The sequence below is a fragment of the Phyllostomus hastatus genome, unplaced genomic scaffold (assembly GCF_019186645.2).
Source record: "Phyllostomus hastatus isolate PE091 unplaced genomic scaffold, TTU_PhHast_1.1 phas_scaffold_193, whole genome shotgun sequence".
NCBI classification, from domain to species: domain Eukaryota; kingdom Metazoa; phylum Chordata; class Mammalia; order Chiroptera; family Phyllostomidae; genus Phyllostomus; species Phyllostomus hastatus.
The window spans coordinates 5,937,060-6,009,148 of record NW_025334015.1 but is presented as its reverse complement, the minus strand read 5'-3'; positions in this window follow the sequence as shown (position 1 = coordinate 6,009,148).

Here is a 72,089-nt window from a genome sequence, read left to right as displayed (position 1 = left end):
GCTCATAGGAGCTTAGATATTTTCACACATTATGCCCTAATATGGGGCTGCAGATCAGTAAAGGCTTTCTGGAGAAGCAACATCTAAGCTAAAGCCTAATATAAGAATTAACAATCAAAGGAAAACTCGGGGGTAGGAGTGAGGTAGGGAGAGTCAGGACAGGAGTCAGGCCAAGGAACCTGTAAGCAAGCTGCAGAAATTGACCAGAAGATGGACAAAGGGGCTGACAGGGAAGAGGAGAGAAAAAACATGCTCTTGAGATTTCATGAGCTGATTGTCCCTTATACCCAGCTCCCATGCTTTGTTCCTGCCCTGGCTCCTAAGCCCCTTTCTTCTTCCACCTCCATCTCAGACTCCCAACACACTCATGGCCTCCTCACTTGCCTCAGCTCTGACCCAGGGCCTTGTGTCTGCCTCCCACAGATCCTGCAACTGCTCCCCAGTTCTAGCTTGATAGTGTCTTGGTGCCATTTGCTCTCCTCTGTCAGCTCACTGTTTTTGATGGCTCCAATGGCCCTTAAACACCTTTCCCAGAGTCACCCTGGGAATGGGCCAGCCGTGGGGAGTTCTGCATTTTTTATGCAGAAGTGCATAAAAAATTATCTCCCTTTGGTCATGGTCTCTTTGGTGTGAGGCACAGAGGAAAAGCTGGCTCTTCCACGAGAGTTTCTGAGATGTTTCAAAGTCATTGTCATGATTTCCCCCAAGCCTCCTTTTCTCCAAATTCAGCACTCCTGTTCCCTAGTTACAAATCTACCTTTCTTTGTTATGATTACTAGTCTCTGGATGAGATTTCAAAATTATAGCAACAATTTTTACAAGCAAAATGTTGTATAGCCACAAAGTAAAAAATTATTCAGCCATAAAAGGAATGAAGCACTGATTCATACTATAATATGGATGGACCTTGAAAACATTATACTAAGTGAAAGAAGCCAGATACAAAAAGCCACAAATTATATTATTACATTTATATGGAATATCCAGAATTAGCAAACCCATGGAGACAGAAGGTAGATCGGTGGTTGCCAGGGACTGGGATCAGGGAGGGGTCAAGAAATAGGGAGTGACTACTAATCAATATGCATTTTAGTTTGGGGTGATACAAATGTTCTGGGACTAGACTGTGGTTATGGTTGAACAACATTATAAATGCACTTAGTGCCATTAAATTGAACACTTTATTATGGTAAAATGGTAAATTTTATGCTATATGTATTTTGCCACAGTTTTTAAAAAACCCTACTATTCGTATAATATTGGGTGGGCCCAAAAGTCCATATGGTTCTTCTGTAAAATAAAAAACACACTTTTTGTTTTCACCAACAACTTTATTGATTTAGGTATTTTCAGTATGTCGTCTATCTCCCACGTGATAGAGCACTGATCATTCTCAATTAATATCTTGGACCTGAGGATAAGGCCAGGTCTCCCATCCAGAGTCCACATTCTCACCTCCACATGTCCATCCTGAGGCCAGGACCGGGACTGCTTGACCAGCACGTGAGGAACAAAGCTCCTGACACAGTTCCCTGGATAACAAAGGCTCGAGTGGGATGAACAGTGTGGCATGCTGGTGACGAATTGTATTTTGCACACTTCACAATGGTAGTGTGCCAGTGTGACATTTAGAATGGAAAAGGAAACATCCTTATTTGAAAAACAACAACAAACCCATCATGTTACCTTCTCCCTAGCTTGACATCCAGGCCTAGAGCCCATGGAGGGGAGGGTGTAGAGGGAATGTGAAACCTCTTGCCTGTCTCTCTCCCACAGTCAGGCACATCTCATTAGGGAGGACAGGTACAGAAGATCATGTGGTTGAGGAAGGGGAAGGAGGTGATTCCTTAGGATTCTGGTTAGGACCCTTGGAAGAGATTGGGAGGAGGGAATTGGAGGCATGTGGAAAAGCATGAGGAGGCATAAAGCAGGAGGGGAAGGAAAGGAAGAAGTGCCAGTCATGGGGAAAGTGAACTGAATGACACTGAACCCCTACAAGATGGACCAGCTGGAAAAGAATGTGGCCTGGTCACAGATTTCTCTTTTCCCAAAGTCCCCTGGAATGGAGGGATGGAGCTGCCTTCTATGGAACTGTGAACTCACTCTCATGAGGGTCTTTTATTACCTGACAGGCTACAAATAGCTCTCAGTATCAGCCAGAAGAGACACAGGTAAGGGGACAGGGAGAGAATAAGTGAAGAATGACAGTAAGGGCAGGACTGACAGGTTGGAGAGGGGGTGAGAGGTGATGGATACAGGCATGTGAGGGGGAGCCCTGGGGAGCTGGGGTGGAGCCCAGCTGCACAGAAACTGACCCACACTCAGGCCTGGAGGGGCCACCTGTCAGTGCCCCTCAAAGACATGCAGGGTGGGTTCCCCTGGGTCTTTCAGGGGGGAAATGACATGGAGTCCTCAAGTCCTCATGAGTCACACTATCAGTCTCCAAGTAATATGACAAAACAATCAGCTAAGGACTTCCAAATGTACCTGCTTTATCCTTTATAAGGATAAAGGATCTGTTCTTTATAAGAACAGATCAGAAAACTGAGATTTAGAATGGGAAGAGATCTGCTCATCAGTACATAGCTTGGAACTAGGGTCATTCATATCAGAATCCCTGCCCTATAGTTGTGGTTTGAGTTCAAGTCTTTGGGTGAAAGGCCAGGAGGGCAGAGGTGAGCTACAGGCCAGCTTATACTCACTGGAATACTGAACAAAGGACCTTAAGACATAGGGCTGGGAGGTGGGATAGTCGAGGAGAGTGTTTGCCTACCACTTCTAGGAATAGTCATGTGCATCATGGTCATGAAGGAGACCCAGAAGCCAGCTATCTGAGCATACTTTCTTCAGGACTATTACTTAGAACTGGAGGCTTGTGCACTGGACACCCTGCCATCAAAGATGGGGGCTTTCCATAACTGTGGCCCAGCCTCAGTCTTAGGATACCTGTCCCCTGCCTAAGGAAGCAGGCCATACAAGGCCATCTACAGATGAGGAAAGGGCCTCAGAGGAGTTAACTTAATAGACCCAAGGCCACACAGCTGATAATGACAGAATTAATACAGATACACCTCGTTTTATTGTGCTTCACTTTATTATGCTTCCCAGATGTTGCAATTTTTACAAGAGGAAGGTAAGACCCTCCACTGGCCTAAAGGTTACAACTCGTTTAATCGCAGTGGTCTGGAACTTGAAACTGCAATATCGCCAAGGTCTGCATGTGTTCAGAAACAGGGCAGTCAGAATCCTCCATCCACACTTTTACTCCATGCAACACTGCCTGCAGACTTCTCACTGAGATTGTTCCTGAACACTGATCCCTGACCAGGTTAGCTTCTTCCCATGGAGCAGACATAAAGATAGAGGGCTATGCACCACCCACAGGGCAGAGCCCTCCAGCTGGCTGCCTGTGTGTTGCGGTGGTGGGGACGGTCCACCAACAAGTCTGCTGCCACTAACTCACAAAGTCCCAGGTTCCTAGGCCCAGTGCCACTACCTGCACCATGTTTTGAGAACCAAATTGTGAAAGAAGCCATCCAACAGGAACTACTCATGTCTCTACTCCAAGTGTAGGGATCGTGTAGGTTTTCAACCAGAAGCTTAGCCAAGTCACAGGTTGTGATAAAGGATGAAAGGCCCATTATCCAGATTTTGTACCCTGTAAAACTTCCCCAGGACAGTGGAGATGTCTGTCTCAGGACTGTCTTTGTCAGTTGCCCTGCTCTGAATCCTAGAACGCCTCCCTTTCTCTAGATGTATCAGTAAGGCACTCGACCAGTCTATGCCCCACTGCTTGCATCTGTAAGAGAACCAGGCATTCCTCTCTCAGACTCTGCTCTGCTATTTTTTGGGTGGGTGACCTTGGTCAAAACACTCCGTCACAGAAACTGGTTCCCCATCCATAGGATGTATACTGGTTTTTGTCACTTCTGTGACTGCCCAGCATCCACCCTCCCCTATACTAGAAATATCACGTTCACTTTCTCTGATTTCTGATGGGTCGACTCCTTCCAGAAGGGGAAGGGCTTATCTTGTGATCCAGGTCTAACCAATCAACATATTTCAACCCTCTAGCCACAGTGAGCAGCTTAGGGATAGGCCCCACGAGTGGAGCTCATTCCAGGATGTTTGTTGGAAGTGCTGAGGACAAGTCCTCCCTTCTGGGATTATTTGCAATAAGGATAACATAAGGCTAGGGCTGCCTGGGGCCATGCTGAGGAAAGAGCTCATCCAAAAATAAAGCAGAGCCATGATAGGAAGGGAGAGGGATAGAGGAGAGAAGAGAAGGAGACACAAACCAAGTCCCAGCCACACTGTTTGAGTCCCTGGAACCAGCTGTGCTTGGAGCCAGTCTAAACTCCTCCACTTTTCGTTTATGTGAACTCATCGAATTGGGTTTTTGACACTAAAATAGAAGTGGTGCCTGTGTAATAGTTTTGCTGTGAGGCTCAGTTGAGATGATATAAGCAAAGCACTTAGCCCAGTGCATGGCACATAGTAAGCCCTCAATAAGTAATGATGGCTGTTATGGAGAATAAATGAGATGATGAATGTAAAAGCACTCAGAAAGGCATAAAGTGTTATATAAAAGTAAGGTACCTATTATATACTTTCCTGTTCTCCAGTGATCTATACCTCCCATTGCGGCTTTATTGCCTACTTTCTCATTCTCTAAATATTTCATGTGCCCAATTAGACTGTGAGAAGCTATGGTAGGGACTGAGGTTCATATTGTGTTTTAGCCATCATAGAGTACAATGTGGTCATGAAGCAAACCACAGCCCTGCTGGGTGGTTAACATCACAGGCTTTAGTGCCTGGACACCTGGCTTCAAATGCTGGCTCTGCCCTTACTTGCTGGGTAACCGCAGGGAGCTGATTTCAGCCTTCTCGGTCCCACTCTTCTGTTATGTACATGGGCCAAAGCTGGTACATACATCATTTAGTTGTTATGAAAAGTAAAGTTATTAATAGTTGTCAGGCATGTAAAACAGTGCCTCTCATATAGTGATCCCTAAGAAAGTGTCTGTTAAGTAAACTCTTCCCAGTTCTTTTATCATTGTAATTCAAAAGCATTTACTGAATACTTAAAAAATGTGTATCCCTTTCTTTAACATTATAATGAAGAAGACAAGCTCCCACCTTTATAATAAGAACAGCTACCACTTTTAGGGGCATTCTCTCTGCTTTTATCTATTCTTCATGCTCTAATCATGCACTTGAAAGCTGGAAGGAACCAAAAGAGGTTTCTCACTTTGCAGATGAGAAAAGAGAGGCCCAGAAGGCCTACCTGATTTATCCCAGTTGGCACAGCTTGCTAGAAACAGGGTAAGAAAGAGAATCTGGGTGCCCTGCCTGCGGCCCCATCATGCTCACCTCGCTGCACCACACTGACTGAGGAGATGGTGCTCAGCATATGGCCAAAATGCATAAACACGAACAGCTGCAGCTACACACGCACTCCTTCCTTCCTTGAACAAATATTTATTTAGCGCCAGAATATGTGCAACTGCCAAGAAATTAGGAAAATGGACGAGAGTGAGCAGAATAAATCCCCACCCTGTTTTTCTCCTAAAATAGGTAGTACAGTTACCTTTGTCATTTATTTGGCAAATATTTAAGCACTTACAATTTTCCAAGCACTATGGGAATAGATACAGCATCAACATAAAGAATAGAGTCTTTGCCCCCACAGAGCTTAAAACACCATAAGTTTGGCTATTTCATAAGTGCTCAAGAACGTTTATTGAATCAATGAATGAATCATTGAAAGCAACAATGAACCAATGGATGGACAGATGGGCTTTGCCAGGGATGCACATCTTTGGGCTTTGTGCACAAGGTATTGCACAATCATCTTACCTTAATTATTTTTCCCCCAGAGGATTTGACACATAGCATAAGAAATTGAATCTGGTCATTTAGGAGGTGGAAGGTAACTCAGAAATCAGGAAACCCAGCTCCCTAACTTTATTGATAAGAAAAGTGGCACACGGAGAATTGAAGGTCACATATATATCCAATTCTGTGAGACTGTGCTTAGTCAAAACAGCTGATCAGGCCTTTGTCCCATCAGGAGAGAGTGAATCCTAGATAAAGACTCAAAGATCGTCAGATGGACCTTGGAGCACCAATTTGTACGGCTGCTAATAAATTCCATCTGCTTGCAACCGGAGTCTGTCTCTTTCTGTGATTACTGCTTAATAATTCTTCCTGAGGGAAAACATCTGTTGTTCCAATCCCATTGTTGGTTGTCTTCTCCTATTTGTCTCACCCCTAATGCTGGTCCAATCACAGCTGGGGTGGTGCTCTGTGGCTCATCAATATGTGACTCTGGTTGCCTCATTTTTACCATTGTGCTCTGCACCTTTACTACTCCTGCACCTCTCTAGCCCAGCTGTATTCTGTGTTGCTTCTTGTAACTTGAATCCAGTTAGTGTCTGGATTCAAGAAGCATCTGTTATAACTCAAAGCAATGAGCCTTCTCACCTCATCTCCCAGGCTATCTCAAAACCTCAGTACCTGTGGTTCATGCCTGGGCCTACCACTAAAGCATACCTTCACTGCTCTGGAAAATGATATTAGTCCTTTTGTCTTTCCATGAGATTACCTTATGACCAAAAGAATTCCAAACTGAGACTGAGAAGTTAACCACAGTAGTTACTACTAAATATGAGGCAGAGCATCTACACCAGGGGTGTCAAACTCATTTTCACCAGGGACCACATCAGCCTCACAGTTGCCTTCAAAGGGCCAAATGTAATTTTAGGATTGTATAAATGTAACTACTCCTTAACAGTTAAGGAAGAGCTTGACACTTCTGCCAGTTAGAAACAAGGTGCCAGGCCAGATAAACAAGGTGGAGGTCTGGATTTGGTCCATGGGCCTTGTGTTTGCCACCTGTGATCTACAACATGAAAGTTCATGGTATAGCAAACCACTTAGTAGCAAACCGCCTAGCAGCAAACCACTAAGGCTATTGTAGGGTTCCTGAATGCAATTTACCTACCAGAAGGCAATGAAATCCCTCACATCATCCCTGTGGGAGCAAAACCTCAAATGGCACAGGTAAAGGAATGCAAATCTATCTAGCTGCTGTGCTCTTCAAACATTTCTGACAATTTTTCTGATGCTTCAAATTGATTTAACCCAAAGTGCATTTGGCCCCTAAATATGCATCCTTTTGATGTTTAAACTGGTGCAAACTGGGGCACACTTTAATCACAGAGGTCTGACTTTGGGGTACTTTCTTATACAAGGATAGAAGCCACAAACCTCTGAATCTAGTGAAACTTTTTTCCTTCAAACAAACAATGATGGTTTATTCCTGTCCAATGGTTGTGACCCAAGTCATGAAGTAAATGAGCAAAACTTCAAAGTCCCCAAAACAGAAAGCAATTATGTCAAACCTGAAGAAACCAGGTACTGGGGTGTGGAAGAATTTGAAAGCCAACTAGGAAATGTGTCCTAGTCTAAACCCCTGGTCTTGCCTTCTTCAAAATACCCCTGTCCCCTGGCAGTGGGTAGCCTTAGAGACACTGAGAACAGTAACAAGACCTGGAGATCACTGAGGAGGACAAAAAAATTAGCCTATCCTTTGGAAGGCCTTTTAATCTCTGAACCAGAAGATAGGCCGCCATAACCTGATTTGAGGCATGCTACATCTCATGAGGCAGGACCCCAAAATAATCATCTCTCTAAGGGCAAGGTGAGCAGAGGCCAGGCAGGAAGCACACCTTGAAATGAATGGAAGCAAATACCGAAAATGGAAGGGGCTGCCAAGTGGAATTTGTAATGCTCATCCTCTTGTGTGATCATCATTCTCCTAATGCCATTTGTTTGTACTGAGGAGCCAGAGTTACTCGTTCTCAAAGAACTTCCACACTGCCACACTCAGAACCATTTGCAGAGCCTGTGTCCTTAAATGTTCACAGTATTTTTATCAAACATTAGGAAAGCCCTTGGTAATTTGCAGCAATTTAGTATGCTTGCTTTGCTTTTAGAAAATCCACAGCAATTCAATAAACACCCCGTCACTGTGGCTGTTAACACGCACACAGTGTCTCTCCACAGCTGCCTGCCAGCTGTCACTCCAGAGAAGCGAGCCATCCACAACTTCCCACAGCCTCTCCTTCCTCTGTGACCCTCACCTGAGCCTCTTTTCCATCCAAGAAGAAGATCAGCCCCTCAAAGCTTGCGTTCCCCTCCCCTAGGGTCCCTGGGAAACTCAGGGCACACGGACAAGTGGGACAGGCCCATTGTGCACCCCAACTTGGCCTCATTTGGCTGTTAGGGGCCATCTGTTGCATTGTCAGGGCTGAGCAGGACCCAAGAAGGACCTCCTCTCCATCTGCTCCCTTCACCATAGGCCAGTTAGGACCCATTCCGCCCAGTCCCTGATGCACACTCACGAAGGCCGTCATCAGGACTCAGCCACCACAGTCCGCTCTCCTGCTAGTGCCTGAGTTTAATTGCCACTCTTCAGATTCTGAATAGTCTCTCCTTATCTACTTTTCCCACTGGCTCTGAAGTTCTGGAGATAGCCTCAGAGATTCTGTCTGAATAAATGTTCTATTCTTTACTCTTTACCAAATAATGTACTTCTGCAAACTACCCAGGAAGGGCCACAGGTGCAGTCCGGTTCATGAGGTCACAGCTCTGGTAGAGACCATCCACTTTGGGGGGCCAAGGCCACATCTTTAAGGCCTTATCATGTCATTAATACAAGGCCTGATATAATAAATGCTTAACAAATGTGTATTGACTTTAAGAAATGAAATTATTCATTACCAAGACCATTGTCTAATCACTTAGTGGAGCATAAAAGGGCTCAGTGAACTTGCATCTTGTCCCTTCAGTGAATCAAAACCAAACACCTTCCTAGCACTCTCTGTCAGGAGCCTTTCATACCTCTGAATTCAGTTAAACTCAGTAGTGTCTCCCAAAGACTGAAAAGTTTTTACATCCTCTAAGTTGATGGGACATGTCCGTTTGATACCATGTGTCCCACTGGGCAATGGACAGTTATCACCTGACACTTGTTACTCACCCATAGGCAGCAGGTGACTAGGAGCAGGGCTCTGGCAGGAACAGCCTCTTTGCAGCCTCCACCCACTCCCTCCTCTTACAAGTTCACTATAACTAAGGCCTATGCATACCTGGCTGTGCCCCCACCATCACCACCCTCTCAGAACCCCGAGGCAGTTGCTGGTCCCCATACACAATGCAGACCTGTCACTGCTTTCACAACTGGTGCCCTCTAGCACCAAAGGTTGGGTAACACCCTCTAATGGAGCCACCACCTCCTATGGGGAATGTTAGGAACAACAAAGGCTGGGGGCTGAAAACCCTCACAGCCACAAAGCCCTCTGCAAGAAACAGATACTTGTCTGAGCCATATAGTGTTCTGGGTTGGATGTGCTGCCTCCCAGCTGCAGATGCACTCTGTGACTGACACCTGAGAGGTGCGCAGTGTTCCAGAGAGCCCACCCCCGACTTCGGTCCTCCCCAAGCACAGCTTCTCACTGAGCACTGTGCCAACAAAGGGATAAGACAAGAATTTTAAATGGTGCCTCCTGCATCCATGGCCTACATCAGAAGTCTCTAAAGAGGCGTGTTGGATACATTCATCCAAAACTCCCAGGCAACCAGGAACAGGGTGATGGGAACAAATCCTCCACACACATATGGATTTATTAAATATTTAAAGTTACTACATAGATCTAAAGCACCAAGTTATTTATTTTTGCAAGGTGATCAATCATTTGCTTCCTGAAAGAATGCCAGACCTTTAACTACTCATCTGATTATGTCTGCCATAACCACATTGCTGCTACCCCAGCATTCGGTATTTTACCCCCTCAGCTCCTGGGCAGGCCCGTGCCTGGTGGCAGCATGAGCCAGATCCTCCACTGGGATGCCATCATTTTGTTCACTGCCAATGCACTCTACTCCCCCTCCCCAAAATTAAAAGGAATTTCTCTTAAAGGAGAAAAAATGCTTCTTTCTTTCCTTCTCATTTCAAACAGGAGATTTACTTTCAAAGCCCCATTAAGAGTTTGATGTGTTTCCTGAGAAACCACTGCCAAGTTAAAAAGCACCCACAAATGACACTGGCCTGCAGCTCCCATAGCTGTGAGGTGTCAAGATGAGGCAGAGTTCCCATCACGTCACGGTTGCAGTGGTGTGGTTCCCAGCCCAGGCAGCAATTCCCTTGTTGCATGTTGACTGGCAGGAGGGGTTCCATTGTTTGTCAGTCTCCATGATAATGATAAACAGGTGTTAAGTGCCTGCAGGTAAGCTAGACCTGGTACTACATACAGAAATGAGGACACTGCCCTCAAGTTGCTCCAGCCTGGAGAGACACGGTAACGCATCTGTCACTGATTTGGACTCCAGCCTTATCAGATGTGGCTTCCACTTGGCAGCCAGTTACTTTCTACAATGTCACAGCAAAACCTCACTTGCTATTACTGATTATTTGGTCTAGGCTAAAGCCTACCTTTCCATTTATCTGGGGAAGCAAATTGATGGAGAGAGGTATTTAGGGCAAATTAATGTTAGAAATTAGTTATGAAAAAGATTTGCACTGTCATGGGAGAACCAGGCTGATGTAGATATCAAGCACAGGCCCTAGCAGCAGCACAGCAATGTCCTCATCCCATGGGTCAGGGAGAATTATTAGCATGTCCAAGTGCAAAAGCCAGGATCTTTGTTCACATTCAAGCTGGAAGCTGCATTTCAGACCTAATTCGGTCACTTTACAGGTAAGGAAATTTAGGCCCAGTGAGTAAAAAGACTTTCCCAGAATGTCTGAGTGTTTCCATGATGCTCATTACCATTGCTTAGTGTCCCAATCACAGGAATAAAGGAAACTGAGTCCATGGAAGCCAGTTTAAGATAGGTCTGGCACACACAGACACACACACTTATTCCCACACTAACCACACTTTTTCCTGGACCTATAATTTAAGAAAGCATTTCCAGCTATGAGCATGATTCTGCCCTAGACACACTCACAATCTAATTAAGAAAATCTGTTTTAGCAAAACAATTACAGAACAGAAATTCATTTAGCTACCTGTTAAAGTGCATAGTGTGGACGCTAAGTGACTTGGTATGAAATAAGGTGTGGAGGTCTAGTGCAGGTGACCAATAACTGTGATGGTGGGGAGACGTCCCAGCGGGCCTAGATTTGAACAGAACCCTTGACCCTGACCACACCACCTTAACCTCACCCCTGGACAGTAGAGATTGCCCTGAACTTGCCTCTTACCCTCCCCTGCTAATTCATTCTTGGAAAAGGCGTCAGAGAACCTTTAAAACATAAATCAGATCACAGCACTCTCCTACTTAAAGCTTTCCAGGGAGCTTGCCCTTGGGCTTGGAATAGCTCCTTACATGGCCTCCAAGGCTCTTCATGATCGGGTCCCTGGGAGCACCACTAAGATCACCAGCCCCCTTGCTTATCCACTCCTCTGGCTCCATTCCCTCTCTTCTCCATAGGCACCCCAGGGTGGCTTGTGTCACAGGGCTGTGGCATGGGCTGTTTCTTCTGCACAGAATAGTTTCTTATAAGAACTACCTCTGACCACCCTCTGTCATACTACCTGTCCCATTTTCCTGGATATGGCATATCACTTGAAATCACCTGATTTACTTACATGTTTATTGTTCCGTCCCCTGTAAAGTGCTTCTGATGGCCCATGAATTGGCAGGGAGTGGACACACATGCACAGTCAAGTCGGGTGAAGTTCCAAATTCCATCTTCTCAGAACAGAACTGGCCACCCAGAGGTGAAAGTTGCAGAGCAGTATTCCACTCTAAGTGTGCACCCCCCACCCCCATGCCAGCTGGGGCTCAGTGCTCGCTGCTGTCCCACTCCCTCACACTCAGAGCCTCTCACCATTCAAGAGGCACCTGCGACTCAAGGGACAGTTTACAAAACCACGTTTTTCTGATTCTTCAGACAGGCTCATTTAGAGGCAGAACCACTTCCTCACTGGGGTAGAGAGAGTAGACTCAGTATCCAGGAGTTTCTATCTCAACTCCCAGCTCAGTTCCCTCACCTCCTCCACCTGAAACACACAAGGACTCTCTAGGTCATTATTCTCAGTACTTCTAGAAGATCCTCCCCAAACCAAAGACATGCACTAAATATGTGTGTAGTCAATTCTTACAAAATGAATTGGAGGTTGATAAAGTTATTTGCAAATGAAGTCCTCTAAACAGACAATTTGTTCTGTCCTTCCCTTTGGTTAGGTTAATTTAGTAAGATTTATAATAAGTAGTTTCTTGTATCCTCTGAGTAAACCGCATAATTTCTAACTCACTGATTTACTTTGTGCCTCATCACCACAGTTTTGCAGGAACCTTCAAATAATTGAGAAATTGAGGGTGAAGAGAAATGATAGATAAGGAAATAATGAAGCTCAGAGAAGCTTAATTAGTTCATAGAAATGCATGTAAAATTAGTTCCGGCCAAGATGAAGGTGTAGGTAGAGATCCTTCACTTCCTCACCCTACCAAAAGGAGGATAACAACCAATCTGAAATCAATAAAGAACCAAAAGCACCAGAAAATCAAACTGCGTGGAACTCCAACAACCAAGTAATTAAAGAAAAAATCAACCAGAACAACCAGACCAGTAAGGTGGCAGACAACTCGGGCTGGGTAAAAAGACCAAGGCAACATGACAGACAGAGGAGGGGGAGGGGGGCAGAGCTGGTTGCCAAGCTCAGTGGGCTGCGAGAGAGGGCCTGACTTAAGAGGACTCGGAGGTGGCTGTGGGCTACAGCAGTTGTGGTGGTAGGAAAAGCTCCCAGTCTCACACAAGAGTCCATTGATAGTGCGCTAGAGACGAGCTGGCCAGCCACACTGTTCCTTCTCTGGCCCCTCCCCAAAAGGCAGCACTGCAGCACAGCAAAGAAGTGAATACCTGTGGTGAATACCTAAGGCCCTGCCCCCTTACAACCTATCAGCTGCACCAAGACAAAGAAATATGGCCCAAATGAAAGAACAGAGCAAAGCTTCAGAAAGAGAGCTAAGTGATGAGGAGATCACCAACCTATCTGATGGAGAATTTAAAGCCCTGGTAATCAAAACGCTCACAGAACTGATTGAGCTTGGTCGAAAAATGAAAAAACAAATGAAGGATACCCAGAGTGAAATAAAGCAAAATGTTCAAGGAACCAACAGTGACAGGAGAGAAACCAGGACTCAGAGCAACAATTTGGGAAAAAATGAAAAAATAAACATCCATCAAATGAAGAAATAATTCAAAAAAGTGAAGAGACTCTTACAAACCTCTGGGACAACCTGAAACATTCTAATATCCTAATTATAGGGATACCAGAAGGAGAAGAACAACAGCAAGAAATTGAAAACTTAATTGAACAAATAGTGAAGGAAAATTTCCCCAAACTCCAGAAGGAAATAGACTTCCAGGAAGTCCAGGAAGCCCAGAAAGTCCCAAAGAAGTTACACCCAAAGAGGAACACACCAAGACACATCATCATTAAGTTACCCAAGATTAAAGATAAAGAGAGAATACTAAAAGAAGCAAGAGGAAAGGAGAGAATTACCTACAAAGGAGTTCCCTTTAGACTATCAGCTGATTTCTCAAAAGAAACTACAGAGGCTGCAAAGAAGTATTTGAAGTCATGAAAGGCAAGGACCTACATCCAAGATTACTCTACCCAGCAAAGCTATCATTTAGAATGGAAGAGTAGATAAAGTGCTTCCCAGATAAGGTCAGGTTAAAGGAGTTCATCATCACCAAGCCATTATTATATGAAATGTTAAAGGGACTTATCTGAGAAAAAGAAGATAAAAAATATGAACAGTAAAATGACAGCAAACTCACAACTATCGACAAATGAACCTAAAAGAAAAGAAAAACAACGAAATCAAAAACTAAGCAAACAATCAGAACAGGAACAGAATCAGAGAAATGAATATCACACAGAGGGATTTCAGTGGGGGGGGAGGGAGGAATGGGGGGGAAGGTACAGGGAAGAAGAAACATGGTTAGTAGGCATAAGCTAGACAGGGAGAGATAAAAAATGGTAGGGAAACAGAGAACTCAAAGAACTTATATGTACAACCCATGGACATGAACTAAGTGGAGGAATGCTGGAGGACTGGGTGGGGGGGCAAGGAGGAGGGGAGATAGAGGGGGGAAATTTGAAAAACTGTAATAGCATAATCAAAAAAAATTTTAAAAAAAGGAAATGCATGTCAAATGGATCCACCCAGGTGCTGGAGGTCAGCTGCAAACTTGACCCCAGGTTTCCTAGTTGCAGAAGCAAATACCACTCACATCCCAACAACACCAGCTGCCTCTGCATCTGCAGAGGGCCCAGGATTACCAAGGACTGCCCTGCCCTATGTGTTCGTAGGTATCACCATTTGTATTTCACTTAGCCAGCCATTGTGACACACTTTTTTAAAATGGCGGGGTTGGGGGACGGAGATAGAGGCTACTATTTTTTTTTTTTATCATTCCTCTTCACCCTAAATTGCTCAAAGTCAAACCTGCTGCCTTTCATGTATATTTGGAAGCTCCTGCAAGTCTTTAGCAACACACAGCACAGGGTGAAGCAGTCAATGATTTCTCTTTTTGTTCATTTTGTCTTTTTTATAGTAACACTAACTTTATTACCAAAGATTATAGCTTAACCTTTTCTCCTGCACTTTTTAAAAGGAATTTTTTTTAATGAATTGGTCCACTCATTTATCCTTCAGTCATTGATTCACCATGATCCCCTGAGCACTCTCGGGGTGGTTTTCCTTGGATCTGCTCTCAGAGGGACATACAAGTGGACAACTCTGGGTGAACCAGAGCCGCAGGACTGCGGGGCTGTGGAGCAGCAGCAGGCCCTTCCACTGGAGCAGCAGGGATATTAAATAAGGACTGTGAGCCCCAGCCTAATAGCCGAGTGATGGCTCTGCTCAGTAGGCCCAGGGTCTGAAACAGGACTCAGTGCAATCTTGAAATCATGTAATTTTTCGCCTCAGTGAGCATGCAAATGTATTAGGGGGAGAAAAGAAGAAAGGGGTCTTGATTCAAAGACTTCTGAAAATGACAACAAGGATGAATGATAAAGGGACTTAGATTACAGACACAATGAGGGATCCCCATCCCCCCTTCCCTTGCTTACTTAGCACAGTGAAGACAGAGCAGTGTGAGCCTGGCCTAACAAAGCCAAGGATACCTAGGGATACTGGACGCACTGGGGAGTAGCCTACTAAAGCCACTCATCACCCTCTTCCTTCATGAGGCACTGCTCTGGGACAGACAGGGGGCCAGTGGAGTGGCAATGAGGAAACGGAAGGGCAACAGGAGGACAAAGACCAGCCCCCTGCCCTGAAGGAGGCAAGACAGAGAAGGAGGAGGAGCATTTGGAGTGGAGCCCTTGAGGGAGTGCATAGCCGCCATCACACCATCTTGGAGAATCAGCAGGCTGCATCTTCACCTGGGAATGTCCCAGAGCCTTGGACACTCACTAGGCACACCTCCTAACCTTAGCCAAATGAGGCAGTGGTCTAAACACGAACAGGAAAAATAATTAAAGAATTTTCTGACAATGTCACAGGAGTCAGCAAAGTAATTCTCTGATTTTCTAGAATATGCTATTTGGATCAGTGGAAGGATGGGGAATTGCCCTTGTTTCTCAGCAGCATCTGCCCCAATCCTTGCACACTCCTGATAAGCCAGAAATTGCCTTCTGTATGCAGGCCACCCACTGAAAAAGCAACACGCTCAGCTGAGGGATGAAGTTAAGAGGCTTCTGGCCTGGCTCTTGCATATGGGGGTATCCACAGTACTTGTTTCCTGAATTCCAGAAACAAGTACTCTGGATCTCCTCCATAATGTCACTAAGGTGAATTAACATTCTCAGGACTAATGAGTCTTAAAATGACAACTGTACAATGTGCATCCACCAACATTCTGTGGAAAGAAGACCCCCAGGTTTTCAACCTGATGAAACAAGGCAAGGTAGGGTGGTGTCAAATGTAGTGAGGACATCTCTGCATTCCGGCATGGAGAGTCATAGCACACTATTCTACAGGAGTTAAGACTTTGATGAAAACATACTCATCAAAAATTCAGATTATAGGAAGGGGAAAAAAAGCAATATATCCCCAAGAAAGAGCATGTATCTTTTCCTCCCTATATTCTTTAATTCCAAAGTAATCCCATTTTAATTACATTTATAAATTTAAAATGGTTATGTGCTATGTTAGACACTTACACCCACCTTAAAACTGCACTTTAATTTCCAACTCAATTGCACATATAAATTTGAAAACTGAATACTGGGCAGATGAGAACAGTTTTACAGCCTCCCTCACATGAGCTGCTTTGAAAACCACAGATGCACTTTAATTCCTTCAATTGCATGTATAAATTTTTTAAAAACTTAATGCCATACTGGAAAGAAGTGCTTTAATTGAGTGTTAACGAGCTGCCAGATCAGCCTCTAGCTAGCCCCATTCCACAGTGGGGAGCCTCAGAGGGGTCCCCAGGATACAGAACTAGAAGTGTCTAAATAAGCCATGGGCACCAGCTACCTTCCCATGCAACCCAACCACCCTCAAACCTGGTCTTTCCTCTGAAAGAAGGTTTAGGCAGATACACACAAGAGTACATTCACCTTGAAGAGGAGGGCCACTCCTAGGGGATCCAAGGCCATTCTGTTTCAGGTGACTATGACATCTGTTTCCTTTAATTCTAGAATGTAAAGGCCAGAGAAAACCTAAAATGCCATCCGAAGACTAAAGATATAAAGAAGAAACTACACTGAGACTGCTAGAAAGGGCAGAGATGCCAAACAGGCTTGTCCCACACCCACATGTGGCAGTTAAAAAGAGGGAGGGGAGTCTTAGCTTAAGAGGTCCCCCCTGAGGAGCCAGGGGTCCTAGCCCTACACCTGGCAGTCCCAGGTCTCACCACCAGTGCCAGGAAGAGGAGCCCCCACAACATCTGGCTGTGAAAATCAGAAGGGATTCAGTCTGGGTGGGACAAAGGCCTGCTGTAGACCTAGGAATCCTAGTAAAGGGCTCATGAATAGACCCACTTGATCACAAACACACTCCCCAAGCTCCAGTGAAGAGACAGCAGCTGGAAAAGCAAAAAGCACCAGGACCTTACAGGGAAAGAACTACATTGTCTGGCTTTAGGGTGAGAGCTGGAGGGGAGCTCTGTCCAGGAGGCACCATTGTTTCTTTGTGGAGCCCTTCCCTTGTACAGCAAGGAAGCTATGATCAAAAATATAGTAATAACTATATGTGATGTCTGGTAGGTGCAAGACTTGTCAGGGGAAGCACTTCATAAATTATAGTGGATTGGCCTAAAAGTCCATTTAGTTTTTTCCATCAAAAAAAAAGATATATTTTTCATTTTCACCAATAACTGTATTGATTTGGATATTCTGAGTATGTCTGCTCTCTCCCTCATGGTATAGTGTTGATTGTTCTCAATTAATGACTCGATTTGACCACTATCAACTTCAACTGGTCTACCTGACCATGGAGCATCATCCAATGAGAAACCTCCAGCACAAAACTTTGCAAACCACTTTTGACACGTTCGATCAGCCACTGTACCTTCTCCATACACTGCCCAAATCTTTTGTGTGTATGTGTGTGTATTTCAGTTGTGTTTTTACCTTTCTTGAAATAATAAAGCATAATATGCTAAGAATGTTGTATATTTTCTTCCCATCTTCAATGTTAAAATGGCTATACAAAAATTCACCAATTTTGATAGGTTTTTTTAAATTACACTGACATGACAGCTGTCACAATACAATCTAACAAAATCTTTTTTGAATGAAGTGAAAGACACCTACGTGCTAACTAGAGCCATCTCATGAAAAAAAAAAAATATTGACCAACCTAATATAATGTCTAATCACTATGTAGTGTACCTGCAATATTGAATGTCAACTCTAATTATTATTTTTCTTTTTTCAAAAGAATTTGATTAAGTCCTGGCTGGTGTAGCTCAGTGGATTGAGCGTGGGCTGTGAACCAAAGCATTGCAGGTTCAATTTCCAGTCAGGACACATGCCTCGGTTGCAGGCCACAGCCCCCAGCAATCGCACATTGATGTTTCTCTCTCTCTCTCTTTCTCCCTCCCTTCACTCTCTAAAAATAAACAATAAATAAAATCTTTAAAATTTTTTTCTAAAACAACGAATTTGATTAAAAGTAAAATAAATAAATAATATAAAATTTTTAAAAGATAAAAAGGCCCATGACATAAATATGCAAGACTCTGCCCACCTCCCCCCTCCTCATTACTGATTCCCAGTCTCCAGCTACCGCTCTACACACTGCAGGCCTCCATCCTGCATTCCAGGGGGACCACTTGCTTCCCAGAATACAGAGCTGTGCTTCCTTCTACTTCCTTCCCAGGAACGTCTTTCACTTCCATCCATCAGTTTCCTGGTCTTTCTCTTTGGATAAGATTCCAGCTTCCAATTTTCTGTTGACAGGTCTGGCATCATTCTGGCCCTTAACAGTGAGTTTGTCATCCTGTCCACTACAACTGCCCCTTTCCCAGGAAGATTTTAGGGGCTTGCTCTTGTCACCAGTGCTCAGAACATTGACAAGAACAGGCTTTGGAGGAGAGGTTTCTGCTTGCATTGCATCGGGACCCGTTTAGCGCTCCTATTATCTGTGGACAGGAAACAAAATGAAAAGCCTATTTGATCCCAAAGGAAGAAATATTCCAAAACATACGCTTCAAATGAGGCAAAGGAAGAAAATAAAAGAGAAAGAATATTGAAAAAGGTAAAGCAAGAAACCACAGAAAATAGTGGGCAAGGGAATGGGTGTGAGAAGAGGAATCAAGGTATAATCAAGGAACATTTTCTTCTCTCAGCCCAGGGGACCCTGCACACAACTGCCCAGTGGGATTTGCCACATCTGCTGCATGGCTCCCTCCCTCGCCTTCCCAATTAAGAGTATTTATTGCAGTTGTTCTGTCCTATCCAATAGCATATTTTTAGAGGGTAGAGGGGACGTAGATAATGTATTTTTTTATTATTTGGCTTCAATGTGTATGTTTCACATTCAATGTGTATGTTTCATTCCTGGATAGTCAGATTGCTAGGAACCACTTTTGGACCTAAAATAGACTCCTGAGCATTAGTCTTTGAGGAGATTGACAGTATACACCATTATTCCAGAAGTTGAGTTAGATGACATTATTAGATGAGACAATAGAGCAATTAGCTGCAAGGAAAAACAAGTATACTCTGCTTGTGAGAAGAATATAGATATTGGGGGCCAAATGAGAAGACTGCTAACCAAGTTGTTCACAAATATTCCAGTTTTTCTTCTGCCAGGTACATGGTAAAGTTTTACTTTCTTACCAACTTTAAAGTTAGACATCACCATATGACTTGCTCTGGCCAATAAAAAGTATGTGGAAATGATAATGTGTCACTGCCATGGGGAACTGCAGAAATTGGTGTGGAATCCGCACTCGATTTCCTTCTGCCAAGGTGATGGCCAAGTACCTGATAACAGGTGTTCCACTGAGTCCCAGGATGAAGACAACATGGACCAGAATCCCTCACCAACCCATGATGGACATATAACACAAATGGGCTTGACTTTGACTGGGCTATGCTCGACACCCACAAATATTTTACTCAAGGCCAGTCAGTTTTCCCAGACAGGAGTTATCCCATTTTCTCTGTGAGGATTGGTGGCCTGGTTTGGGGAAGAGGGTGAGAGAAAAAGCTAGAACTCTTATGTTGAGTAAGTAGACTTTCATTTAGTTCTGCTTTATTTTACAACGTCTCACCTCTTCCTCCTCTGTGCAAGCCTCCAGGTTTCTGCTGGGGGAGGGGCCGAGCAGTCACAGAGCTGCACAGGCTGGGGAAGATCATCTGGGGCTTTGCAGCAATCCAACCTCTTCCTTCTAGCCACAGACATAACTCGTGCATCCAAAGCTAAGGCTCAAGGCTTTCAAGTTTGATTTCTGTTTGCTTCATGATACACACATGCACAGAAGCTTAAGTTTCAGTGTGCCTTCCCAGCTCCTAATATTGATGGCCAACTATGCTGTTGTCTCTTAATCTCTTTTTATTTATTGATGTGTTTTTAAATCCTTTACTCCCATTTTAGTGGACTTTGGGGGAGGAGTCAACTTCACACCACCAAGTTTAACCAAAAAATCCACTATCAGTTGCTAATTCCACTTAAAATTCAAAACATTCCTTGCTGCCATGAGGAAATTAAGCTTATTTGTCACTCGATTTATAAGTATTTATCAAGAAATTTACATACCATATGGAAGATTCTGTCATAAGAACAAGAAAAAATAGAAGCCAATTTCTTTTATTTAGGAGTTTCTCAGTTCTACCTCTATCTCTTCATCTCTTTTTCCCTCTGTTTCCTGAGTTTCTAGAGTGTAGAAATCATATATCATTCAACTTTTTAGTTCCAAAACCATCTCAAAGGTGATTATTTAATAATCAAAAACGTGTAATATCTTTGACACAGCTTCAGCCCTCAAAGAACTCAAGTTCATCAAAAAATAGATATGTTGATAGATAATAAATAGATAAATAAGCACAGATAGATAAGTCAGTAGTTTTAAAAGGATAAATTCTAATGAAGTCAAGCTTTTTTTCACAGTAAAAGTTCTTCAAAACAAAACCAGAGGCTTTGTGAAATTAAACAAATTGTTCAGCATCATGAAGTATTATACTTACTATCCACTTGTGTATTTATACCCAAACTTGATCTACAAAAGGGTTTAAATTGGCCAAACCCCAGTTAGCTAATGACATAAACAGGGCTTTTAGCACCCAGGACAGTATCTTCACTTTTGCACAGCACTTCACAGAGCCCAAGACTGGTCTTGGCCAAGGAGCTCTTGAAAACTTCGGAAAAAAGGTGGGGCTTCACAGAAACCTAATTGGCCAGGAGACTACATCATTACTCCCAGTGAAACCAAAGGAGAAGTCTCAATATTAAGTAATTTCAGGAGAATGTTAGAAAGAGTATGGCCCTAGTAATTCTATGAAAGTCATTATGCCCATTAACCCAATGTAGCCCTTCCTCCTGAATTCCCAAAAATGGACATAAAAGTGAAGTCCTCAAGAGAGTGGGAAAATCTGAAGCATTTTATCTGAGGCAGGTTTGCCATTTCTGAGTGCCCTCTCCAGGCTACCATTCCCACACATTTTGACTTATAAAGTCCAAGCCTTCTGGCAACCCAGCTTAATGGATGAAGAGCCTGAGACTTGCCCAAGATCAGGCATCCCAAATTCCAACCCAGACACTCAATTCCATGTTCACTATTTCTCTCACTAATTTATGTTTCCTCCATGTACTTTATTTTAAATTATGGTACTGCTTCCTCTGGCATCATTTTCTTTCTTATTGTCCCCCTCCCCTCACCCTACCAGGGGGAAGCACCAAGGTAGCCCAAAGGCCAACAGAAAAGGGTTGGAATCAGCGTGGCTCCTGAATGACTGAGACATGCTTAACCTTAAAGCCCAGAAGAGCTCATGAACAAAGTCAAAACAACTCATCAGATTCAAGAGATGCTCTGAACTTTCCCATAGCTGACCACTCAGGTGACACCAGGAAGATGGCACACCCCCTGAAGATGCTTGTTGTTTGAGATGAAATGGAAGAATTTATGAGGTATGGCAGAGCCCCACATGGAGGCTTGTAGAGGAAAGGGAAGGAAAGAGGACAGATGATGGACAGACAGAGGGGAAGTATGACAGTTACCCTGCTCTGCAGAAGAGAAATGGCTTCTGCATTGGAGAGCATCCGAGGGTTTGCACAGTGGCTGGCCTGTGAACTCCCACTCAGATGGCTCCAGCGTATGTAGACAGGAAGCAGCCTTTAAGTGTGCCTGATCTCACAGATGGGAGTGGGAGGGTTAAGTTAGACAGGCTGGCAAGGAGCCTCGGTGCACCAAAATCTTACAGTCTTCAAATTTGATTGAAAAGCTTGACTCCAGCAGTCCAATTACCAGGACTTTGAGGGCTCATCTACTAGTTTTTAAAGTCACAAGAGTTTTAGGCTTCCACCTCCAAACCTGGTTGGAATTAGCCATCAAAGCAGATGTGTGAATCAGCTAGGGATACCGAAGTAAACTTGACAAAAAGGAGAATTGAAGGAACTAGAAGGTAAGTATCCCATCCTCTCTCCATTGTCACTCAGAAGTTCTTGAGGTTTCATTTTTTTAAGTCTCTAATTAAATGGCCAATTTTTTTTCTCAGAGAGTCTTGAATACCCTGATTCTTCTAAAGCAATGAGTGAGGTCAGATAGCTTCAGCTAATAATGCACAGATGAGAAGAGAGCCTGTGGAGGAAGATCATCAAACAGTGGCCAAATACTTACCCTACTCCAGACATGTGAGATGCTTTATAAGCTTTAACCTATTTGATTCCCATGAGAAAACTCTGAATAAATTATTTACAGATGAGAAAAGTGAGGCTCAGAGTAGTTCAGTGGCTAAGCAAGAAAACAGTTTTAGCAAAACTGGCATTTGAGCCCAATTTTCTCTGATTCCACAGCTTATATCATCTCCCTTATACTGTGCAGGAAGGAAAGCACCACATTCTATAACTCCAACCACATCCATGATCAGCAAGCTACTTCTTCACTGTTTCCAATGATAAGAGTTTAAAATGAAGGAAGTCGGAGATAGTACCCCAGGATAATACTCTGTCAATTTGTTTTTGCTATTTCATAGTAGTTATAAATAAGGATGGGCAAAGAATCAGGGAAGACTCTCTCTCTCTCTCTCTCTCTCTCTCTCTCTCTCTCTCTCTCTCTCTCTCTCTCATAGGTCAAGTCATTCAGTTCTGGCCAACTCATTTCCCCCACCCCATGGCCAGCTCTGACAGCCCCTCTTGCTTCTGATCTTCAGCAATGTATTCATGTATTCATTTTAAACTTCTGTCTGTACTGAAGTTGCTGCTGCTTGTAATTGCTGGCGGCCAAAAACTGTTCTGTTTTTTCTGGCTGAGTGTACCAGGCAATCATCAGCTGTAATTATTTCGAGTCGTGTTACAGATGGAACTTCGAGGTTTTCAGTCTTAAACAGAATTCATTATTCAAATGCCTCCAGAGTCGACAGGAAGGGGCAGGGGCAAGCCTCTTACTGAACTCAGGAAGCGACTGAAGGTTCAAAAGGAGAGGACAGCCAGGTCACCGGAGACCATGGTGGCTGAATGTGTCTTTTAGCCCCACATCTGGAAACCTAAGCCTCAGTGTGCTCATGCCACCACCTTCCCCTTGGGACTCCAGTTCTATTCTGTTAACTCTTCAGTTTCCTCCCCTCCACCTTCCCCAGGACACAAGTGTGCATCACAATCTGCCTCCTCCTCACCCAGAAGAAGAGTGTGTGAGGGGCATCTTTAGCTCCCTGAAGTGCAAGCACAGATCTCTCCCTCACAACTTTCTTTGGATAAATAATGAGTTCCCCAGGATAAAGTCCTTTTGAGAAATGGGGTGATTTCAAAGCTCTGAGGGAGAGAAGCAGTTCTCATGGCATCGTACCAGGCTCCAGTCCAGCTTCAGAAATGTAAGTAGTGGGCTCCTAGCCATGGGGGCTTCACGAACAGGGAGGTGAGGGGCTGCTCCAACTGTTCACCTAGCTGCCTCATCCCTAGAGGACAGAGAGTGGTAGGTAGAGAGACCAAGTTTCCATGTCTTAGGACTCCTCTGGGGACAGGATTTGCATAAACAGCAACTTTAGAGCTGGACTCTAGAGGAAAATTTAGGCTTACAGTTATCATGAGACTGGGCCCTTTGTCATAAAACACCCCTCGGACAAGACTCCATCAATGATTACATGACATGCCTCCACTCCCATTCCCAAATGACAGAAACTTTGCACGCAGTCTCTCTCCATCTCTGATCCCAGAGGGAAGGGCAAAGTGCCCAATGTCAGTCCAAAGGATAAGAAGCCCAGTGCTCCTGGGGAGGATAACATCTCTGATTCAAGAGATAGCAGCACCAAAGACACTTCTCCCACTGCTCCGGGCAATTTCAAACCAATCTTCAGTTTGCTGTTCAGCTCCTGCTGCGCCCTGGTTACCATCTCCTGCTCCTTGGTCCTGTGATTCCAATTGCAGGATGGAGATATTTGCTCATACAATTAAAATTCTCTCTCTCTATCATATTTCCCACCCACTTTCTTCTCACCCAGCACCCCCTTCTGACTCCATTTCCCTTAAGTTTCCCCCTTCTTTCTCCTGTCTTCCTTACCCTCTCAGCCTCATTTCCTTTCTAACTCCTGTTTCCTTACTCTCACGCTACTTATCTCTCTTACACATACATGTACAACCCTCTATCTGGCCACTTCCTCAGTGAGAGTCACCTAACATCCTGCAAATGGCACTCTGCAGACCAAGGCCTCTAGGCTGGGGCTGAGAGCCAAGTGCCAGGCAGCACAGGACTAAGGCAGGGAGGAAGAAACAGCAGGGAGATGCAAAACAGATGGCAAGTCGCTCTGGCGGCATAGAAGCAGAGGCATCCCCCACCCCTGAAGTTACCTCCCTTTGGGGGATATCTGTGCCAGCCATCACAATCCACTCCTTCAATCTGCCACAACAAGCCTCCATCTAGTCAACCTGGCACGTATTCACGAGGAACCTTTTATGTGCTTAGTGCTGGCCACAGGAGCAAGGGGGGAAAAAAGTAATGGAAAGGTCAAAAGCTCATCCAGGTGGTTGATCCATGGCCTACCTGGGAAATCTACAATTATAAAGACTGCTCCCTGGCAGGTTTTATGTTCTTTGTGGTTCACCCAAGGCATAAGGCCCACAGAAGCTCATCATCTCAGTTCTAAGTAAAACTAGAAGCCTAGAACTTGCAGTTTCTCTGGTCTCTTGTTTTATTACATGATCCTGTGTATGTAGTTAGTAGGAAACATCTGACAGTGGAAGTCACCTATATGAATAGCTCTGTTGTCATCAGAGGGGAGAACTAATATGTATTAATAACGTATGTGTCAAGCACCATGTGATCTATTTAATCTTTATAAAAACCTTATTATACAAATATCCCTATTTAATCTATGAAGAACTGAGTCTGAGAGTTGCTGCATAACTTGCTGGCAAATAGTAGAGTAGAACTTAACCTTAGGTCTTACTGAGGCCAAAATCTAGACCACTGAGTGAATCAGACTGCTAGATGAATCTAGACTACTGAATAGGTCTATGCTCACTCCCATCTGTACCCAACACCTAACATACTGCCTGGCCATAGGGAGAACTTATTAAATGGTATTGAAAGGCTGTTGTACAAAATGACTTGGTCCCTGCTCATTAGAGGTGCACAGTTGTGTCCAAATGATAGAAAATACATGAAAGAACTCAGCACCTGTGCATGAGCATATATGATTAGATCCCAAAAAGAATAGTACATGCCATAGAGATCGGAGAATACTGCATCCTAGAATGGCTGACAAGGCTTTGTGGATGAGAAAGGACATTGGCTGAGCCCTGCATATGGGTAGAAGGAAGGGAAGGTATGGAATAACCTTGCCAGGGAAGAGACATAAGCCAATGTTGAGCGAGAATAGCATGGTGTACTTGGCAGAAAGTGAGCCCACACATCACTAGAAAAGATGGGCTACACATTAGGAAAAGTGGAGGGCACAATGCCACAGATGTCAGGGATAGCCCGGTTCTGGACTACCAGACCAGTGACAGAAACTGGATTTATTTATAAACAACAAGGGACTGTTTCTAAGTAGAGCAATAAACTTCTTGTCAGAAAGATTAAATGGGTAATGGATAGAAAGAATAGCAAAAAAAAGAGAAATGTAAAGACACAATTTCAATAAGTGATGAGAGGCAGAAATTTTTAAAAATGTAGTGGATATAAAACACTCTTTAAAAAACTACAGGACTTGAGAACTTTAAGCAATGCAGAAGCAAGAGGAAAGAGTCAGAAAAAATATGACTTTAGGCAGTAAGGCAAGTAAGGGGAGTTGCTAGTGGAGTGAGGTGTCTGTCAGTGAGAACAAAGCTGGTAGACAAAAGGAAAGTGGGGAACTCAGACATCTGTTTGCCAAGCATTTGTGGAACACCTCACTTGACACAAAGAACTGTATTCAGCATCTAGTTGGGGAGATAAAATATATACATATGAAAACAACAAGACCACAAACTACATATGGAACAGATGAAGAAATGGAAAATGCTGTAGCCTAACCTCTACACACAAATAAAAGAATTGCATTTGTAAAGGGAGAGAAGTGAGGTTCAGTAACTTTTCATGCATGTAAGAATAAAAAGAATGAATAGAAAAAAAACTGAGCAATTTTCTTTTCTTCTCCCATGTTTCCCTTGATCCCTGTCTCCTTCTCCTCCACCCCACCTCAACCCCAGTGCTTTTGTTCTCTTGGCCTCTGCCTTATGAATCTTTATGCTCACACTACCAGGAAATCAGACAGCAGACCACAATGACTTTTGATGGTCTCTACTTCTTTCTATTGTTACAACTCCCAATTTCAGAGCTTTTTTTTTAATTTAGTGGAGTAGCAGTCCTGAGTTGGGGGTTGCAGATATATGTTTTTCCTTTTTGAGCCTTGGGAGGAATAAAAGAAGGAAGGCTAGGTGGGGAAAAGGATAGACATACATAACAGCAACTATCACTAGAGCAAACTCAGGTCAGGGAGCTTTTCTGGTATCTTCCCGGAGATTCTTGACAAGTCAAAACCCCACTGAGAGCTGGGCAGGTGGGAGGCCCTGGGGCCTGATGCTGGGTCTGCCCCCTGGGAAGTAGCTAGTACCAAAAGAGATACCCAAAGGGACATGGCAATATCAGGCCAAGGTCAAGCAAGCTGTCATAGGGAAGAGACCTAGACAAAAAGCATGGTGGGGGAAATTGGAAGATGAGTAAAAGTCAGTAACTGGATATCAGGAGCCCAGAGAAGCTGGATATAGAGCTAGGGTTAGAGTTACTAAAAGTTTGTTCAGTAAGAGCAAGACCCCACTGCCAGATTGGGGCCAGAAGGGTACTCCATCTTCAGAGAGAAGAATGGCAAGAAGATGGAGAGCCACAGTCCCAAGAAGGGCCAAGGTAGTAATAAATAATAATTACTTCCACAGTTTGTTATGCACCCCTCCATGACAATTCCAGACTCTTTACTATATCAACTAACCCTAAATATCAACAATAACAATATCACTGTGAAGTAGTAGTATTATCTTCGCTTTGCAAAGGGAGAAGTTAAGACTCAGAGGGACTATTGTTCTTCTGAGTCACACATAGCAAGGAGCAAAGTTGAGACTCCAATCCTGTTTTTTGTTACCCTATCAACAGGAGTATTAGCTGGGGAAAACAAAGGCTGGAGAAAAACGTCAGGAACCAGAGAGAGGGCTTGGTCCTAGAAATGGAGGTAATATACAAAGTCCCAGCCAGAATCCCACTGGATCCAGGGAAGACCATGTGTATTTAAATAGCAGGGCCCGAGATCACTCCCACCTGAGAGCAGGGTTAGACTTGGACTCTGGGGATTTGCCTAGACCTGCACACGGTGACAGCACTGGCCTCAGTGAGAAGTGAAGGGGGACCCCAAGGCTGGGAGAACCCGGCTGGGCTTGCTGTATTTGCCCAGGAGCTTGGAGCTACTTCAAAGACACTCCTACAGCCACAGTTTTTCATGTCCTGCCTACAAAATTGTTTCCTTAAAGGGTTCATTAGCTTAGGTGATTTGTAAACCAGTTTGGACCTCCAGTGAAATAAGGTTAAAGACAGCTCTCTGGAGTCTCTTCCAGCAAATATCACTTCATCACCCAACGGTCCATCATTTGATTCAAAACACAAGATTAGACACCTCAGAATCTGTGGGTGGGTGGCTCTGGAGAGCAAAAGGAGAAGGGAGCTTCTTATTTAGAGAGGCATCTTGAGGAAAATTTACCCACCACTGCTGAATGCTACCAGAGCTGGTGTTCTCACCACTGAGGCTCCCAGGTAACTGCTGTAGAAGAAAGGAAGCCGGACCTGGGAGAGCATGGGTATTGGACAGCGTCTTCACTTTCTAGTCTACAGGTATAGTCGAATTCTCTGCACCCTTTTTATCTCTGGTGTTCTGCAATTCATGAAATCTGTAAGAGGATGCTGCTAAAGAGTCTGCAAATAATTTCCATTTAAATTCCCTACTGTGTGCCATGGGCTCTGCTAGTGAATCAGTAGGCAGGCAAGTGGGTGATAGAAGTGCTAAAGAATAGCATTGGAGCTGTGACTGTCTTCTTTCAACGGCACTCTGAGCACTGGGCCTCTACCTGTAGATGCTCTGTAACTCCAAGACATAAGCAAACCACATTTCCACCTTTCTTTCTTCGTGTACTTCAAGAAATACCATCGAGTGTGGCAGAATTTTTGCCACTTTGTAACACTGACTTTGTCTTATATGTTTATTTTTTTTAACATTAAGCCCTGAGGAAACACCATTAAAATAGTGTAATTATTTGTGTTGGAGTATTTGCTTTTACCAGCCCCTATTAAAATATGTAAATTTGGGGGCTTTTTAGCATCCTAGCAAGCTTTCTGCCTCCTACCAGGTCCAACATATTTGCTTTATGAAAATGTGTTGTTTGGGTTCCTTTAAAAATTATTGTTCTTTGGTTTTAAAGGGCTCCCCCCCCATCAAACTGAAAAATAATTAATTAGTTGCAAAGGGTTTTTGTCTTGGTGTGTTTTCTTTCCTTTTTAGCCCAGATTGGCAAATCAATAGGGAAGAATGTGACAATAAAAAATGCAAAGAAGCACCATTCTCATATGAATCACTATCAGATATTTTGAGATCCCTGGGGCTAGCTAAAGGGGGCAAGCCCAGCTTTTCATGCTCTCTTGGATTAATTTTTAATTGGTTTTCCTAAGTCATCAAAGCACATCGTAATATTTTGTTTACTCTAAAAATACTGCTGGAAGACAGCCAGAGAGCGGGGACAGTGAACAGGAAGCTATGGTTCAGAGCAGTGAAGCATGTCATTTAGGTCTCACTGCCCATCCAGTGCCTACCTGGAGAACTTGACAGGCACTGGAAAGCTGCTGTCCCATTTCTGCAACCAAAACTAAAATGGTTCTATTCTGCCAGAGGCGTTCTCTTTACATCACTGGAACAACTTCCTGCCTGGTATCTGATAACCTCCTATGGTTAAAACATTGATAAGTTTTGTTACAGGGTGCAGCCTAGAGGGGGGACCCCAAATGGGCATTTAAAATGGGGTCCAGAACTCAAGGTGTCCAGGAGATTTTAAGATGTTTCCATCCCCCGACCCAGGGTATGGGTTGGGGGAAGGGACAAATGGAGCAAGGCCATTGAGAGCTGTTTTGCATAGCAACAGCCTTGCAGCTACCCTCTGGCATGGTCATTTAACATATCTATAGCCTTTGGCTGGTTGCATGGATATGTTAAATAGCTGTGATCATCTCTGAGCCAGGGGAATGGAAGTAACTTCCCCACCAAGACGTGACTGGGGGCAGATCCCCCAAGCTACAGAGCCTGCATGGGAGCTCGGAGAAGATTGGCTCCAGGACATGGGGCCACGCCTGCCCAGACTCAAGATGGCAGCCCAGTAAAGCTGGAAGGATACAGTTCTGGCACGTGAAGCCGAGTGTGGGAGGAGTCGGAAATGAGGCTGCAGAGGAAGATTGGCCGTGGGGATTTAAAACCCAGACTTGGTGACCATTGGGAGAGAACCATGCTGCTTTGAGAAGGAGAGCCATGCGCAGCCCTGGGGGGAGAGAACCATGAGGCTTTAGCAGAATAGGGAGGACCTCAGCCATTGAGGGAGAACCGTGCTGCTTTAGGAGAGAGAACCACACGGCCTTGACAGAGTGGAGATTCCCGCAGCTCTGAGAGGGAGAACCACGAGGCCTGGACAGAGCAGGGACCCCCCACAGCTTTAGAAGGGGAACCACCACCTGGTTTTAGCAGAGATTCCGGCGACTCAGCCGAGGGTGCCGGGAACCCAGGGAGGTCTCCCAGTCGAGATGGAGTATTAACTGTGAAGAACCAGAGGACTGCCTGAGCCGTGGACTTCTATTTCTTTTCCTGAGATACCGTACTCTGGACTGGGCAAAGGGGGAAGGAAGGAAGGACTGCGTGTTTGTGGGTGTTTTTAGGGACTTTAGGATTTTTGATAAAGACATTAGGTCACTACTTTAAGTTAGTATAGCATTAAATAAACATTTCCTTTCCTTTTCACGAATCTCTGGCATTGAGAGACGTCTTTCCTCTGGCAGCGGACCTAACGGACCTGGGGCCTTCTTTCAATAATAGTATATCGTCCCAGGCCCCCCTTGTTGTGTTCTGTAACAGTTTTAGAGAAAAAGTAGTATTTATTGGAAGGATGCTGGCATCACTCACTCAACAGAGCCTTGGGAAGTCCAGGAAGCCTCACAATGACTTGTGGAATTTCTCTGGTGTGTCCCTGAGATGGCTCTGCTCTGACCATCTTTGTCCCCCTCTATCTAAAACAGATTATCTGTTGTAGATTGACCTGGCCTGGGCTATGAGTTTATCCCTACAGTCAACCAACCTGATTGGGCACTCTGATTGGCAGTTCCATCAAAAGCATATGGATGGAGAAGGGGCAGTTCCTCAAATGAGGGATTAGTGAGTATTGTTACCACAGGGACAGGAAAATACCAGTCAGATACCACCGTGCTGAGGTTATCACAGGTGAGGTTACACACATGGTGAGGTGTCTCACCTAAGATCACAACTGCTACTGAGAGACCCGGGTCTCACCTCTCCTATCCCATTACTCCTGTTCAGCTGACCCTTGCCAGAGTGAACCCTGTAAGTCAGATTTGAGAAGTCTTATTCCCAGAGACAATATCTTTGGGACTCTCTCATTGTTTTTCATGTATTCAGATATCCTATTCCCAAACATCACCTCATTTTTGTCAGTTGCTAGTTCTGCAAGGTCTTTATTATTTCTAATTGTCCACATTGGTTCATGTTTCTTGCCAGGAACTGATTTTCCAAATGCATTCAGAGTCCCAGGCAGTAGAGTCAGCATGAATTTTCTCCTCTCATTTATTAGTGGGTCAATTTTTCTCTCTTGAATCTCTTTCTTCCCTTAGTACAATTTCAACTACAAAAAGACTGCCAGAGTCTCCTCAGGCAGTTTTTCTAGTTCTGCGAAGTGAGGCCTTTCTTCTATTGTGGTCTTGATCTTTTCTTCCCCTGCCCCACCCCCACCCCTGGCTTTGACTGAGGAAGAACATTCTGTGTCCCTGCTGTCCTGCACATTTCCAAGTAAGACGTGCTCCTTGACTTGAAGAGCTCACCCTACCTCACCTTTTGTGAGGTAAGGCTGAAGGGATCGGATGCCTGAATTCTTCTTCAAAAGGATGTTAATCTTCTGCACATGCAAGACAAACAAAAAGTTCCTCAGAAAACCTCAACTTTGCCCCCATGGACAAAATTTCACTTTTCCTCATCCTCTCAGTAGTTTTCCACCATTTCTAAAGGATTGTTTTAGAGAGTCAAGCCCGCGGGTGTCACGTGGAGACTGGATTTTTATGGCATAAAGCAGGGTCCAGGCCTCTCTCCTGGTCTGCTCAACAATTTTTATTTAGAGCTTGTTAAAGTCACACATCAGTATGGTTATTAAATTTGTAAATAACTCACAGCTGAGAAGCATGGAAGAAACACTGGGTAAGAGAATTGATAACTCACTGGCTGATGTTATGAGCTAAACTTAATCATGTAAAATATCATAGGTTTTAAAAAGGTAAAATACCCCTCATGGGTCAAAAACGAGAGAAGAGTAAAATAATGCACTATGTGGGATAAGAGACATACATCTTTGGAGCAGCTCATGGGAGGAAGACTTAGTTAGACATGGTACATGACGAACTCTGAGTAAGTGGTATTGTTTGGTTATTTATTTCTGTGTAACAAATCTCCCTCAGTTTCAGCAATGTGTTTTTGTAGAAATTTATAAGCAGATTATAACATTTATATGAAAATGCAAAACATCTAAAAGATCTAAAACACTGTCTAAGAAAACTAAGCCAGAGTACTCACACTTTCAGATTTCAAAACTTACTATAAAGCTACTGTTATCAAGACAGCATTACTTCTGGTCAAGATAGTGGCATGGCAGACATAGTTCACCTCTTCACACAACCACATCAAAATTACAACTAAAATATAGAACAACCATCTTAGGAATGCCAGAAATTGAGTTAAATGAAAGTCTGACAGCTACAGAACTGAAGAAACCACATCTATCCGGACTAGTAGGAGGGATGCAGAAGAGGAATAAGCAGGCCCCACACCCACATGGATAAAAATTCAGTAGGGATACCTTGGAGCAAGGAGTCCCAGCCCCACACCAGACTCCCCAGCCCAGGATTTCAATGCCAAGAGTAAGTTCCCACAACTTCTGGCTGTGAAAACAAATGAGAATTGAGTTGGTGGAGGAGGCTGCTGGAGCCCTAAACAGTTACTCTTAGGAAACACTCACAAGGACTCACCTACTCAGACTCATTCCCTCTGGGCTCCAGCACCAGGGTGGCAGCTTGAATGGCACTAGTGGTATACAAAGAGGGGCTGAAGTGTTTGGCATTGGGCTAGCCTCAGCTAACCCAGACCATTGTCCCTTTGCTGACCCCTCCCCACACAGAGCTGGTAGGCTGGTGCTATATCTGAGACTCCATCAACCTGGCGAACATTGTATGACCCATGTTGGAGATCCACAGATGCTCCATCAAACTAACACTGTGTGACCCACCTTGGAGATCCACAGAGGCTCTACCTCACCCAATGTATGGGCCTACCCAAACTGCTTTTCCATAAAAATGACTGGTCTTGGCTCCTAAATCCTATCAAACAAGCAATGGCTGGCTTCATTGAGCCCTAGCGGCAGCCAGATTAGAGTCACAGCTTGGCTTCATCTGGGAATCTCCAAGTCCAGCACAAGTAGCAGCATCTCAGATTGCTTTATAGCTCAGGCAGGGTACCCCGGGGCAAAACACAGGTTGGGGCTGAACTTGTACTATACCACCTGGGAAACCCCAGAACCAACCCACCCAGTAAACAACTACAGACCACATCAGAGCACCACCACCCTGCCCCTGCATAGCTGATCCTCCATGGATGGTGGAGGTTTGTGGGCAGTAGTCACAGCCAGTCCTTGCAGCTGACTGGCCTGGGTAAATCCTTCCCATCGATGTCCCAACAGCAGCCAAGTCTTAACAACAAAAGGAGGGTGTACTCAGCCCACACAAGGGCATACCTTGAGTACCCAGCTTGGGTGATAGGGAAGGTTGTGCCACTGGATCCTATAGACACCTACTACAGTAGGCCACACTACCTATAGAGGATACCGGCTAGCAGTATCCATCTCGGCTGCAGATGTTCATCAAAACATGAGAAAAATATACACAGAGACAACCAGGTCCTGTGGGGGAATAGGAACAGAAGGGCCACTCCTCACGTGGGGAGCTCCTTGGCCACCCTCTCTCCTGGAGGGTGCCTCGTGTCCATACCCAAGTGGATTTTTATTGAGAAAACAGACTTAGTTTGTGGATTCACAGTCTGGCAAAAAAGATCAAAAAATGTAAACAACTTACAAAGGTGGGGACAGAACTCCTGCTGAGATTCTGGGCAAGGTTTGGGGTCTTTAACATATGAAAAGAGCTACAGGTTCCAAAAGTTTCCTGCCTGTGCTTTTAAATTCCAAGTTAATAACATCCTCCAGCAAACAGATCTCACAGGATCTTGCATACCTGACTACCCCCGGTGTCCGCCATTTCTGGTCTGGGCTGTTTTGCCCCTGCAGGCCTGAGAAGACAAAGGCAGCCAGGAAACTTGGATTTCTCACATCCAAGAGCAAAGACTCAGGCTTTGACAAAGCCAAGGGGGCAGGGGTTGATATGGATCACCCCTTCATTTCCACAGCCCCTTCTCTCAGGGCATTTCCACATGATCACGTCTGTCCTAGATTCATTCTCTTTCTTAGAGAATTGTTACCCATCATTAACTGCCGATCATGCCAGGGAAATAAGTTTTGTCTCCTTCAATAGCTCCTGGTCCGGAGGTCTTTCACTCAGCCTAAGTCATGGGGGGTTACAGCTTCCTGAGACCAGGCAGGGCGGCCCCCAACAATTACCAAGACACCGAGTCAAAGCAGTCTACCTAATACATAGAAACAAGCACAGGGTTTCTACAGACCACATCAGAGCACCAAAATGAGGAGACAAAGAAACATGGCCCAAATGAAAAAATTGATCAAAACTCTAGAAAAAGAGCTAAATGAAATAGAAATAAGCCATCTATCAGATGCAGAGTTCAAAACACTGATTATAAGGTTGCTCAAGAGCTTAGTAAGGACTTCAACAGCATAAAAAAGATCCAGTCAGAAATAAAGGATACACTAATTGAAATAAAGAACAATTTACAGGGAAATCACAGTAGAATGGATGAAGCCAAGACTCAAATTAATGCTTTGGAACATAAGGAAGAAAAAGACATCCAATCAGAACAACAAGAAGAAAAAAGAATCTAAAAAAAAATGAGGGTACTGTAAGCAGCCTCTGGGACAACTTCAAGCAGTGCAACATTCATATCATAAGGGTACCAGAAGGAGAAGAGAAAGAGCAAGAAATTGGAAATCTATTTGAAAGAATAGTGAAAGAAAACTTCCCTAATTTGGTGAAAGAAATAGACATACAAGTCTCTGTGCATACAAGCACAGAGAGTCCCAATTATGATGGATGCAAAGAGGCCCACTCCAAGCCCCATCATTATTAAAAAGCCAAAGGTAAGGATAAAGAGAGACTCTTAAAAGCAAGAAAAAACAAGTTAGTTACTGGAAGGTTGCCAGATGGGAGGAGAGAGGAGGAGAATGGATGAAGAGGTGAGGGGATTAAGAAGTACAAATAGATAGTTACAGAATAGCCATGGAGATGTAAAGTACAATATAGGAAACAGAGTAGCCAAAGAAGTTACACACATGACCCATGGACACGAACAACAGTTGGGGATTGCTTGAAGGAGTGGGGGATGCTGGGTGGAGGGAGGTAAAGGGGAAAAAATCAGGAGAACTATAATAGCATAATGAGGAGAATATAATTTTTTTAATAAGACAGCATGGTACTGGCATGAAGATGGAAATACAGATCAATAGAACAGAATCCAGAGTTCAAAAATAAGTGTATGTTTATAGTAAATTGATTTGTATAGTCTGTTCAACACATGGTGCTGGGACAACTGGATATGGAAAACAATGGAAAAAAAAACTTAGACCTTCACTTCATACAATACAACAAATTAACTCAAAACAAATCACTCCACATCACATACATGGAAATAGTCGTTTTCTACATGATCCAATGAAGTAGAATTGTGACCACCTGATGCAAGCTACAGGTAAAAAAAATACTGAGATACAAGATAAAGAGAAACTTTACAATCAAATAAGATATTGAAACCTCCATAACTGGTCAGAGCAACTCTTTGACAAAAAGCAGAAGGTCATAAAAAATCATATTCAAAAGTTACTACAGTTATCCTTCGGTATCCATGGGTACTGAGTCCAGGACTTCCCATGAATAAGAAAATATGCAGTTGCTCAAGTTCCTCATATAAAAAGATGCAGTATCTGCATATGAACCCACACGCATCCTCCCATATACTTTAAATCTGCTTTAGATTACAATATCTTGGACTTACAGTATCTTGTGCACTGTAAATGATACATAAGTGATTGTTTAACTGTATTGTTTACAGAATGACAAGAAACAAGTCTGTATTTAGAACAAATGTAACCATTGTCTGCATCGTCAACAATGTAATTTTAAAAATATTTTTGACTCATGATTGAATTCCAGGTATAGAGCCTGTGAATATGAGGGGCCAATGGTAACTGTAGTATTAAAATCCCTTATATACTTGCTGCTTTTTGTCCACCTGATCTATCAATTGTAAACAAATATATGTAGAAATCTCCCACTGTGAAAGATGGATTTGTTGGTTTTTTACTGTTGCTCTGTCAATTTTTACTTCATAGATTTTCCAAGTATTATTATGAGAAGCATACCTATTTAGTATGGCCGTATCCTCTTAGTAAATTGAACATGGTTTTCTTATGTAGTCCATATGTTCATTGCAGCATTATTTACAAAAGATAAGATGTGGAAGCAACTTATGTGTCCATCAATAGGTGGTTTGAAAAAGAAGAGGTGGTACTATGAAATATTACTTGGACATAAAAAAGAACAAAGTCTCACCAGTTGTGACAACATAAATGAACCTAGAAAGTGTTATGCTAAGTGAAATAAACCAGAGAAAGAAAAATGCCATATAATTTTACTTATTTCCAAAATCTAAAAACAAAATAAATGAACAAGCAAAACAGAAACAGAAAAATATATTTCCAAATTAATGATAGACACCAAACCACAGATCTAAGAAGATCAGAGAATACCAGACAATAAATACCAAAACAAAGAAGCACACAAAAAGAACAACTATACACAGAGTATGTAAGCTGCTGAAAACAAAAGACAAAGAGAAAATCTTGAAAGCAGACAGAGAAAAAGACACATTATTATGGAGAAACAAAGACAAGAGTTACACTACATTTTTTTCAAATGCCATGCAAGCTAGAAAAAAAATGAAGTAACATTTTCAAAGTCTTGAAAGAAAAGCTGTCAGCCAGAATTCTATACTAAGTAAAAATGTCTTTCAAAAATAAATGAAAAATCAGCACTTTCTCAGTCAAGCAAAAACTGATAAAATGTATTGTCAGATAACCTAACATATTAAAGAAGCTTTCTCATATAAAAAGTTTCTCCTATGAGAATACAATAAAAAGATGATATGACACAGAAACTTAGATTTACATGAGAAAATGAAGATCAATGAAAACAGAATAAGTGAAGGTAAAGTGAAATAAAGTTTTTCTTTTTATTTAATGTAAAAGATAACCAATATTCTAAAGCAGAGGTATCAAACTCACTTTAACCAGGGGCCACATCAGCCGTGCAGTTGCCTTCAAAAGTCAGAATATAATTTCAACTCCTTAACAGTTATGGAATAGTTACATTTATACAGTCCTAAAATTATTTCAGCCCTTTGAAGGCAACCACAAGGCTGATATGGCCCCCAGTGAAAATGAGTTTGACACCCTTGTTCTAAAGCAAAAAAGACAAATAGTACCAAAGAATGTTTTGAGTGTTTTACTCTATGTAAAAATAACATATAGAACAACAGTAACACAAAGAATGGGAAAGAGGTATGGGTAATATATGGTTGTAAGGTTCTTATTCTACACATGAAGTGCTATCATTTTATTTGAGGGTAGACTCTGAATAATTAAAGTACTATATTGTAAACTCTCAGGGAATCGTTGAAGAAAAAAAATTTGCCTGAGTACAGTGAACTTTACTGATGGTGCATGACAACGTAGGGGTCCCTAAGTTCCTCCCCTCTTCAGAGGGTCTGGGATGGAAACTGGAGGTCAAGAGATTCTCAGTGCGTTGGGGGACTGATTTGGGGCAAGGACTCCTCAGAAGCTAAGGACCTGTCTCCTCTTTCTGGGGCCGGCGGTCCAGGGAGCTCTTACCCCTTGGAGGCCATGTGAACCATAAGGTACACCACCGTGTTCTGTAGCCAAATTCATTGTCATACCAGGAAATAAGCTCGACAAAGTGGTCATTGAGGTCCATGCCGGCCCCACATTGAAGGTGGAGGAGTGGGTGTCACTGTTAAAGTCACAGGAGACAACCTAGTCCTCAGTATAGCCCAGGATGCCCTTGAGGGGGCCCCCTGGTACCTATTTCACCACCTTATTGATGTGATCATATTTGGCAGCTTTCTCCAGATGGCAGGTGAGATCCACAGCTGACACATTGGGGATGGGGACATGAAGGCCATGCCAGTGACCTTCCCATTCAGCTTAGGGGTAACCTTTCCCACAGCCCTGGCAGCACCACTAGAAGCAGGGATGATGTTCTAGGAAGCCCCTCAGCCATCATGCCACAGTTTCCCAGAGAAGCCATCCATGGTCTTCTGGGTGGCAGTGATGGCATGGACTGTGGTCATGAGTCCCTCCATCATGCCAATGTTGTCATGGATGACCTTGGCCAGGAGGCCAAGCAGTTGGTGGTACAGGAGGCATTGCTGACTATCTTCATGGAATTGTTACACTTGTCCTGGTTTACTCTCATCACAAACATGGGGGCATCCTCAGAAGGGGCAGAGATGACGACTGTCTTGGCTCCAGTCTTCAAGTGAGCCCCAACCTTCTCTGTGGTGGTGAGGACACCAGTGGGCTCCACAACGTATTCACCACCAGCATCACCCCATTTGATGTTGGCAGGATCTCACTCCTGGAAGGTAGAGATGGACTTTCAGTTGATGACAAGCTTCCTGTTCTCAGCCTTGACTGTGCATTTGAACTTGCCATGAATAGAATCACTGGAACATGTAGACCATGTAGTTGAGGTCAGTGACAACATCCACTTTGACAGGGTAAGAAGCAGCCCTAGTGACCAGGCGCTTGATTGGCCAAATCTTTTCACTCCAACCTTCACCATTGAGTCTGAGGGTTGAGGCTGGCACTGCACAGGAATCTGTGGCTGTCTGTTGAGCAGGAGGAACAGAGAGCCTCACTGAAGAAAATTTAAGAGATATAAATAAATCAATAAAAAACACAAATGGAATAAGATTTGTTCAATTAACCCATGAATTCAGAAAAAAAAGAATGGAGAACAGATGAAACAAATACAAAACTGCTAACACAGTGATAAAATTAAATCCAAATATATAAAAAAAGCATACTAGATGTAAATGGCATAATGGCATAACATACCAGTTGAAAGATATTATCAGATTAGATTCATTTTTTAAAAGGCAAGACCCAACAATATGTTATCTATAAGAAAGCCACATTGAATATAAAAATAAAATCATGAGACTTCTGCTTCGTGGAAGCTAAGCCTGAAAATGAACTTTTCCCTATTCACCCCCACTCAAGCCCTAGACATTATATATAATGCAAAATCTTAAAAACTCTGAAAGGTAAAAAGAAGAAGGTGAACCAGGTGCCTTCAGTCCTATATAATAACACTGTGGCGAGTTCCCTGTGTTTCCTTGGAGTTGAAATAGTCAGCAATCTAGGAACATCAACAAATACCAACAAAGTAAACCTCAACCAACAAAAGCCTGCTTTCTGTAGTCAAAGGACTGAGAATGGAGCAGTTCAGCAAGACAGAATACTTTTATTCAACAACCACTCTGTCCCAACAAACATCACAGAAAAGACTGTGGCTTTGCCCACACACATGTCATGTAAAGTAAGTGGAAAGTCAAGTAAGTAGATAGGCTAGATTTCCATCCTCTTCAGGCTGTGCAAAGGCATAACATTCTCGCCCAGCTAGTATCAGAAAAGACCACATAGAGAGTCAGAACTTGATTCCTGCCAGTACCACAGCTCCAGTGGAGGCCACATGGGGCACCTGAACTTCCATTCTAATCTGTAAGTAGCAAACCTTCCTCCCCATCCTTGCTGGAGTGGTGTCAGAGGAGACTATTGAAGAGCTGGGACTTCTACTCTCACCCAGCAGTAACAAGACCATATCCTCTGGGGAATCACTGGAGACCACATGGGGAGCAAGAACTCCTCCTCCAGCCCAGCAACACTGAATAGCTTGTGGCTTGGTTGTCAGTGGAGGTTGAATGGGGAACCTAGATTTCTTCTTCCACTTGGCAGTAGTCACACAGCAACTCTCCCTTTCTCTTTGGAGCAGTGTCAGTAAAAGCCCACTAAGACAGATTTAAATAAGATCCAGATTCTTAAACATAATATAAAACTGTCCAAGTTTCAGTTAAAAATCACTCATCATACCAAGAACCAGGAAAATCTCAACGTAAGTTTTAGAAGATGGTCAACAGATGCCAACTTTGACACAACAGTGATGTCAGATTTATCTGACAAAGATTTCAAAGCAGCTGTGATGAAAAATGCTTCAATAAGCAATTACAAACCTAACTAAAATAGATGTAGAAGTAGAAAGCTTCAGCAAAGAAACAGAAGAGATAAAGAAAAACCAAGTGAAAATTTAGAACTGAAAAAATATATAATTGGGGGGTGGGAGATATATTCAGTGGGCAGGCTTAAAAGCAGAGTGTAAAGAACAGAGGAAAGAATAAGTGAAATGGAAGACAGAACAATAAAAGTTACCAAATCTTAATAACAAATATAAGACAGGCTAAAGGTGAAAAAATTGTAAACAGAGCCTCAGTTTTCTGTGGAGACACAATAAAAAAATCTAACTTTTGTATTATTGGGATCTCAGGAGGAGATGACAAAGAAGACAGGACAGAAAAATTAATCAATGTACTCTGTAAAAATTCCTGTTAATAAAGTAGAAGAGAAATTATAAACCAAGAGAAAATATTTGCAAAACATATATTTGACAAAGGACTAATATGTGGAATATATAAAGAACTCTCAAAATTCAACAGTGAAAACAAACAATACAAGTAGAAGATGAGCAAAAATAAATAAAAGGTATTTCACTGAAGAGGATATAGCCAATAAGTGCATAAAAAGATGTTCAGCATCATTAATCATCAGGAAGTACAAATTAAAACCACAATGAGTTATTATTACATACTCTTAGAATATCTGAAATAAAAAATAATGACAACACCAAATTCTGGAGAGGATGCAGAGAAACTGAGTCACTCATATGTAGTCATTGCTGGTGGAAATGTAAAATAATGCAGCCACTTGGAAATATTAGAAGTTCCATGAAAAACTAAACATGCAAATACCATATGACCCAGCATTTGTTCTTCTGGTCATTTATCTCTGAGAAAAAAGGACTTTTGCTACAAAAATTTCTGTGAGTGAATTTTCTTGTAATAGTTCTAAACTGGGAACAATTCAGATGTCCGTAACAGGTGGATGGTTAAACAAACTGTTCTAGATCCATATCAGGGAATCAAAAGGAACAAACTATTAATACTCACAATAACTTATATGGATCTACAGGGCATTAAGCTGAGTGGAGAAACAGTCCTCCTCAAAAGATCATACTGTTTGACTCTATTTATATAACATTTTTAAATGATAAAAAGTATAGAAATGAAGAACAGGTTAGTGGTCACCAGAGGTTGAAGAGGAAGGGGCACAGAAGAGAAAAGATGGTGGCTAAAAAAGGGTAACATGGGAAATGTCGTGGTGATGGAACTGTTCTGTATCTTGACTGCATCAATGTCAATATCTTTGCCCTTGCACTATAGTTCATATTGAATCTTTCATATGGCACACCACTGGGGGAGGGGTGCAAGATGTTATCACTGAGAGAAACTAAGAGTACCCCTCTTTACTATTTTTTTACCAACTGTAGGTAAATCTACAATTATCTCAACATAGGTAAATGTTGAGATAATTGTTTAGATAAGGTAAATGTTTAGAATAGTTTTAGGTAAATCTACAATTATCTCTACATAAAAAGTTTAACTAAAAGAAAACATGGACAGACAACAACCACCAAAGAAGAAAATGATGTACCATGTGGGTTGGGGGTCCCCAAGACAACCAACATGTCTGGAGAGGCTAGAAGGACTTCGGGACTCAGCATCCAGTTGTACTCACAGCTAAGGTTTATGACAGGATGTAGTAAGGCTGCACAGTCAGATCACAAGGGAAAAGGCAGGGGTGGAGTCTGGGGAAATTCACCTACAGACTTCCTCACACTATCTCCCTCCCTTGAGCACATCTTCCCCCACCGTGAAGGTTCAGCAACATGTGTGTGATGTTTCTGCCCGGGAAGCTCATAGAGATTCAGCATTTGAGTTTAAATTGGGGCTGGTCCTGTAGGCACCCTCTGCCTAGAGTGTGCCAGAACTCCAGACTCCCCAAAGGAATGAACAGGTGTGCAGCATGAACCACATTGTTTGTACAAACAGTCTAGGCATGGTGAGCCTCCCTCACTAGTGAGGCAATGGTGGGAATACCTCCAAAATCCAAATTCCCAAATGTCAGCCAAGAGCCAGCCTTGCCCATAGGGCTTCTTCAGCAGCCTCAGGCCTGCTGTGTTAACGCTTCCCACTGCATGCAAAAACTCCCCAAAGGAAGGCTGGAGTGTCTGTTTTACAAAGAATACTATCAGGGAAAATAGGGACATGACTTAATAATGAAGGGTTCCATTCTCACGTAAGAAGTAATAATTCTACCTGGAATACAACCAACAACAGAGCTTCTAAATGCATGATTTCAAAGCTTATATAGTTGAAATATAATAACCTAATCCACACTGATAGTTGGCAACCTCAATGCTCTAAGTCGGCAATTTTCAACCAGTGTGTTGCAAGAAATTTTAAAACATGCAATACCTGGCTACTTAGTCAGGGGCACTGACCTCTTTTCCCTTAGATTGACAAATAAGAAAAATGACAACAGCCAACATGACAATAGCTGCCTGGTGTGAATGAATCAAAATTATACCTATTTTTTGGTCAGATTGGCAAAAAGTATATTTTTTTGGTGTGTCATAGAATTTTAGTAATCAGTTTGTGTGCCATGAGGTGAAAAAGGTTGAAAATTGAGGCTCTAAGAAATGGACAAAACAAGAAGGCAGAAAACGACTAAGGATATAAAAGTTCTAAACAACACTATAAGTCAAAATTGACCAAGTTTGATTTCTTTTTAAATTTACATGAAACATTCACCAAAACACACTATATTCTTGGACATTAACAATGTCCAAAAATAGAAATTATACAAAGTAAAGTCTCAGACCATAAAGAAATTAAACTGAAAATCAAAATCAGAAGATAATTGGAAGGTAAAATCCCACTACTAGTAACCTTCCAAAGAAAAGCTCTCTGTCAAGGGAAATTTTAAGATATTTTAAAGTGAATAAAAATGAAAATAATCTACAAAATGCAGGTAAAGCAGCACTGACATGGAAATGTATAGCATTAAATGTTTATATTAGCAAACATGTCCTCACATACAATGGGGTTCCTTTTCATTTTGATGATGGTTTCTTTTGCTGTACAGAAGCTTTTTAGTTTGGTGTAGTCCCATTTGTTTATTTTTTTCCCCTTTTTTCCCTTGCCCTAGGAGCTGTAGCAGCAAAAATATTGCTACAAGAGATGTTTGAGATTTTACTGTCTGTGTTCTCTTCTAGAATTTTTGTGGTTTCACAGCTTACATTTCAATCTTTTATCCATTTTGAGTTTATCCTTGTGTGTAGTATAAGTTGGTGGTCTAGTTTCTTTTTTTTCTTTTTTTTTTTTGCATGCCTGTCCAATTTTCCCAACATCATTCACTGAAAGAGACCATGTTTACTCTATTATATGCTCTTGCCTCCCTTTACAAATATTAATTGACCATAAAGATGTGGGTTTATTTCTGGGCTCTCTGTTCTGTTTCATTGGTCTCTCTGTCTGTTTTCATGCCAGTACCAGAAAATTTTGATTACAGTTGTCTTGTAGCATAGTTTGATATCAGGTATTATGATCCCTTGAACTTTTTTCTTCTTTCTCAAAATGGCTGAGGATATTGGAGGTCTTTTTTGGTTCCATATAAATTTTTGGAATATTTGTTCTGGATCTGTGAAATGTGTCATTGGTGTTTTAACAGGAATTGCATTGAATCTATAGATTGCTTTGGATAATATAGATATTTTAATGATATTTATTCTTCCAAACCATGAACACAGTATGTGCTTCCACTTATTTGTATCTTCCTCAATTTCTTCAATGTCCTATGTTTTCCAAGTACAGATCTTTTACCTCCTTGGTTATTTACCAATGAGACATCTGATAAAGGGTTAATTTCCAAAATATATAAAGAACTTTTAAAACCCAACATTAAAAAAAATCCAATTAAAAATGGGCAAAAGACCTGAACAGACACTTCTCCAAAGTGGATAGACAGATGGCCAATAGACATAAAAAAGTGCTCAATGTCACTAATCATCACAGAGATGCAAATTAAAACCACAATGAGATTCACACCAGTGAGCTTTTCCTTTGCAGGAGAATGTCCAACCCATTGAGCCGCACCAGTCAGGGCACAAGCCTGGCTTTCGAGCCAGGTCCACAGATGGGAGCATGCCAGGGGCAACCCTACCAATGTTCCTCTCGCTCATACTTGTTTCTGTCCCTCTCTTTCTCTCTTCCTTCCCCTCTTTCTAAAAACAAATAAAATTTTTAAAAAATAAAACTACAATGACATATCACCTCACACCTGTTAGAATGGCTATCGTCAATAAATCAACAAACAAGTTCTATCAAGGATATGGAGGGAATGCAGCCACTGTGGAAAACAGTATGGAGTTTCCTCAGAAAATTAGAAATGGGCCCTGGCTAATGTGGCTCAGTGGATTAAGTGCTGGCCTACAACCTACAAACCAAAGGATTGTCAGTTTGGTTCCTGGTCAGGGCACATGCCTGAGTTTTAGGGCAGGTTCCCACTGGGAGAGTGTGGGAGAGGCAACTACACATTGATGTTTCCCTCACTCTCCTACTCCCTCCCTTCCTTTCTCCCTAAAAATAAATAAATAAAATCTGTTTTAAAAAAATTAGAAATGGAACTACCTTTTGACCCAGTGATCCTACTTCTGGCAACATATCCTAAGAATCACAAAAGACTAATCAGAAAGAATATATGCACCCCTATGTTCATAGCAGCGTTATTTACAATTGCCAAGTGCTGGAAACACCCTAAGCACCCATCAGTAGGTGAGTAGACAAAAAAACTGGTATTCTACACAGCTGTAAAAATGAAGGAACTTTTACCTTTTGTAACAGCATAGATGGACCTGGAGAATATTGTGATAAGCGAAGTAAGCCAGTCAGAGAAAGACAAATACCATATCATCTCTCTCATATGTGGAATCTAATAAATAAAATGACTGACAAACAATAAGACCAGAGATATAGACAAATGGAACAGACAGACAGATCTCAGAGGGAAGGGGCCTGGGAAGTCGGGGGACTGGAAGAGATTAGTCCAAGAACACATATGCATGTATGCAAAGCCCATGGACACAGACAGCAACATTGCTAAGGGGGGGTGGACATCTGTAATAGTGTTGACACTAAAAAAAAAAGAAATAAATGCTTATATTACAGAAGAATAAAGATCTCAAACCATTAATCTAAGGGTACATCTAAAGAAGAGTAAATTAGAGCCAAAGCAAGAAGAAAGAAGAAAAATGATACAGTTAAGAGCAGAAATCAATGAAACAGAAAAGAAAAACAACAGTGAAAAATCAATGAAACTCAAAACTGGATTTTAAATAAAAATCAATAAAGTTAATACATTTCTAGTCAGACCAACCAAAAAATAAAAAACACAATTTACCAATATCTGAATCAAAAGTGGGGCCATCACTACTGCTCCTTCAGTTAGAACAATAATAATGAGGAATAATCAGAATGACTTTATGCCAGTAGCTTCAAAATCTTCAATGAAATCAGCTGATCCTTTGAAAGACATAAACTACCAAAACTCACTCAAGAAGAAATAGTAACCTGAATATCTCTGTATCTATTAAGGAAATAAAATGTGTTGTTAAAACCCTCAAAGAAAAGAAAACTCCAGGCCCATATGGTTTCACTGGCAAATTCTACCAAACATTTAAGGAAGAAATACTACCAATTTCTGTACAACCTCTACCAGAAAAAGGAAGAGAAGTAAACACTTCCAAATTCATTTAGTGAAGCCAGCATTGCTCTAAAAGTAAGACCAAAACAAGACATTGCAATTTTTAATCCCAGTAGAGTCAAAGTTAATTTTTTATTTTATGGATTGCACTTACAGTATTGTACCAGAAAACATTTTGCCTAACCCAAAGTAAAACAAATCTTATTCTGTCTTTCCTTTAGAAGTTTAGAGATTTACACACAATGTCCAAGAAAATATCTGTATATCACATTTCTTGTTTTTTGCAGAATATGTAAAAAATCCTCAAAGCAAAAAAAAAAAAATCCAAATTAAAACAAAATAATTTGCAGGGGTGAGGGAGGTATAAAGGGGTTAAATGGTAATGGAAAAAAAAACACTAAAAATTTTTTTAAAAGAAAGTAACACTTGGCTCAAAGCCACACTTTTCAATTATATCATCAATAAATTTAGTGATGCTGGCAAGAGAGGCAAAGGAAAAACAAAAATTAATAGAAAGATATAAACAGATATTATCAAATAAGCATTTGAAAAGATGCTCCAAACCATTAGTCATTGGGAAAATGCAAATCAAAACCACAATGGGATGGCACTAGACATTTATTAGAATGTCTAAAATTATAAAGATTGTTTATATCATGTGTTGGTGAGGAGGTGGAGCCACTGGAATGCCCACAAAAACATTAGTCATCAAATTTTTCAACACTGAAGATAATGGATTTGCATATTTTCAACTCTTTATTTTGAAAGAATTTTAGACTTACAGAAGAGTTGTCAAGACAGGAAAGAAAATTCCTGGTCTCTTTATTCAGTTTTCCCTAAAATTAACATCATACATAAAAATATAAAATTAACCTGTCTGGTGTGGCTCAGTGGATTGAGCACTGGCCTCCAAATCAAAGAGTCACAGGTTCAGTTCCCAACATGCCTGGGTTGCTGGCCAGGTCCCCTGTAGGGGGTATGTGAGAGACAACCACACATTGATGTTCCCCTTTCTCCTTCTCCCTCCCTTCCCCTCTATCTAAAAATAAATAAAATCTTTAAAATATATGTATATGTATATAGTTAACAGTGATACAATATTATTGAGTAAACTATAAACATTATTCATATATCATCATTTTTTTTTGCTAATATCAATTTTTTTGCTCTGGATTTAACCCATAATCCTACATCGCATTCAGATATTCTGTCTTCATAGTCTGTGGAGTCACTTTAATCTGTGGCAGTTCCTCAGTCTTTTGTCTTTCCTGACCATGACACTTTTGAAGAGCACTGGTCAGGCATTTTGTAGAACGTCCTCATCTTGGTCTTGTCTGATGTTTTTTAACAACTGGGTTGAGGTAATAAAATTTAGGAAAGAATCCCATCAAAGTATTGTGCCCTTCTTAGTGCATCATATCAGGGATAAAGGATGTTCCTACATCACTTGGTTAAGGTAGCAGCATCCAGATTTCTCCACTATTAAGCTGCTATTTACCCATTGAATTAATAATGTTTGAGGTTTCCCTTTATCTCTCCATTTTGATATAATCAGAGTTCTTTCAATCAGAGATTTTTTTTCCAGAAAATTAGTATTTATTATTTCTACCAAGAGTTCCTTTTTTCTACTTTTATTTTACATATCCCTTATCAGTTCTACATGGCTGGTTTGGTGGAACCCCTACAGACTGGATTTGCACTTTTTTTTCCATCTCTCTCTTAGCTTTTCTATTTCTTTGTCTTTCCTATCTCTTTCTCAGAAATGTCCTAACTCTAGTGTTCCAAACCACTAATTCATTCCTTGGCTATATCCATTTTGCTAAAGAACCCATCATTATTAAACTATTATATATTTCATACCTAGACTTTCACTCTTTTATGTTTTCCTGTTCCCTATTTCGTTGCCTCTTTTAGAGTATTTATTAGGCTTATTTAAAAGTCTTGGTCTATATGTTCTAATATTTTTGCTTCTGATGGCATTACAATAAAAATTTTAATGCCACTTTTAAAAAGTAGTCTTTTTTTAAATGTTTCTTTATTTTGGCTAGTGAGCTCCTTTTCCCTAAGAGTACCAGTTATTCCATCAGACAATTAGTGTGGGAAAGCCAGAAGCCCTCTCATTCTTAGCTTAATTGTCTCAGGTGAATAAACCCTACGATGGGAGAACATTAGGTGCCAGTAAACCATAGTCAATCACCTTCTGCTGCACAAAACAACCACCTACTTCAATACATTACTTTTTGTCAACCCCAAGGAAACGATGGTAAAAAGAGATACTCCTTAGTTAAAAAGGCTTTTAAGGTAGGAAAGGGAGGGTAGAGAAGGGTGAGATAGGAAAAGGCAGGAAGCAACTGCCCAAAATTTGGGACTGCCCACTTACTTTTGTCAGGGTTTGTGCTAGACTCATTACTCTTGAGAATGACTGGCCTTGAGCTTGAGCTGCCATAGGTGTGTGTAGGCAATGGCCTCCGTGTTGCCTACAGCAATGGTTCAGGGAAAGCAAAAGCCACCTCCTACACTTCTGACCTCCCCATCTCTGTGCTGGCTGTCCTGTCACATGTCAAAACCATCCCTCCCTCTCAGTCACAAGTTCAAAAAATCTCTATCACTCCCAAAATTTTCTCAGTTTTCTCTTTAAGTTCCTGTTTTTGCTCCAGAGCAAGTTTCTCAACCTCAACACCACTGACATTTTAGGCCAAATGTACATTGTAGGATTCCTGAAGCATCCCTGGCTTATACCCACTGCCTGCCAGTGTCACCCCCTTGCCAGCTGTCCCCAGCAGAGACAACCAAACTGTCCAGATATCATCAAAGGTCCCTGGGGCAGGGGGTATCATCCTTGGTTGAGAACCACTGTCCTTAACTTCCTCTGGGGTTGGTCTCGGAGCAGGAGCCTACACTGCTGTCCTGGCGGGAACAACCGAAGAACAGTGTCTGCTATGTAACTGCAGCTGCGATGTGTTCAGTAAATGTTGTTTATCTTCCTGCTTCCCTCCTTCCTTCCCCCAATGCACACACGAAGGTAGAAAAAACAATAGACCCACAATGATGGTGGGACAACCAAGGGGAAAAAGTGCAGGGAAGGTAATTGAGGACACGTGGCCCTACCTATAAAGGCCAGGGACTTCTCTACCTGCTGACCATGCAGAGCCCACTTGGCACTGCCAGGTTTAAGTTTCCCCAGACCTGACGCAGTCCTGGGAGCCAAGCAGCCCATGCTGGACAGCTCAGGGCCACAGCGGATGGGCTGTCTCATCCAATCAGTGCTCAGGCTCCAGCTCCACTGCATTTAATTGGTATTAAAGATTAAAAAGCAAATTACCAAAGCAATCACACAGAATCCACTTGTCTATGTCTCACTCCAGCTCCCAAGCAGTTTGATATTTACTGTCAGCTGGCATTTAATTACTCAGCCAGATTTGGAGGCCATAATTGACAGACTGCTGAAGACTCATTCTTTAAAAGGATGCTTTCCCCATACTAGAACACTTGGGCTCGGAGGTAACACTGTCTCTCTGTTCCAAGGATCAGAGAGACAGACATCAGAACAGATTGATGCCTTCTCCCTCACGCCTCCCTACTGCTCCCTGGTTGATTCAGGTCCTCATGCCTGCTGGAGTCAGGGGGAACGCAAGTGAGACTTTGAGACATGAAGCTTTCCCCCTTTCTAGTCACCAAATCCAGCCTGGTTCCAGTTCTACAGAAAATGCCCACAGCCTGGAGAGGGACCTGCCCTCGAGGCAGACTCCACAGCCAGCAGAACATTTTGCCAAAGACGAAGGAAGAAACCCCGGTTAGAGGCAGTTTGAGGAACATCAGGGTACCACTGACTCTTTAATTACACATTTCAAAAGAGCACCACCACACATTGTAAATATCTCCACCTTGGCCTTGCTGCCCACGTCTCATGTCATTACACATGGTTTTAACTTCCCAATCCTGCACCAGCTACATTATGTATCATTCGATAATTTATGCATTTCAAACTAGACTGGGCTGAGCAGCATAAAATACAGAAAAGAGGGCAATGCAGTTCTGAGGAAATATGGAAAAGACGGTAATGGATTTCTCCTTCTAACCTGGAAAGGTCACTGTCCAATACAGCTCAGTGCCATACTGAAAATGCAGAAATCTTTTCCAGGTGAATGTATTGGTTTGACACTGGTTAATAAAATTATATAGGTTTCAAGTGCACAGTTCTGTAACACATCATCTGTATATTGTATTGTATATTCACAACTCAAAGTCAAGTCTTCCTCTGTCGCCATTTATCAGTCCTTTACCCTCTTCTACCTCCCTTCCCAGCCCCCTTCCCTTTGTTCTATGTCTATGAGGGTTTTGTTTTGTTTTGTTTTGTTTTGCTTAACACCTTCACCTTTTTTATCTAGCCCTCCAAACCTTCACCCCTCTGATAGCTATCGGTCTGTCCTCTGTATCTGTGAGTGTGTTTCTATTTTGTTTGTTTTGTTCATTAGATTCCACAAAAAGGTGAAATTCTATGCTATTTGTCTTTCTCTGACTGGCATATTTCACTTAGTATAATGGTCTCCAGGTCCATCCATGCTGTGGCAAAAGGTAAGATTTCCTTCTTTTTTTACAGCCCAGTAGTATAATATTGTAAATATGTACCACAGCTTTTTTACCCCTTTATCTACTGATGGGCACTTGGGCTGCTTCCGGATCTGGGCTATTGTAAATAATGCTGCAATGAACAGAGGGGTGCTTTATATTCCTTTGAATTAGTGTTTCAGGTTTCTTGGGATATATTCCCAGAAGTGGAATCACTAGGTCACAGGCAGCTGCATTTTTAATTTTTTGAGGAACTGCCATACTGAAAGGAGCTGGTAGTACATTTGTCCCAGCTAATTTTTTAATAAATAATATGAAAGTTCAAAAAAAAAAGCAAATTTTCAAAGAGGAGAAATAAAATATTGCTGTGTACTCCTAATTTCAACCAGTGATTCATCAAGGTCAAACAACAATCTAAGCAAATATTCTTTTGTTTTCTGTGATTTTTTTTTTACCTTAAACATTTGGACCCGAGGAAAAACGAATACTTTTTTAAAAAGTAGAAGAGGCTGAGAGAAAAGCCTGACTTCGAGGAACGTTGCGTTTTGAAACCTGTCCCCCACTGCGAGTTTGCCCGGTCTCAGCCCTCACTCAGCCCTCACTTGGCACTCAGAGCTGGAAGTCTTTTCTGTTACAGTCGCATTTGAACCTGTACAAGGCCAAACTCTCCAGACCTGGATGAAATAGCAAGGTTAGGAATTTTATAAACTAGATTTGCATACAGATCCACCTGGCTTTCTGTGGAGAGAGGAGCAGACGGGGCTTTTTTGGCTGTCCTGTTGGAAGCGGCTCGGAGCGAGGTGCAGTCTGGTCTGGGGCGGGCTGCCCAGCCGGCAGCCCATTCACCCGGGCAGGAGCCCCGCGACAGATGCTCGGAGGAGGCACCAGTCGGTAGATTGCGGCCCTGAATTGGCTCCAGCAGCTCTGTGACTGCACACTCGCCCAGCTGGTGCCCCTGCCCTGATGTCTCTCACACGCCTCTTTCCAAACTGCTTTTCCCCCAGAAACTGCCTTGAGTGTGGGCTGGGTTAGGACCTAGGACTCCAATGGGACTTGATATCTAACCGTCTGATTGCCTATTTTAAGTAATTAATGCAGTAGCAAGTATTATCTATTCTTACAAAATCGTTTTGTGTTACTCCACTGCATCTGCTCATACAGAGGTGATGCTAGCACCCCACTCCACATCCAGCCGCAGTGGCACGGTGAGACCTCCAGGTTGGGGGAAGCTCCCCTGCCTTCTCCTCACACGTGGTTCACAGGTAGTTTTCCATTCTTGGTCCCAAGAGACTGGCCTGCTGAAGGCTCACGTGACTTTCAGATGTCAACAAGGGATATGCACTTTAATGAATAACATTATTAGTAAGCATTCATCTAAATATAATGTAAAAAAGAGAATTTTATTGTTTTAAACCAAACAAATATACCCACAATCACTATTAACATTTTGATGATTTTTAAAAATATTTTTAAATAAAATGCATTTTTGCACCATTACAATTATATGAAATATATTGTTTTTGTACCCTGTATTTTTACTTCATTTTTTCAAACATTTCCCCCATTAGAAAGTATTTAAACACTCCATTTTAAACTGAAACATCAAACTACCATAGTATAGAGTCACCTTCATCTATTTAATCATTTTCTTATTGTTGGGCACTTAGTTGGGTGTTTGTTTGTTTTTTTCACTGTGATGAATAACCTGGAATGAACATCTTTGGACATAAGTCCTTTGACTCTGTCATTGATTACATTGTCAGGCTTCTAAGAGTGGAATTATTGAGTCAATAAATGTGAACATGTTAAAGCTCTTAAAATAAATTGCCAAATTTATATCCAGAAAGGTTGCTCTAGTTTATCCTCCAAACCTTCAGTTTTAAAAACCTGTAATAATCCGATAGCCCCAAAATTGTCTGTAGTCAAAGTTATAGATCAGTCTCTTTGTGACTGTTGCTATCATTCCAATGCCAAGCAAGACCTTCCTTATTCGCAAGGCAAAGAAATGGCCACCTAAGTATTATTCTGCTTTTTCCCTCAAAGGTTCACTCTCTTCCATTGAACTCTATAATCTATGTGAAATTAGTGAAGGTGGAAGAGTTGTCTCGTTTCTCTTTATGGGTGTGGAGCCTCATTTCCCCATTCCTTCATGCTTCCATGGGAAGGGCTCTCCTTCCCCTTGTCCTTTTTCCCAAATCCACATCCCAGGCAGGTGATTTATTTGATTGGTGCACGTGCGAGAAGCCTCAGCTCTCCCCTGTCCTCTGTGGGTCTGCTCCCCCACTGCGAGCTTTCACTCTGGTCTGCCTCTCAGCCCTGCAGCCTCACAGCACTGCAGCGTCACAGCACTGGCTCCCATGAGCAGACTGGGTGTGCTCAGGGCCACCAGGGGCTCACCTGGGCAAACTGTTCCAGCCCAGGGGCAAAGTGGCAGCCAGCCTTGTTTTCTAACAGGTCCAGACCCGCATTCTCCACCCCACCCTTACTAGTGACCAGCATAATATACTGACTATACCCAGCTCCATCTCTGACTTTCTGTTCATCTTTCAACTCACTTTGAGTGTGGGCTGTGTAGAGGTTATTTATCAAATCATCTAAAATCTCAAAAATTTAAAATGATTCTTTAAATAACCTGGCAATTTTTTAAACTAAGTAATAGTTCTTCTGCTTACTAATCCATAGTCTTCCTTCATTTTATATTAAATATTTGAATATTTATATGTTTAAGTTTAGGCACTTTATTGTATTCTATGTTCCTTTTGTGATATTGATTTATTCTAGTCTCTATTATACAAATGATATTTGTGATATTCTATTTATAATACTGATTCATAAATCAGTATCATATACACTCATGCTATTCTTTTTTATTTGTATTTTGAAGGCTGCAATGATGATATTATTTATTTGAACTGTGACAGAGAAGCCCTTAAGACAGTGATTCCCACACTTTGCTGTAGATTAGAATTATCTGGATGGCTTCTAAAAATAATGACACTCAGGTCATACTCTGTACCACCAGTGAAATTAGAGTGTCTAGGGGTGGACACCAAGCATTCATTTTTGTTCAATGTCCACATGATTTCAGTGCATGGCAGAGTCTAGGAACTACTGCCTTAGGAGAGAACACTGGTGCAGAGCCAGGGGACCAGGAACAAGGATTTTAATACCAATTCCTGTACTGTCCCGTCACTCCTCACTGGCAGGATATGGGTACATTAATACATGGTTTCTTTTTCCCACACTGGAAATGTTTCCCATTAATAAAATAATGTCCTTTCAATAGTTTGCACCACCCAAAAGAGACCAAATTAGCTTTAGTTGTCAACTTGGCTAGACCTCACAGTATTTGATGTAGACCTGGCCCGTGTTTTCCCAGGGGATTAGGTGCTGAAACAGACAATGAAAATTTTAACCAATCCTAAACATAGAGTGAATCACAAACACACAGTGTTTAAATCCTCAAATTAAGAATAAGAAAAAGAAGATAAATATATGAACAGTAAAATGACAGCAAACTCACAATTATTAACAACCACACCTAAAACAAAAACAAAAGCAAACTAAGCAAACAACTAGAGCAGGAACAGAAGCACAGAAATGGAGATCACATGGAAGGTTAGCAACAGGGGAGTGGGAGGAGGAGAGAGAGGGAAAAGGTACAGAGTACAAGTAGCATAGATGGTAGGTAGAAAATAGACAGGGGGAGGGTAAGAACAGTACAGGGAATGTAGAAGCCAAAGAACTTATACATACAACCCATGGACATGAACTAAAGGGGGGGAATGTGGGTGGGAGGGGGTGTGCAGAGTGGAGGGGAGTGAAGGGGGGAAATGGGACAATTGTAATAGCATAATCAATAAAATATATTTTAAAAAAGAATAAACCACTAAATAATTACAGTATGCATTCATTTTACCACTTCAGAGTATTATAACAAGGTTGGAGAGAAAACTCTCTTTGGTTTACAACATTCACAGAGTGTTCAAGTTGGTCCAAACTACAGGAAAAAAGCCTGGAATTTATATAGCACAGTTTCCTAAGGCATCATCTTCTCCACCCCCAGCCCCAAATGTGCATCTACAGTTTTAGCTTTCTGTGCCTCTACATCATTGCATCCACATGGGCCAGAACTGTCGCAGCCTCCTCAACCCCCCGATGCTAGCCTGAACTTCACCACAAGCCTTAACACCCTCTGGGAGCCCCACGAGCCTCCTTCACCCTCCAGGGCTTTCATGCCCAAAAAATTATCTCCAATTTGGCATCTTTCTCTGAATCGTGTCCAGACTGATCTCCATGCTGGCTGCAACTCACAATCACCTTATTGTAATCCAAAACCTCGCCCCTGGGCTTCCACCTCTGCCATTCACGTGTTACCACAGAACTCCAACATCCTGCCTAATGCTCAGCTTTGGACTCGAACCTTCCTCCCTTAAGCTCCCACAGCTCTCCCATTTGACACCCTATTCTAGTCTTGGTTCTCTCTTCCACTCTGTGCATGCCCTCCAGACCAGCTACAGCGGAGACAACCCCTCACCAGAAACTGTAAGCTAGCCCAAGGACTCCTCCTCCTTTGGAGCTCATGCCACTCAATTACAGCTTTTTCTTTTTCACCTTGATACATCAAATAAAAATGCCATCTGGGCCTCGGGGTCCCTATCTTCTTTCTAGCCAATTCCTGCCCAAGTTCAGGGACACCCAGAGTCTGGTCTGCATCCTACTCCTTTCCTTCTTTGCCACCTGTCCCTGAGCTGGATGGTTTACACTTGGAATTCTTACAGCCACCCAATGACAATGCTTTTAGCCCCACAGCATCCTCCAGAGCCTTGAGCCTATATTCTTGCCAGAGATCCTTCCATGAACATTGTAAGGTCTTTAATTGCGAAGATTCCAAAGCCAAATGTTCTCATTTCCCCTCTTATCTCTGGTGACACTTTAGTCTGTTTTAATGACTCAAACAGCTCCTTCAACCATGACCAGAGCAAGGTATTATAGTAACATCAACAAGTTATAGTCTCATTTATGGAGCATATGCTTGTGGGCCAAGCGAGCTCTTTATATGGATCATCTCATTTAGCCCTGAGAGCTATCCTGCCAGGTAGGCAACGCCATCTCCATTATTATAGCTGCTCAGCTGAAGCTCGGACAAGCTAAGTACCTTGTTCCAGGTCCCATACCGCCAAACACGTGGACTCTAAGTCCATGCTCTGGGTGCCTTATTGCTGCCAGGGGCTGAGTTCCCCACTCTTCTCAAAACATCCCATGAGCACAATGTGTGGGCACTGCAGACAACTCCCTGACACCTGCCCCACCATAGGTGATTTAATCCACTCATGGCAAGTTTCTCCTTTTGCCGTGTTTGATTTAGACATAGGCTGCTCTTACAGGTTGAATTGTGTTCTCCTAAAACAGAGATTTTAAAACCCCAGCTCCCAATACCTCAGAATGTGCATGATTTAGAGAGATGGTCTTTACAGAGGTAGTCCAATTAAAATATCATCAGGGTGGACCCTACCTAGTTCAGTATGACCTTATTAAAAGGCAAAGTTTGGGCACAACTGCACAAACACAGGGTGGGTGCTGCCATGTGAAGGAAGACTAGACCTGTGCTGCCACCAGAGAGGGAGCCCCGTGAAAGCTGGGAGAGGAGCCTGGACCAGATCCTGCCCTCACTCGCCCCAAGGGTGTATGACCCCATTGCTGCCTGAGTTTGGACTTCTGGTCTCCAAAACCATGAGACAATAAATTTCTGTTGCTGTAAGCCCCCCCAGTTTGTGGTCCTTGGTTACAATAGTCCTAGGACATTACTCCAACCATCTTCAGCCAGCCCAGGATGATGACACGAGAGAACAGAGCTGTTCTGGAATTCTGAGAAGCTACCCTACTCCTGTTGATCATGGAAAAGGAGCACATTGCCACCAGCCGATGCTGGTGACAGTTGTGCAAATATGACAGGGGTAGGGGCAGCGCATGAACAGGGCAGACCCAAGAGGATCACTACACAGTGAGCCCCAGGTCCTAACCTCCTGCCCCTGGGCCTCCCGTCTTGGAGACTCACGCTGTTCATTCTGACCTGTGCTTACAGGAAGCAGCATCAAATCCCATGTTTAGAGGGCTTGGAGAGATGAGATATTCCACCCAAGGATGTACATTTAACGCATGGCAGAAGTGAGATTTGAACCCATTTCCATTTACCCAACCCCAAATTTGGTATTTTGATTCACTGGGCATTATTGACTTCCACTTAATGAAAGTGATATTTTGGCATCCTAGGCTGACTGAGGCAGCAGCTCTTTGTTATTTTTACCTCTTCACCTTACTCTTTGCATTTTAGTCCAGCCTTAGCTTTGTTAGCATAACCTGATGCAAAGGTGCAATTCTCCTTAATTGTTGGCACTTTGCTTGAGACATAGCACCACTGACCTTCTAGCCCCACTCCCCTCAGAACATGCTCGACCACCAGCACACCTGAGCAAGCCTCTATTCCTCCCTCCCCTGCCACTGGGGCCCCAGCCTGGCCTGAGCCCCTTCCTCCTCCTCTACCAGACTTGTCTCTTCCAGGCCTACCTGACAGAGAAAAAAGAGGAGGTTTCCTCTGGGCTCCTATCAAATTGTGATTGTTCTTCCATGTTTGCTCCCATACCAGGTTGTTGTCACCTTGAGGGCAAAGGCCCGGCTGTCTGAATGTTTTCATCCTGACTTGGATTCCATGGCACTTGAAAGCCAAGGCAGTGTCACATCACTTTGCCATGTCACACACTGCCCCTCGTTCAGCCACTTTGGGGACCCCAATTCTATGTGAGGTGCTGTGCTAGGATGACCAAGGTCCCTGACCACACTGAGGTAAGTGTATAGAGGAAAATTCAGACACACAAGAAAAGAAAGAAAGAAGAGAAGAGAAGAGAAGAGAAGAGAAGAGAAGAGAAGAGAAGAGAAGAGAAGAGAAGAGAAGAGAAGAGAAAAAATAGAAAATAAAGCTGTGAACACCAGGCTTATTTAAGGGGAGAGAAATGCTTCCATGTGTTTGGTACACAAAGTTGTTAAAGATAAAACTGGAGACATAAGTTGAACATTAGGCCTTGAATGCCTTATAAGTGGTGTTAATTACTAAAGACTGATTAAACCCTTTCCAGTAATAAGTATCACTCTTTTGTATTAAAATGTGTATGTATAAAGCTTAGTTTCTCCACCTGAAGGGGAATTAGCACCCAACAGATACAGGGTGACAGCTAAACAAGTTCAGGGTCAGATGCTGCCCCTGAGTCAGGGTGCTGCCACCTTCCCCACCTGAGTCCTCTCTCTGTGACTCAGCTGGTAGGCTAATCTGGGGGATAGATTGAAAATCAGCTTCTGCCAAGACTGTTTCCAGCCAGTTTTGCTGGGCTGGACCTGGCCCTGCTGCAGGGCATGGAGCTAGAGAACCATGTTGGAAGTGACTCTTTGATGTTTTCAAAGGTCAGAGCACATCTCTCACATTTTAGAGTGCCATTCAGCTGTAGGCAGAGAATGTTTCAGCTGCTAGGAGAGCCAATTAGAGGCAATCATCACCCAACTAACCTCCCATGACACTGAAACTCCTTGTAGAACTTACCAGCTTCTTGCAAAAAAAAAAAAAGTGTCATTGGGCTTAACTCCAGTGTGGAGCGTGCTCCCATTGCAGAAGCCACTGGGGTTCAGGCACTGTCCACACAGCTACACCGCACACTGACCTGGGCAGACCCTCATCACTGCTACCTAGACCCCAGGCCAGAGAGTCCAATTCAGCTGGTCTGAGTTGGGCGTCCAGGCATGAGCATGTTTTTAAAGATCCCCAGGTTTGAAAAACAGTGATGTATCTGAATTCACCCAAGAGACAGCTGAGCTGCTCTGAAGTGCAGCCTCTCCTTTCCCATTGCGGACACATTTTTCTGGACTAGCTGACATCTTCTTTTATTAGCATCAGGTCCTTATTTCATTGTGTTTATTATTCACTCTAATTATTATTAAGTCTTTCAGATGTTTCTAATATACTTTCATTTTCATTTGATGTTATTCTTTCTTTACCAAATAAATATATCCTTTTTACAAGATAGTTTGGAAAACTATTTATTTTATCCAGTTAATGGGAAACTGAGTCCATAACATCTAGAAATAAACTGGCATCTTTTACAATATAGGCACATGCTTGCTATGGGTATGCAATTTTCTTATATCTGTCTATAAACACATAGACTTATTTCCATATGCACTCACACAGAGCACACTCAACACACACATCATCTTGTACAAAACAGATCTGCAAAGGAAATCATTCTGGAAGAAAGAAATGAATGAATGCACGCATGGAAGGGTATGCACAGAAGCTGAAACTAAAAGATAAAAATTTTTTATCTGCATATGTAAATACATGGATATATAGCTTGTATGTAAATACAACCTATTTCCAGTTGGCATATGACAAGGGGACATCTGTCATAAATTTCAAATTCTTTATTTAATTAGTATATGTAAAGAACTGATGTCTGCATATATCAATAACAGGATATGTTTTAATTTTTTAAATGTTAGTATACCACATTGATACTTTTAATAATGGTTAAATGAACAAAACTTATTTATTTTCTTATTGAGTAGGTATTTCCAAGATGAATCATAAAATAAGTACATGATGACAGATGAAAAAAATAGCAACGTCCAGAAAATAATGAAGTCCCATACCATGAGAATAATACCAAATGACATCAGAGACCATTGACTGCAATAATTTTCAGAGGTTTTGCTTTGGTTTGTAGCATCAGAGCTCTCTCTCTTTAAACAAAACCTTACATAAACAACCACTGTGTATAACCAGTGTTTGGTGGCCCTGTTTGCAGAGAGAAAGCGGGGCCTCAGAGTCCCCAGCACCAGCTTCCCTTCACTCCAGAGACACATTTTGGAAACTATCAGTCTTGCCTAGTGACTCTCTGTCCTGGCTACATGTTAGAAATACCTGGGGATCTAAAAATATTAACTCTGGAGCTCACCGCAGAGATTTTGAGTTAGTTGGACTGAGTGGGGCCCTAACACTGGTATTTTTCTGAAGTTCCCCTGGTGATGCTAACATTCAGCCTGGATGGGAAACCCCTGATCTTGCACAACTCCTCTAATGCGGTTGCAAAGCTAAAGCCCGGTGAGGTGTGATGCACAGCATAGACAGCACAGCTCATCCAGGACTAGAACCCTTGCTCCTGAATTATTGTCCAGGAATGAGACTGTGCTCCTGGGAGCCCCCTAGGAAGTATTTGCTCACTGTGAGGATTGAGCGGTGACTTCCAGAGGAGTCTCTTATTGCCACAGCAAGGGACAAGGAGAATTGAACATGATCTCCCAGTCACAGGCATCAAACTTCTCCCATGAGGTATATAGCCATTAGTTGCAGCAATTGACCGTTTAAAGTTCTGAATAGGAAGGAAGGTTGAAGGAAGGATGGTCAGCAAGCACGGCTTTAAGGAGGTTGTCTCAGAAGAATAAAAGGGGACACATGATTGGCACAGCAAGCAACTTGAATAGTAACAGCTAAGATAGATGGCTTTACGTATATTCTCTCATTTAACCTTCACAACAAACTGGTGAGGTTGATAACTGTTTGAATGAGGAAATTTAAGTCTTAGCTCTTAGAGGTATAATAATTTGCCCAAGGCTGAACTGAGAGTTAAACATGGATCTGATTTGGGTGCCTGAGTTTTTAACCACTAGAATATAAAATAGAAAACATAAAACTATTCAAGTACCTTGATTTTAAGGGCCCTCAACTTGAACCCAAGGACCCCAGAGGATATATCTCCATCTTTACTTCATGAAATCTGGAGTCTCCAGCCAAGCTGCACAGTTTTGCATCCAGAAAGCCTATCTTTTGGCTAGAAAAACCTTTCAAGCTTCCTTGAACAAAGCACTGCTATAAATGAGTCACATTAGCTTCCTTTGTTTTGTATATTTATTTATTTATTGATTCTTGTTATCCAGAAATCTTTATTTTAACCCTAATTGTCTCCCTGAGGTAATGATTAAGGCATGACTCTGAGATTTGCATTGCAAACACCAAGAGGCCTTCAACTGGAGCAGATGAATTCCGAACTTGGCATCTCACAGCATTTATTGCTTCATTTTTATGTCCTTCCAGCTGCATGTTGGCCAGATTTGCTAATATTTCTTTCAAGTTCCAAAGGATGGGAGCAGTGGAGTTCGGGATTGTGATTTTAGGTCTATACTGACTCTACCCAGTAGATCAAAATTGAATTTCTGTTGCTAAAAACATATCTTTGAATAAAAAATAAACCCATGGATCAGTGTCTTAGGCACATTTTACTAATGAATATTTATAGGACCACCAACAGGGTGTACAGTGTCATACAAGATGCTCCATTTAGATAATGGTTATTTGTGAAAATCAGAAGGACCTTAGACAAAGGCACAAGGTAAGTGGAAAGCATTTCATCCCTCCAAAGGGAAGGTGAGAAGCCTTCCATGGATATCTGCACTTTTTCAGTTTTGTTGTCTTAAAAGTTTTATTTATTTTAGAAATAGCTACAATATAACCAAATAAATATATCACCATAAATTCCATTTAACTTTTTCTCTCATCGGAAGAGTCTCGTAAAAGACAACAAAAGTCTGCAGAAGAGTCAATGAGGGAATAAGATTGTCAATACAGCGTGTGTGTTTGAAAATGAAATGGCACAATTAGATACAAAGAAGAGTCTGCATTAAAGTTAATAAAAATCAATCTAGAAGAAAGCAAACTGCATTTTGGTGTCTAAGGAATCTTGTCTTTTAACAACAATAAAACTTTTCACTTTACAGGGCTCTTGCTCTCAAGCTTGCCTCCAGGGAGCTGGAATGGGATTGAGGTTGTGTGCACAGCTATGCATTCCTGCCATCACCTTCCTTCAACTTGCAGATCAGTAATGTTGACCAGCAAGTATTGTTCCAACAAGGAAATAAAGTACAATTCAAAGGAAATGGAAATTTCATTAAAAAGTGTTTGCATTAGGTAGTGTTTCATTGCAATTAACAAAATGCACTTAATAAGTGGTGGCTAAATCATATGAATAGGTGACTTAAATACCCAAATGAAAACTAACTCCGACCTCATTTTATTGAACTTTCTTATTTTCATGTCTCTAAGAAGACTTTGATTGCAAGGCATGCCATCAATTTAATAACTTTCCAGGGGAAAAGGGAAAGTAGTACCACACTAAATATGCATGTCAATTATAAGGAATGTTAAAACATGAGGGGAATGTGTCTTCAAAGAGAGAAAAGAGCAACTTTAAATGTATACTTAGTTTGAAGAGCTCTTTTATACTCATTATCTAATTTAATTTTACCACAATTCCATAAGGTAGCAATAATTATTATTATGATTATCATTTCCATTTTACAGATTAAAAAAGCCAGGCCTCCAGGACATTAATTACCATGCTCAAGAACACACAACTAATAAACCAGTACTCCAACTCTTTGATTATAAATTCCCAATTCTTTTTACCGCCCCATATTACCTTTCTGTCTTCCACCAGTAGAAACTTTTCATCTAAAATCTTTTGCTGACCAACTAGTAAGGACAGATAAGTTTTTAATAGTCTGCTTCTGCAGATTTTTTATAGCTGCTCTCAAAATGTCTTCACGCTTAGCTAAGATTGTCTGTGAACCAACCTACAAATCAAGTTCGATGGTCACCGGGAGGTGCTGGGTTCCATAGATACAGCGGTCCCCAGAGGTTGTAGGCCTGCCAGGATCACTGACAGCTCCAGTGGATTCTGGAGTGTCTAGCTCCATACTGTTCATTTAATCATTTCTCTCTGGAGAACAGACGCCTGTTTGCAGGTGGAAACTTTGGATTGGCTACATTAAGTACCCTTGGCCTATTGTGAATTTTAACTTCTCTCTAAATCCTTGGCCTAAGAAATGTACAGTACTCATAAACTTTCATTAACTGATGTGCAGTCAACTGTTTCTGCATCTTAATGACCAAAGCAGGAGTTTGCAAGTGGCTTTCTCCATTAACCAGAAGCTGATTCTGCTATGGGAGCTTGGCTCATCAGCACATGATTGGAACCTCCTGGGAGCCAATAAGATCCAGACTTGGAACTTCATGTACCTGTTAGAGACATGTTCTGTGGTGGTGGTACCCAGAGCTCAGGAATAGGAAGGACACCGCAATGCCTGCCAGGCAGAATGGTGGCTTCTGTGCTGTGTCACAGAGGATCAGGAACATGCCTTTGTCAACACAATTAGTGGTATGACCTGAAAAAGAAGAGACAACCTTGAAGAAAGGAAGGGATGTTCTATGGCCCATACCCTCACCCCTGCAGTAAGAGCTCTCAGGGCTGCTCCAGGGATCACTGGCTCCCACCCCCTCAAACAAGGGTGATTTGCAATCCATCCCCCATCTTCCTGCAGAGATGCTATTTTGGTGGCTATAGAAATAAGCAGGGAGTTTCTCTTATTGTCCCAATAAATACCAACAAGTAAGTAGAACCATTTATTTATGTACATTAGTGACAGATCCCCCCAAAACTACACATTTAGGGGTTACTATTTAAGACTTTGGATTTGCTGTTAGCATTCAGGGGTTGGCTTTGTGCTTTTGGTCTAATTCTCTTACTAAACCACTTCTTATTATTTAGAGAAAGAGAATACTAAGACTGAGTGAATAAGTTTAGCAAAGGCAAAAAGAATGAGGACAGAGAGAACACCAGAGTGAGGGGAGCAGAACCTAGTAAAGATTCCAAAGGCAGCACCAGAGTAGAATAATGCAATAATCAGACCCTCTGAGAGACCAGTGAGCCCTGGGCGTGGCTGCAAGAGAAACAACACAGAACATGGAGGCAGTTTCTTAAATGCACAAGAAATCACATTACTTCCTCTTTGAATGGACTTTGTAAATAAAATGACATACTCATAAACCAAATAGGAAAACTGATTTGATCATTAAAAAAACACCCTAACTACAAAGAAAATGCAAGGTGGTTGCATCCATAGAAGCCTCCCTCCCCCAAAGCCATGTACAGTGGGGTCCACAGTGTCATCCTGAGCCCTGTCAGCAGCCAGGGAGCACTCAGATGACCTCAGCAGCCCCCGGAGCCTTAGGAGACTTGGGTTTTACTCTTCCCACTGTTGTAGAAAGGGAACAGATGTCCCCTAGGCATTTTTTTTCTCCAAAGGACCTCAGAATGTAGCAGCTGCTACAGGCTTCAGCCATGCTTTCCAGGCGCTGCTGAAAATGAGGGAAACCCCTTCCTTCCTTCCTTCACCACCCTCCCCAAGTCTCCACCCACAGAGCTGCATTGCCTGGTCTGATCCACGCAGAGTGTGAGGACAGATCTGATATACATAAATCAACATATTACTCATTTTCTAGCCCTGCCTTTGACAGCTGTTACACGAGCACATTGTTAGAAACTGTCAAGCAGTGATACTCAGTGCCTTTTACAACATATGTTGACTTTTATCTAATGTAGTTCCATAATTAGCCCCAGGGAAAGCAAATCCAGGCATCCACCTGGCTCTGTGATCTCAGTTAACCTTTGCTTTCTTCTGTGGAAAGTTAGCATGGTGAGCATGGGGAGCCAGGCAGCTGGGCCCCCAGAACTCAGAACATCAGCAAGCCTATGAGCTGGACAGAGTAGGACACACTTCTTACACCTGCCTGCCCTCTGCCTTCTCTCCATGACAAATATGTCAGCAATCAGAGACTGAGGGGCTAGAGAGTGGCTCAGGTTGGTGAGATCCCCCAGGACTGGAGAGGTCTTAAAATCATTGTTGAAAAGTCCCCCTGGAACCTGGGCCATTAAATAACTTGAAAGAAAAAGCTGAACATTGCTTTAAACATATACAGTGTTCCTGTCTTTCTCTTTAAGAAAAAGACAAAACTTGCAAGCTACACATGGCAATAAAGCACATCTCCACTGAACTTCAGAGTTTAGCAGGTCACTTAGGAAGATGTTATGAGGGACAAAAGGTGGCTTTAGGGAAAGAGGATCTGGACTCAAATTGCGGCTCCTTTGTTCACAGCAGACCTTGCACTTTGTCAAGGACTCCATTTCCTCAGCTTCCAGTGGGAACAAGGGCAGCAGGGGCTATTTCAAGGTCATTCAAGCCTGTTTTTCCCATAGCTCTTCCAGCACAGTGGACAGTGCCTAGACCAAGAAATAGTTCTGATGGCTGAATTTATACACACAGTATTCTAATAGAAACCAAGTGAGTAGATGTAGAAACATTTTAAGAACAGAAAATCTGTGTCCAAATCTGATTTAACTTTCTATGTTTGGTTTTGGGAGCCAAGTCAGAGATAGAGTTCTGGGTATCTTAGAAGCCATGGACCAGAATAGACCTGAGAGAATCTGAAAGGCATAAATAGGACTAAAGGCCTGAGAACTTTCTAAATATTTATTATAAATATTTGACGACAACGAGCATTTCACACATAAATCCACCCCAAGTCGAAAATATAGAAAATAGAATTCCCAAGAGAATCTTCTTCAGCAAACACTATACTTTTTCTATCCTGTTCCCATTAGATACAGATCCTGTCTAAGCCGTTCATGAGCATGAGTTCTGTCTCCTTCCTCCACAAGCACTGGCCTCAGGTACTGCAGCATTAGGGCAATTGTGGAAATTCACAAACCATATAAGCAAGGTACCCGTCCTCAAGAAATGCATTCTGCTAGTCTCTGAGTTCAGCCCCAGGGATGCAATGCAGAGACAGGCAGGATGCTATCCTTATCTTCAGGGAACTAATGGTCCAATGCAAGAGAGCTTCCTGGGAAGTGACAGTATAGTAAGAGCAACAGTAGACAGACAGGGTAAAAGAGGGGGTCAGGAACAAAGACAGAATGCCAAGGAACAGACATTTAGAGTATGGGTAAAGATTAGAATCCAAAGTAGAAAATAAAGATCTCATAGATACCAATAGAGAAGAAAATTGTAAGACTGGTTCTTTGCTTGTAAGTATTAGATCCTGTGGATATTTTTAAGTAAGATAAAAACTGAGAATACCAACATGAAATGAATATATGATTTTTAGGAGGAACATGGAAAATTAAGTAGCATTATGATGAAGGATCTGACTAGAGGTAAAGTGGTAAAAATTATAAATGCTGTAGGAACTCAGTAAATAGAGAAAAAGATCTCTTAAGAACAGAAAGTTTATGGGGTCATTCATTCACTAAGAAGGTATAAATCAAGGGCTTTGAAAGATGAGTAAAATTTGGAGAGAAAATATGGAACTAGAGTTAACAATTAGGGACCAAGGTTTGAGTAAAGCAGTGGGTTGTGTAAGTGCCAGTCATATTTCAGGTCCAGAATAGAAAGTTTGCGGAGGATGAGGCTAGGAAGGTGCTTGAGGTCAGAATCACAAAGAGAGGGGAAAAAAAGCTCAGAGGCCAGATTCTCAGTTAATCTCATAGGCTTTTGGGCAGGGTCTAAGAGATGAACTTAGAGGCTGGAAAAGCCTAATGTAACAGCAATATATTGGTTAGATTAGAAAGGAGAGAAGAAACTAGCTAGGGAGACAAAGCATTAAGAGAGATTAAGACTTAACCTAGTATACATAAAGGGTTACTCTTTCACCAATAAAAACAATATTTTTATTATAAAAGGAATAGGAAACCATTTCCCTCTAAGATGGCAAGGAGAAAATCTCTTTGTCCCTTCAATCAATGTGCGAGACTTCTTTAAGTTTAAGAACATGGGCACTGGAATCATACGGAGCTGGTTCAGAAACCAAGTCAATGGCTCCTTTGCCATAGGGCCTTGTTAGGTTGATTAACTGCTCTGACCTTCAATTTCCTCATCTGAAAAATGGGGAAATTAATAGTGCTTATTCTGAGGGGTTTTAACTATGTTAAAAGAGTTAATGCATGTAAATGGCTAACAAAGAATAAGAACTCAGCATATGTTATACTATACTACTTTATTACTAAAAAATATTGGTCAAATAGGTCAGCACAATATCTGCAAATAAAGAGTATATGAAATAAATATCTCAAGAAATGCCAGTCATCAATAAACATATAAAAATTGCTTCACCTCAGTCAAAATTTAAAAATTTAAGAATTGAGAATTAAACAGTCTTCCTTTAAAGATGGTGGTGTAGGTAAATACAGCTCACCTGCTCACACAACCACATCAAAATTAGAACTAAGCTATAAAACAACCATCGTTCAGAACTATCAAAATTGAGATGAGCTAAGGAATTAAGAAAAAAAACACATCGAGACTAGTGAGAGGGTCAGAGACCTAGAATGGGCTGGTCCCACACCCACATGTGGCAGATAAAAATCAGGAAGGATATGAGAAGTGAGTGATTCCAGTCCCACACCAGGTCCCCCTGCCCAGGACTCCAGTGTCAGGAAGAGAAGCCCCCATAACTATGGCTTTAAAAACCAGCAGGGATTGCAGCTGCGGAAGACAGAAACTGCTGGAGTCTAAAGCAGAACCTCTTAAAGGGTCCACACACAGACTTACTTGGACTTATTCCCTCTGAGCTCCAGCATGGGGGCAGAAGATTGAAAGATATCAGAGAACATATAGTGAGGAACTGAATTGTCCAGCATCATGGCAACAGCTGGGGCGGGGGGCAGCTTTCTCCTGGATGGAAGTGCTGGCAGAGAGAGGTCACTGTTCCTTTTCTGAATCCTCCCCCAGCAGAGTCACAAAGCCACAGGTGGGTGCCATGTATGAGTCTCCATCAACCTGGCTCACAATATTTGCCCCATCCTAGTCATTCTTGAGGCCCTGACCCATCCAGATTTTTTGGCCCACCCAAGCTGTTCCCAGTATCTTTTCCATACCAATGACTTGTCTTGTCCCATGCTTCAGATTTTCCTAAATTCTGCACACAAGCAGCATCTGGCTTCAGCAAGCCCTATACCTCTCACTAAGTTGCCTCAGGCCTAGCACTAGAAGTAGCCAGCCTTGATCCACAGTTTGGCCTTGGCTGGGAAACTCCAAGCCCAACACAACTAGCAGCCATCTTCAGATTGCCTTGTAGCTTATGCTGTGTGATCAAGACAGAAAACAGTCAGAGGTTGGCATTGGATATGCCAAGAGAAATCAATGCTCAACTATAACAAGAGAGTGTACACAGCCCACACAGTGGGCACACCTAGAGTAGCTGGCTTGGATGATAGGGGAGGCTGTGCCACTGGACTCTACAGGACACCTATTACATTAGGCCACTCTACCAAGCCTGGAAGATGTAGCATCTCTATCTAATACATAGAAACAAACACAGGGAAGCTGCCAAAATGAGGAGACAAAGAAGCATGGCCCAAATGAAAGAACAGAATAAAACTCCTGAAAAATAACTAAATTAAATGGAGACAAGCAATCTACTAGATGCAGAGTTTGAAACACTGGTTATAAGGATGCTCAGGTAACTTAGTGAGAAACTCAATGGCATAAAAAAAAAATCCAGTCAGAAACAAAAGTTATACTAATTGAAATAAAAAACAATTTACAGGGAGTCAACAGTAGAGTGAATGAAGTCAAGAATCAAATCAGCGATTTGGAATAGAAGAAAGCAAAAAAATACCCAATCAGAACAACAAGAAGAAAAAAGAATCCAAAAAAAATAAGGATAGTGTAAGGAACCTCTGGGACATCTTCAAGCATACCAATATTCACATAATGGGGGTAAGTGTGGAAGGAGAAGAGAGTAAGAATTTGAAAGCACATTGAAAAAATAATGAAAAAAACTTCCCTAATTTGGTGAAGGAAACAGACATACAAGTCCAGGAAGCAGAGAGAGTCCCTATGAAGATGAACCCAAAGAGGCCCACACCAAGACACATCATAATTAAAATTCCAAATGTTAAAGACTAAGAGAATTTTAAGAAGAACAAGAGAAAAGCAGGTAGTTACCTACAAGGGAGCTCCCATAAGACTTCCAGCTGATTTAGCAAAAGAAACTGCAGGCTAGAAGGGATTGGCAAGAAATATTCAGAGTGATGAAAAACAAGAACCTACAACCAAGATTAATCTACACAGCAAAGGTATCACTTAGAATCAAAGGACAGATAAAGACCTTCCCAGACAAGAAAAAGCTAAAAGAATTCATCACCATCAAATCAGTATTATATTAAATATTAAAGGATCTTCTTTAAGAAGATCAAAAATATGAACAATAAAATGGCAATAAATATATATCTATGAACAATTGAATCTAAGAAAAAATAAACAAACAAGCAGAATAGAAACAAAGCATAGATACAGGATGTTTTGATGGTTGCCAGATGGAAAGAAGGGTTGGGGGATTAGGCAAAAAAGGTGAAAGGATTACATACAGATTGGTAGTCACAGAATAATCATGGGGTTGTAAAGTACAGCATAGGGAATAGAGTAGATAAAGAATGTATATGCTTGACCCATGGACATGGCCAACAGTGGGGGGATCACCTGAGGGAGGGGAGGCTGGGTGGAGGGAGACAAAGGGGGAAAAGTGGAATAACTGTAACAGCATAAACAATAAAATACATTTTTTAAATGAAAGTTAAACAAACTAACAATACCAAGTATGGTAGGCAAGTCTACAATGCTGTCAAGATGTCTACCACCTGATGTACATATCATATACAATCCCTCACACTGACTGTGATCAGTCCTGACTTGATTAATGACTCATTAATTTTGTGAGTGTGTGTGTACACATTTTATATATCTAGAAGGAAAAATAATGAGTTAAATGACAACTTTACATTTAACAGTTTGAGGAACTAATAAACCACTTTCAAAGCTGCTACATCATTTTACATTCCCATCAGCATTGTGGGAGGTTTCTAATTTCTCCAAAACTTGACTAATACTTGTTATTAAGTCCTTTTTGTTATAACCATCCTAGTATGTTTGAAGTGGCACCTCATTTCCATTTCCCTGATGACTGATGCTATCAAGTCTATTTTCATTTGCTTGATTGGCCTTTGTGTATCTTTTGTGGAAAAATATCTATTCAGATTCTTTGTCCATCTGCTAATTGTATTATTTCTTTTTAGTATTATGTTGTAAGAGTCTTTATGTATTTGGAATACAGGTCCCATATCTGATACATAATTTGCAAATATTTTTCCCATTCTGTATGTCACATTTCCATTTTCTTCATGATATCATTTGTAGTACAAAAGGTTTTACTTTTTAAATATTTTTTATTTTCCAATGAAAGTTGATATGGAATATTACATTAGTTTCAGGTATAAAACCTTGTGACTAGACATTTACACAACTATGAAGTGATCACCCTGATAAACCTAGAGCCCCTTTGGCACCATATATAGTCATTACAATATTATTGACTATATTCCCTATGTTATACTTTAAATTCCATGACTATTTTGTAACTACAATTTGTGCTTCTTAATCCCTTCTCCTTTTTCACCCAGACCCCAAATCCCTACCCATCTGGCAACAGTCAAAATGTTTTCTGTATTTATGAGACTGTTTCTGTTTTGTTGCATTATTTTGTTCTTTAGATTCCACATTTAAGTGAAATCATATGGCATTTGTCTTTCTCTGTCTGATTGAGTTCATTCAGCACAGTACCTAAGCCCATTTATGTTGTTGCAAATTGTAAGATTTCATGCTTTTTATGGCCAACTAATATTCCATCGTACATATGTACTTCTTCTTTATCCATTTATCTATTTGTAACAGGGTGCAGCCAAGAGGGGAGCCCCAAATAGGGATTTGTAATAGGATCCAGAAGAGCTTGGAGATAATTGGCTCCACCCCACAGGGCACACCTGCCCAGAATGTTGGCAGCTGTAGCAAATTGTGGGAGGAGCCGGAAATGGGGCTGCAGAAGAAGATTGGCGCTGGGATTTAAACCCAGTGAGGTAGCCATTTGGGGTCTCTCTTTTGGGACCACAGGTCTCTCTTTTTGGGACCATGCATCTGTTTAGGACCACGTGGCTTTGGTGTCTTGGTTGGGACCATGCAGCTTGGGTGAGAGTCAGGACCACGAAGCTCTGGAAGTGTTCCCTTTTGCCACGTGGAGGGTGCCGGGAGGACTTTGTGCATTTGTGGGGAACTTTAGTTTGTGTTATTTCGAATTAATAATAAATTCCTTTCCTTTTCACTGAATCTCTGGCATTGAGAGATATCTTTCTTTTGGCGGCAGACATCATGAACCTGGGTGGTTCCTTTGGGAAATGGTATATTGCCTTTGAGGCCCCCCTTGTTGCTCTGTAACATATTGGTAAACACTTCAGTTGTTTCTATATCTTGGATATTGTAAGTAATACTGCAATGAATATATAGATGTGTCTTTTCAAATTAAGTTTGGGGTACCTTCAGATATATACTCAGAAGTGGAATTGCTAGATCCTTTTTCTTGTTTTAGCCTTTGTTTTAAAGTCCATTTTGTCTGGAATAAGTATTGCTACTCCAACTTATTTTTTCATTTTCATAAAGCATTTTTATCTATCCCTTTACTTTTAGTCTGTGTCTTTAAAGTGAGATTTTTGTAGACAGTATGTGTGAGAGCCTTGTTTTGTTGTCCATTTAGTCACCCCACATCTTTTGATTGCAGTATTTAACCCATTTACACTTAAAATAATTGTTGGTAGAAATGTGATTATTGCCATTTTCTTATTTATATTTTTGATCCTCTTTTTCTTTTTAAAGAAGACCCTTAAACATTTCTTGTAATATTTGTTTGGTGGTGATGAACACCTTTAGCTTTTTCTTGTCTGGGAAGCTCTTTATCCGTCCTTTGATTCTAAATGATAGCTTTGCTGGGTAATCTTGGTTGTAGTATTTTTCATCACTTTGAATATTTCATTCCAATCCCTCTGGCTTGCAAAGTTTCTGTTGAGAAGTCAGCTAGAAGTTTTATAGGAGTTACATTATATGTAACTAACTGCTTTTCTCTTACTGCTTTTAAGATTCTCTCTTTGTCTTTAACCTCTGGAATTTTAATTATGATGTGTCTTGGTGTGGGCCTCTTTGAGTTCATCTTGTTTGAGATTCTCTGTGCTTCCTGGAATTGTTTATCTATTTCCCTCACTAAGATAGGGAAGTGTTCCAAATTTATCTTTTAACATAGGTTTTCGACTTCTTGCTCTCTCTCTTCCTTTCAGCACCCCCATGATTTGAATGTTGATGCATTTGATGTTATTCCAGAGGCCCCCTTATATTAGCCTCATTTTTTGGATTCTTCTGATTTTATTTTTGGGGGCTGTTATAAAATCAGCATTTTCTGTTGTCTTATCTTCCAAATCACTACTGACTCAATCATCTTCTTCATCTAATCTGCTGTTGATTCCTTCTGGTGTATTCTTCATTTCAGTTATTGTATTCTTCACTCTGCTCCTTTTTTATGTTTTCTATCTCTATTTTTATGGTTTCTATCTTTTTGTTGAAGATCTCACTAAGATTATCTATTTGTTTTCTAAGTTTGTTGATTATCCTTATAACCAGTATTTTGAACTGTGCATCTGGCAGGTTGCTTGTCTCTATTTTTCTGGAGATTTAACCTGTTCTTTCATTTGGGACATGTTTCTTTTTCTCCGCACTTTGGATGCCTTCTTGTTTTTGTTCTATGAATTATATAGAACTACTATGTCTCCCACTCTTGGTAGAGTGGCATTATGTGGTAGGTGTCCTGTGGAACCCAGTAGTGCCCCCTACTCGGTTACACAAATGGGGCACTCCAGGTGCACTGTCCATGTGGGCTATGTGCACTGTTCTGTTGTAGTTGAGGTTTGATTGCTGGTGGCACCTCAATGAGATGGATTTACTCCAAGGCAATCTGCTGTGAGGGTTGACCACAATTACAGTGGAAGAGCTGCTGTGCAAGGTTCACCCCATGGAACAGAAGTCACCTCAGTGGGGTTCTGCTGTCTG